The sequence below is a fragment of the Lolium perenne genome, chromosome 2 (genome assembly GCF_019359855.2).
Source record: "Lolium perenne isolate Kyuss_39 chromosome 2, Kyuss_2.0, whole genome shotgun sequence".
Classification (NCBI taxonomy): domain Eukaryota; kingdom Viridiplantae; phylum Streptophyta; class Magnoliopsida; order Poales; family Poaceae; genus Lolium; species Lolium perenne.
In genome coordinates, this window is record NC_067245.2 from 76,727,315 (window position 1) to 76,799,088 (window position 71,774).

The 71,774-nt window shown below is 44.1% G+C and overlaps 4 protein-coding genes across 6 annotated transcripts; 3 read left to right on the top strand and 1 right to left on the bottom strand.

Moving 5' to 3' along the window:
• The first annotated feature begins 15,117 nt into the window (after positions 1-15,117).
• LOC127333007 (calcium-dependent protein kinase 20) lies at positions 15,118-19,128 on the top strand. The gene is made up of 8 exons (XM_051359322.2): positions 15,118-15,959; positions 16,430-16,553; positions 16,703-16,846; positions 17,090-17,242; positions 17,578-17,693; positions 17,786-17,953; positions 18,354-18,584; positions 18,704-19,128. The coding sequence occupies exons 1-8, from the start codon at positions 15,429-15,431 to the stop codon at positions 18,854-18,856; spliced, it is 1,620 nt and encodes a 539-aa protein (XP_051215282.1). The 5' UTR covers positions 15,118-15,428; the 3' UTR covers positions 18,857-19,128.
• Positions 19,129-22,652: 3,524 nt separating this feature from the next.
• LOC127333008 (protein TIC 20-I, chloroplastic) lies at positions 22,653-25,940 on the top strand. Of its 3 annotated transcripts, none has more exons than XM_051359324.2 (3): positions 22,653-22,794; positions 23,268-23,468; positions 25,068-25,940. In XM_051359324.2, the coding sequence occupies exons 2-3, from the start codon at positions 23,297-23,299 to the stop codon at positions 25,706-25,708; spliced, it is 813 nt and encodes a 270-aa protein (XP_051215284.1). In that variant the 5' UTR covers positions 22,653-22,794; positions 23,268-23,296; the 3' UTR covers positions 25,709-25,940. The 3 variants fall into 3 exon arrangements, with proteins under 3 accessions (XP_051215284.1, XP_051215283.1, XP_051215285.1); XM_051359323.2 differs by having other exon boundaries at positions 22,664-22,836; XM_051359325.2 differs by having other exon boundaries at positions 22,664-22,832.
• Positions 25,941-29,019: 3,079 nt separating this feature from the next.
• On the top strand, positions 29,020-34,451 carry LOC127333009 (HVA22-like protein k). The gene is made up of 8 exons (XM_051359326.2): positions 29,020-29,224; positions 30,243-30,301; positions 30,813-30,910; positions 31,466-31,517; positions 32,571-32,634; positions 33,513-33,608; positions 33,690-33,762; positions 34,098-34,451. Exons 1-8 carry the CDS (start codon positions 29,189-29,191, stop codon positions 34,211-34,213), a joined length of 594 nt encoding a protein of 197 aa, XP_051215286.1. The 5' UTR covers positions 29,020-29,188; the 3' UTR covers positions 34,214-34,451.
• Positions 34,452-38,032: 3,581 nt separating this feature from the next.
• Positions 38,033-40,926, bottom strand: LOC127333010 (zinc finger CCCH domain-containing protein 50-like). Its single transcript, XM_051359327.2, has 2 exons — positions 40,744-40,926; positions 38,033-40,477 (listed from the first exon to the last, which is right to left on the bottom strand). The coding sequence occupies exon 2, from the start codon at positions 40,434-40,436 to the stop codon at positions 38,457-38,459; it is 1,980 nt and encodes a 659-aa protein (XP_051215287.1). The 5' UTR covers positions 40,437-40,477; positions 40,744-40,926; the 3' UTR covers positions 38,033-38,456.
• Positions 40,927-71,774: the final 30,848 nt, after the last annotated feature.

Sequence of the window (71,774 nt, forward strand, 5' to 3'; positions counted from 1 at the left end):
GAGTGGCACGTTCCCTTGTCGATCTGCGAGGTTCAGTAGTTGTCTCATTTGAAGTTTCATGATCATTATCATTAGCTTCCTCTGTTGCCGGTGCAGGCGGTACAGGAACATCTTCCGGTACTGCGCTACTCTGATCAACGAGCAGAGATTCTTCAATCTCATTGGGTTCTACTTTTCTTCCAGTCACTTCTTTAGTGAGAAATTCTTTCTCAAGAAAGGTTCCGTTCTTAGCAACAAATATCTTGCCTTCGGATCTGTGATAGAAAGTGTACCCTATAGTTTCCTTAGGGTATCCTATGAAGACGCATTTCTCCGCTTTGGGTTCTAGCTTGTCCGGTTGTAACTTTTTTACATAGGCTTCGCAACCCCAAACTTTAAGGAACGACAGCTTAGGTTTCTTATTAAACCATAATTCATACGGTGTCATTTCAACGGATTTTGATGGTGCTCTATTTAAAGTGAATGCGGCTGTCTCTAATGCATAACTCCAAAATGATAATGGCAAATCAGTAAGAGACATCATAGAATGAACCATATCTAAGAGAGTTCGATTACGACGTTCGGACACACCGTTTCGTTGTGGTGTTCCCGGCGGTGTCAATTGTGAAAGTATTCCGCATTTCTTTAAATGCATGCCAAACTCATAACTCAGATATTCACCTCCGCGATCAGATCGTAGAAATTTAATCTTCTTGTTACGTTGATTTTCTACTTCACTTTGGAATTCCTTAAACTTCTCAAAAGTTTCGGATTTATGTTTCATGAAATAGATATACCCATATCTACTCAGATCATCTGTGAAGGTTAGAACATAACGATGACCACCACGCGATGCTACACTCGTTGGTCCGCACACATCGGTATGTATGATTTCCAATAAGTCAGTAGCTCGCTCCATAATACCAGAGAATGGAGTCTTAGTCATTTTTCCCATTAGACATGCTTCGCATCTATCAAGTGACTCAAAGTCAAGTGATTCAAGTAATCCATCGGTATGGAGTTTCTTCATGCGTTTCACTCCAATATGACCAAGACGACAGTGCCACATATAAGTAGAATTATCATTCAATTTAATTCGCTTAGCATCAATGTTATGTATATGTGTATCACTACCATCGAGATCTAACAGAAATAAGCCATTCTTTTCAGGTGCTCGACCATAAAAGATATTATTCATAAAAATAGAACAACCATTATTCTCAGACTTGAATTAATAACCGTCTTGCATTAAACAAGATCCAGATATAATGTTCATGCTCAACGCGGGTACAAAATAACAATTATTGAGGCTTAAAACTAATCCCGAAGGTAGATGTAGAGGAAGTGTGCCGACAGCGATCACATCGACTTTGGATCCATTTCCAACGCGCATGGTCACTTCATCCTTTAGTAGTCTTCGTTTATTCTTTAGTTCCTATTTCGAGTTACAAATATGAGCAACCGAACCAGTATCAAATACCCAGGTACTAGTACGAGAACCAGTAAGATAAACATCTATAACATGTATATCAGATATACCTTCTTTCTTCTTCTTGACAAGGCCGCTCTTCAGATCCGCCAAATACTTGGAGCAATTACGCTTCCAGTGTCCCTTCTCCTTGCAGTAATAACACTCAGCATCAGGCTTAGGGCCAGTCTTAGGTTTCACAGGAGGCGTGGCAGCTTTCTTGCCACCCTTCTTGAATTTTCCCTTAGACTTGCCCTGTTTCTTGAAACTGGTGGTCTTGTTGACCATCAACACTTGGTGCTCTTTCTTGATCTCAGTCTCAACAGATTTCAGCATGGAGAAGAGTTCAGGTAACTCTTTGTTCATGTTCTGCATATTGTAGTTCATCACAAATTTCTTGTAACTAGGTGGCAGTGATTGAAGGACACGATTAATCCCCAGTCGGTTAGGAATAACTATTCCCAAGTCACTGAGTTTCTTCGCATGCCCGGTCATGGCGAGCATGTGCTCACTAACGGAGCTGCCTTCTTCCATCATGCAGCTGAAGAAGTGTTTCGATGCTTCATAGCATTCCACGGCCGCATGAGTTTCAAAGATAGTCTTCAACTCATTGATTAACTCATGTGGATCGTGGTGCTCAAAACGTTTTTGAAGATCGGCTTCCAGACTGCATAGGATGGCACACTGAACTTGAGAGTACCGAGTTTTCCGAGTCGCGTAAACATTCTTTACTTCATCGGTTTCAGTTTCTGCAGGAGGGTCACCTAGCGGTGCATCAAGCACATATTGCAGATTTCCGCCATTGAGGAAGATCCTCACATGACGGAACCAGTCGGTGAAGTTGCTACCGTTGCTCTTAAGCTTTTCTTTCTCTAGGAACTGGTTAAAATTGATTGAGGACACCATATCTACAACATATTTGCAATAGTTTAGACTAATGTTTATGACAAATTGAGTTCAAATTTTAATTCATCATAATTAAAAACTAGGTGAACTCCCACTCAAAACAATATCCCTCGCATTGTCTTAGTGATCACACGAACCAAATCCATCACACCAAGTCCGATCATCACGAGACAAGATGTAACTTCAATGGCGAACACTCAAAGTGTTCATCATATCAATCATATGATTCATGCTCTACCTTTCGGTATCACGTGTTCCGAGACCATGTCTGTACATGCTAGGCTCGTCAAGGTCACCTTAGTATCCGCATGTGCAAAACTGTCTTGCACCCGTTGTATGCACTTGTTGATTCTATCACACCCGATCATCACGAGATGCTTCGAAACGACAAGTCTTGGCAACGGTGCTACTAAGGATGAACACTTTATTATCTTGATATTTTAGTGAGAGGGATCATCTTATAATGCTACCGTCGCGATCTAAGCAAAATAAGATGCATAAAAGGATTAACATCACATGCAGTTCATATGTGATATGATATGGCCCTTTTGTCTTTGCGCCTTTGATCTTCATCTCCAAAGCACGGACATGATCTCCATCATCAACGGGCATGATCTCCATCATCGTCAGCGAAGCCCCAAGGTCAATGGCGCCGTCTTCATGATTGTTCTCCATGTAGCAACTATTACAACTACTTTGAAATACTACTCAACATGAAATTTAAAGACAACCATAAGGCTCCTGCCGGTTGCCACAATACAATAATGATCATCTCATACATAGTCATCATCACATTATGGCCATATCACATCACCAAACCCTGCAAAAACAAGTTAGACATTCTCTAATTTGGTTTGCATATTTTACGTGGTTTAGGGTTTTCGAGAGAGATCCAATCTACCTACGAACATGAACCACAACGGTGATACTAGTGTTGTCAATAGAAGAGTAAGTTGAATCTTCACTATAGTAGGAGAGACAGACACCCGCAAAGCCACTTATGCAATACAAGTTGCATGTCGAGCGTGGAGCAAATCTCATGAACGCGGTCATGTAAAGTTAGCCCGAGCCGCTTCATCCCACTATGCCACAAAGATGCAAAGTACTCAAACTAAAGATAACAAAAGCATCAACGCCCACAAACCATTGTGTTCTACTCGTGCAACCATCTATGCATAGACACGGCTCTGATACCAATGTAGGATAATGTAGCAAAGAAAACAAAAAATTTCCTACCGCGAACACGAAATCCAAGCCAAGATGCAATCTAGAAGACGGTAGCAACGAGGGGATTATCGAGTCTCACCCTTGAAGAGATTCCAAAGCCTACAAGATGAGGCTCTTGTTGCTGCGGTAGACGATCACTTGCCGCTTGCAAAAGCGCGTAGAAGATCTTGATCACCGGCGCCACGAACGGGCAGCACCTCCGTACTCTGTCACACGTTCGGTTGTTGATGCAGACGACGTCCACCTCCCGTTCCAGCGGGCAGCGAAAGTAGTAGCTCCTCTTGAATCTGACAGCATGACGGCGTGGTGTCGGTGGCGGTGGAGAACTCCGGCGGAGCTTCGCTAAAGCACGCGGGAGCTATGGAGGAGAGGGGGGCGGCTAGGGTTTGGGAGGGGGTGGCCGGCCACTTGGGGGGTGCGGCCAGGTGGTGGTCTTGAGGTGGCCGGCCCCCTCCCCTTGTCCCTCGTTATATAGGTGGAAGCCCCAAGGGTTGGACTACAAGTCTCCGAATAAGACCCGAACCCAAAACCTTCCATATGATAGGAAAACCTACCCAAGCTAGGACTCCCACTAGAGGTGGGAGTTCCACCTTCCATGGAGGGGGTGGCCGGCCCCCTTTGGGGGAGTCCACTTGGGACTCCTCCCCCTCTAGGGTTGGCCGGCCATGGAGGTGGAGACCCGGAGGGACTCCACCTTCCTTGGTGGTTTCTTCCGGACTTTTCTAGAACCTTCCATGGAACCTTCCGCATCATTTTAAATCACATAAAATGACATCCTATATATGAATCTTATTCTCCGGACCATTCCGGAACTCCTCGTGATGTCCGGGATCTCATCCGGGACTCCGAACAAATATTCAAACTCCATTCCATATTCAAGTTCTACCATTTCAACATCCAACTTTAAGTGTGTCACCCTACGGTTCGTGAACTATGCGGACATGGTTGAGTACTTACTCCGACCAATAACTAATAGCGGGATCTGGAGATCCATAATAGCTCCCACATATTCAACGATGACTTTAGTGATCGAATGAACCATTCACATATGATACCAATTCCCTTTGTCACGCGATATTTTACTTGTCCGAGGTTTGATCATCGGTATCACTCTATACCTTGTTCAACCTCGTCTCCTGACAAGTACTCTTTACTCGTACCGTGGTATGTGGTCCCTTATGAACTTATTCATATGCTTGCAAGACATTAGACGACATTCCACCGAGAGGGCCCAGAGTATATCTATCCGTCATCGGGATGGACAAATCCCACTGTTGATCCATATGCCTCAACTCATACTTTCCGGATACTTAATCCCACCTTTATAACCACCCATTTACGCAGTGGCGTTTGATGTAATCAAAGTACCTTTCCGGCATAAGTGATTTACATGATCTCATGGTCATAAGGACTAGGTAACTATGTATCAAAAGCTTATAGCAAATAACTTAATGACGTGATCTTATGCTACGCTTAATTGGGTGTGTCTATTACATCATTCATATAATGATATAACCTTGTCATTAATAACATCCAATGTTCATGATTATGAAACTAATCATCTATTAATCAACAAGCTAGTTAAGAGGCTTACTAGGGACTCATTTGTTTGTTTACATAACACACATGTATCAATGTTTCGGTTAATACAATTATAGCATGGTATATAAACATTTATCATAAACATAAAGATATATAATAACCACTTTTATTATTGCCTCTTGGGCATATCTCCAACAAGATATACCTTCTTTCTTCTTCTTGACAAGGCCGCTCTTCAGATCCGCCAAATACTTGGAGCAATTACGCTTCCAGTGTCCCTTCTCCTTGCAGTAATAGCACTCAGCATCAGGCTTAGGGCCAGTCTTAGGTTTCACAGGAGGCGTGGCAACTTTCTTGCCACTCTTCTTGTTCTTGCCTTTAGACTTGCCCTGTTTCTTGAAGCTGGTGGTCTTGTTGACCATCAACACTTGGTGCTCTTTCTTAATCTCAATCTCAGCAGATTTTAGCATGGCAAAGAGTTCAGGTAACTCTTTGTTCATGTTCTGCATATTGTAATTCATCACAAAGTTCTTGTAACTAGGTGGCAGTGATTGAAGGATACGATTAATCCCCGGTCTGTTAGGAATCACTATTCCCAAGTCACTGAGTTTCTTCGCATGCCCGGTCATGGCGAGCATGTGCTCACTAACGGAGCTGCCTTCTTCCATCATGCAGCTGAAGAAGTGTTTCGATGCTTCATAGCATTCCACGGCCGCATGAGTCTCAAAGATAGTTTTCAACTCATTGACTAACTCATGTGGATCGTGGTGCTCAAAACGTTTTTGAAGATCGGCTTCCAGACTGCACAGGATGGCACACTGAACTTGAGAGTACCGAGTTTTCCGAGTCGCGTAAACATTCTTTACTTCATCGGTTTCAGTTTCTGCAGGAGGGTCACCTAGCGGTGCATCAAGCACATATTGCAGATTTCCGCCATTGAGGAAGATCCTCACATGACGGAACCGGTCGGTGAAGTTGCTACCGTTGCTCTTAAGTTTTTCTTTCTCTAGGAACTGGTTAAAATTGATTGGGGACGCCATATCTACAACATATTTGCAATAGTTTAGACTAATGTTTATGACAAATTGAGTTCAAATTTTAATTCAACATAATTAAAAACTAGGTGAACTCCCACTCAAAACAATATCCCTCGAATTGTCTTAGTGATCACACGAACCAAATCCACCACATCAAGTCCGATCATCACGAGACAAGATGTAACTTCAATGGCGAACACTCAAAGTGTTCATCATATCAATCATATGATTCATGCTCTACCTTTCGGTATCACGTGTTCCGAGACCATGTCTGTACATGCTAGGCTCGTCAAGGCCACCTTAGTATCCGCATGTGCAAAACTGTCTTGCACCCGTTGTATGCACTTGTTGAGTCTATCACACCCGATCATCACGAGATGCTTCGAAACGACAAGTCTTGGCAACGGTGCTACTAAGGATGAACACTTTATTATCTTGATATTTTAGTGAGAGGGATCATCTTATAATGCTACCGTCGCGATCTAAGCAAAATAAGATGCATAAAGGATTAACATCACATGCAGTTCATATGTGATATGATATGGCCCTTTTGTCTTTGCGCCTTTGATCTTCATCTCCAAAGCACGGACATGATCTCCATCATCAACGGGCATGATCTCCATCATCGTCGGTGAAGCACCAAGGTCAATGGCGCCGTCTTCTTGATTGTCCTCCATGTAGCAACTATTACAACTACTTTGAAATACTACTCAACATGAAATTTAAAGACAACCATAAGGCTCCTACCGGTTGCCACAATACAATAATGATCATCTCATACATAGTCATCATCACATTATGGCCATATCACATCACCAAACCCTGCAAAAACAAGTTAGACGTTCTCTAATTTGGTTTGCATATTTTACGTGGTTTAGGGTTTTCGAGTAAGATCCAATCTACCTACGAACATGAACCACAACAGTGATACTAGTGTTGTCAATAGAAGAGTAAATTGAATCTTCACTATAGTAGGAGAGACAGACACCCGCAAAGACACTTATGCAATACAAGTTGCATGTCGAGCGTGGAGCAAATCTCATGAACGCGGTCATGTAAAGTTAGCCCGAGCCGCTTCATCCCACTATGCCACAAAGATGCAAAGTACTCAAACTAAAGACAACAAAAGCATCAACGCCCACGAAACCATTGTGTTCTACTCGTGCAACCATCTATGTATAGACACGGCTCTGATACCACTGTAGGATAACGTTGCATAGAAAACAAAAAAATTCCTACCGCGAACAGGCAATCCAAGCCAAGATGCAATCTAGAAGACGGTAGCAACAAGGGGATTATCGAGTCTCACCCTTGAATAGATTCCAAAGCCTACAAGATGAGGCTCTTGTTGCTGCGGTAGACGTTCACTTGCCGCTTGCAAAAGCGCGTAGAAGATCTTGATCACGGCGCCACGAACGGGCAGCACCTCCGTACTCGGTCACATGTTCGGTTGTTGATGAAGACGACGTCCACATCCCCGTTCCAGCGGGCAGCGGAAGTAGTAGCTCCTCTTGAATCCGGCAGCACGACGGCGTGGTGTCGGTGGCGGTGGAGAATCCCGGCGGAGCTTCGCTAAGCGTGCGGGGAAGAAGGAGGAGTGGGGCGGCTAGGGTTTGGGGAGAGGGGGTGGCCGGCCTCAAGGGGTGCGGCCAGCTTGTGGCTTGTTGTGGTGGCCGGCCCCCTCCCCTTGGCCCTCATTATATAGGTGGAACACCCAAGAGTTGGTCTACAAGTCTTCGAATAAGACCCCAAACCAAAACCTTCCATATCACATGAAACCTACCCAAGCTAGGACTCCCACTAGAGGTGGGATTCCCACCTTCCCTTGGGAGGGTGTGGCCGGCCACCTTAGGTGGAGTCCACCTGGGACTCCACCCCCTAGGGTTGGCCGGCCATGGTGGTGGAGTCCCTTCGGGACTCCGCCTTCCAAAGTGACTTTCTTCCGGACTTTTCTAGAACCTTCCATAAATGCACCGGATCATTTTCAAACACATAAAATGACATCCTATATATGAATCTTATTCTCCGGACCATTCCGGAACTCCTCGTGATGTCCGGGATCCCATCCGAGACTCCGAACAAATATTCGAACTACATTCCATATTCAAGTTCTACCATTTCAACATCCAACTTTAAGTGTGTCACCCTACGGTTCGTGAACTATGCGGACATGGTTGAGTACTCACTCCGACCAATAACCAATAGCGGGATCTGGAGATCCATAATGGCTCCCACATATTCAACGATGACTTAGTGATCGAATGAACCATTCACATACGATACCAATTCCCTTTGTCACGTGATATTTTACTTGTCCGAGGTTTGATCATCGGTATCACTCTATACCTTGTTCAACCTCGTCTCCTGACAAGTACTCGTACCGTGGTATGTGGTCTCTTATGAACTTATTCATATGCTTGCAAGACATTAGACGACATTCCACCGAGAGGGCCCAGAGTATATCTATCCGTCATCGGGATGGACAAATCCCACTGTTGATCCATATGCCTCAACTCATACTTTCCGGATACTTAATCCCACCTTTATAACCATCCATTTACGCAGTGGGGTTTGATGTAATCAAAGTACCTTTACGATATAAGTGATTTACATGATCTCATGGTCATAAGCACTAGGTAACTATGTATCGAAAGGTTATAGCAAATAACTTAATGACGTGATCTTATGCTACGCTTAATTGGGTGTGTCCATTATATCATTCATACAATGATATAACCTTGTTATTAAAAACATCCAATGTTCATGATTATGAAACTAATCATCTATTAATCAACAAGCTAGTTAAGAGACTTACTAGGGACTCTTTGTTTGTTTACATAACACACATGTATCAATGTTTCGGTTAATACAATTATAGCATGTATATAAACATTTATCATAAACATAAAGATATATAATAACCACTTTTATTATTGCCTCTTGGGCATATCTCCAACAGACTGCCGTGTCGCGCCGACACGGTAGTCCTGGACGTCGAGGAGGATGGCGCCGTCCTCCTCCTCATCTGGGTCGAGGTCCGCGTCCAGGTCCGGCGGATCGGCGCCTCCGCCGGCGACATCGCGCTACGTCAAGAAGGAGCCGGCGTCTCCACCGCCGACCACAGGGCGCAGCAGCGGCGCCCTCGTCATCCGCGACCAACCCTCTTCTCCATCGCGCGGGCGAAAGAGGAAGTCGTCAAAAAAGGAGGCCACCGCCGCCACCAACCAGCTCGCCGAGGAGGAGGCCAAGCGCGCCGAGGACGCCGTGATGGCGGAGGCGATCGGCAGGTCGCTCAACGACCTGGTCCCCGCCGACAACACGCTCCCCATCGATGCCGCGCTCGACTGGTCCAGGCGGGACTGGGAGTAGCAGGAGGCGGAGCAGCGGCGACAGCTGCTGGACATGGCTGCCGCGCGGCAACGCGCCGTCCAAGCCGCCGCACCGGCCGCGGCAACGAACTCTGCGCCTAGGACCGCGCCGCTGATCAAACTTGAGGAGAGCAGCGACGACGACCTCTACCGGTCGACGCCACCATGCGCCGGCGACCCTGGCCAGGGTTAGCCGCTGGTACGAGGCGCCGCCGCCCGAGGACGCCGACAACTCGAGCGATGACGACGGCGGCGGCGACTACACGGCCTTCTACCGCCATTTCGGCAGGTAGAAGGCCCGTTATTAGTTTTACTTTATGTTTTGAACGGGCCGAATTCAAATATATGTATTTAAATTTCACTTATGTTTGAACGAGTTTCGCCTACTTTTGTCTGAATTCGCCGTATTTTGTCAAAAACTTCCATCCATCCTAGACTCATCGCTGGAAAAATTGGCCTCTCCAGACCAAAAAAAAATACTTCCTCCGGTTCATATTAATTGACTATAATATGGATGTATCTAGACACATTTTAGTTTTAGATACATCCATATTGAAGTCAATTAATATGAATCGGAGGGAGTACATCCATCCAAAGCTAAATAGTGTTGAATTTCGCGTGAGAAATTGAGAAAACCTCTAAGGCGGGACGGACCGCCACGGTGGATGCGGAAACTATAGCCACATTGGGGTCGCCTTCATTTTTCTCGTGGCCCTGTGGTACTTCGAGGAGGAGAATTTGGCTTCAGACCTTCGACGACGACAGAGTGCGTGGTGGATGGTTCGGGTCTTCAGGACCAACGGTGACCGAGTCGTTCGGCGTCGTGCGGGTGAGGCCATTCATGTCCTGATCGTAGCATCATGCTGCGTGGCGCTATGATCCACCGTGTCCATCCCGAGTCACCTTCCAGTGAGATCGAGCGTGTGAACGCCTCAGCGGCAAGCCCCTTTCCCGCTCCTTTGGCGCACGCACGAGCATGATCAGTGCGGAGCAACGCGGTAACAGGAATCAATGGCCGGTTTCCGTTTACGCGGCCACGGCAGCCGTGCATTCATTTTCCAGGAGTAGCCAACAAGTAAGCAAAAGGAACTATGCCACCGAGAGGCTGACACCATGGTGGAATGGAGCGACGTCCCGAGAAGCACTGGTAAGACCGTCGACCATGAATACACGATGGTATCATAGGTAGTACTACTACTCTGTTCTTCTCTTCTAGAGTACTCCTTCCGTCCACAAATAAGTGCACATGCGGGTATTTCAAGATAAATTGTGAAATGAAGTAAAAAATACATTGGGACTTTAATTTTTTCAACTCCAATGAGCTAAGTGCATGTAGAAAACAAAGAGAACATGTGCTCAATATTGTTGGGTTTGATTTCCGTGCGATAAGAGAGAAACAATTAAAGTGCATTGGAAAGATATGAGTATACTCTTTTGTGGACAAAATTTAGAGCTAGATGTCCACTTATTTGAAGATGGAGGGAGTATATTATACAAGCCCACAAACTCATATTCCAGATACTAGTAAGAAAATAGAACCAACTAATAAATAACATGATTAATTATATGTGGAAATACTCTTGTGTTTTGGATTAATTAAATGTATTGCATGTGATGCCTGCTTTTTTTATGCCTGCATGTAACATTCACATTAATGAGCACCATTTCATGAGGTAAAAATCTAATCAATTTTTTCGATTAGTGTTAATGACCTTCTATAGAGGAAAAAAATATTTTTTTCATAGTGACCTTCTACTTCCTCCGTTCCAAAGAATGAAGCTTTTGTTTTTAGAAAAATCAAGCAAATAAAAGTTTGACCAAATACTTTTTAAAAATTATATGATATCGTATGAAATATCTTTCATGATGAATCTAACGGTGTTGGTTTTATTTTCCACATAAAAATGATTTTCTCTAAAATCTTAGTCAAACTTTGTGTAGTTTGATATTTGAAAAAAGCTTTATTCATTGGAGCAGAGGTAATATTCAAGAACGGATGGAGTATCATTTAATTAATGCATGTAAAATCTGACACTTTACTGCAATTAATGATTAGAGATCGTAATGGTATCACATGTAGATACCGTATAGCATGTACGATTAGAAAAAAATCAATGTTAAGTATATATTGTACTACACAATTTCGCGTTGAGATTCTACAAGTCAATAAATATAATGAGATTGTGATATTACTACACGATACAATGCATTATAAAGATATTATTGTACAATAATGTCATATGCAAGATATGATGTGTGTGCCGAAGAAATTAACATCGGAAAGGCGCAAAAAGTATAATATTAGCACAACAAATGTTCAAATTTACATCTTTGGCCGCATGAGCAAGTAGCGTTCGGTGGTAAATCCGTTGCTCATAGCTGCTGCATTAGCTAGTTTCTTATTTTTTTACCGACCACGGAAGAAAACCGCCTTTCTTCCCTGCAAAAAAAAGAGAGCATCCTTCTATTATCTATACAAGGTCGAATTAAGGGTTTTCGCATATAAGAATAGTACTGCAAATTAAGTTTTGATAAAAAAATCCTTACCGTTTAAGAAGATCATACCTGACATAAAATGATGCGAGGATCTTACACATTAATTACATATATGATTCCGTCTTCTTCAGTGCCTATTTAAATTGTGGCTCAATAGGGCAAACAAATGGCTTGAAAAAGGGGTATTTGTAGATGGTTGTGGATGTGAAGCCCTGGCACACAATTGTGTCCATAAACAACTTCCAACCTGGTTGTTGTAGAACGATACGTGCCCTTACCAGTAGAGTACGAGTATGAAATATGAATATTGTAACAACTATGTGTATATCCTTGCTATATGTGCAAATTCAGAATTACTATACATTTTGGTGCCCAATTATTGTACCCTCTCTCTCTCACGGAGTATAGTTAAACTTTATTTTTCCTTAAATCAAACTCATTTAAGTTTGAAAAAAAATGTGGTTGAATTTATCGAAATCCATATAAAAATATTGGCGCGGGCAATTTCTAAAAGTACCAGTAGACATATCACGAAATGCGCATGAAATTTGTCTTGGGGCGAGGCAAATACGGGCAACATTTTATCGAGGACAGAGAAGCACAATATATATTAGGGTTTTAATGGGAATAGCATGGGAGGAATACGCCTCCACCTCGTGTGTAGCTCTATCCATTTGATCTCCTCGGTGTCGTGTGGTAATCTATACCTAATAATAAAGGGAGAAGTGTTTCCGTGGTTTGGTCCGTCACAATGCGCTTTGGTCCAACGCGTTTTACGTTTTCGTTTGTTGGTTTTCATCATACATCCTCCTGAAACAGTGTCGGTTCCTGCCTTCATACGACATCATGCCCCGATGCAAACTGTGTCCGATTATGGAAAGTACAGTTTGCCACCATATGGAAAGAAAGTTTGGCACCACCGTATAAGACTAGGAATCTGTGCCCCGATGATATTCCAATACAGATTCATCGTACTAATACTCCAAGATCAAAGTACAATCAACACACGCGGCGATCAAGATCCAAGTTAAAGAAACAAGCCGAACCGTGCATCAGGGCCAGCGCCATGACCGACCTTTGATCGCGGCAAGGCGCTGTCGCTGTACGTCGGCGCGCTGGGAAAACCGAACTTCTGCGGGATCCACCCGAGGTCGCTATGGGAGGCTTGTCGGGAAGGTGGAGTAGCGCGTCCCGTCGACGCCCAGGTGTGCGCGCTCGCGGAGTCATGTATACCAATGAGGGACATGCGACAGCCGTTGCTGGGAGAACGAAGCAGTGGCGGAGAGAGAGATGTGGAGGAGGACTGACGGTAGAAACTGCCATGGAGGAGCGCAGCCTTGGTCAGATTGACCGCCGCCATGTGTGGCGTCTGGAGCCTGGAGGGGAACGGGCGCAATGAGGAAGGTAACGAAGCCGTCGTCTGTGATCCTCGTGGCAGGTGCATGCGTCTTCTGCCCTTCTGCTCATCTTGCGGATCCGAGTTCTGCGCTGGAGTAGGCCAGGCGGTGCTGTTCCAGCCTTCCAGGTGGTGCCGTCCAGGGACCAGCGGCCTCGCGTGGCTCACTTGGAGGAGGGGGGTGCTCAATATCTGCGAGACGCCACGGATGGGTGGTAGCGGCTGTAGCCAACTCTCCCGGAGGGGTACTTCGGTAATCGTCATCTTCATGGCCACGCCGCTCGCCGAGGCGGGCAAGGTGACCGGCTCGCTGGCGGATGGCAAGACAATGATCCAGGCAGAGCTTGAGAAGATAGACGACAAATATAGAGTCAGAGAGTACTGATCCGCAATGTCGACTTTGGCTTGGGGCTGACCCGTCTTCATGGAACTCGATGGCATCGCATAGGAGCGACTCGTTTTAGTGCTGCCCGCGCCGACCGCACGGCAGCACTGTTTGTGGTCATCTAGCTCCAGAAGATGATCGGCTACGTACAAGAATAGTTGTTCACTAAAGCAGCAGTTCATCAGCATATCTGTTGGAAAACGCGGTGTCATCCTTTGTTTGTATAGAAGGATTTAATACATGCAAATCTTTGAATTTAGAGGCTCCGCTCAACCGTTTATTGTTAACTCAAAAACTTTTGTGCCGCTGCATATATATGTATCATCCTCTATTTAGTTTTCCGTGTTCTATCGTTGCAGCACTGCAACGCTCAGTTCTATATACTTCCTTCGGTCTCTTTTAATTGACTCCTATTTAGTACAAGTTTAAAATACTAAATTTGAGTTAATTAAAAAGAACCGGAGAGAGTACACATTAAGCACTGATGGGTTATTTTATTAAGGGTGATTATAATACATGATAATCTTGCTTGATATAACCAGTGCGCTCATAATAATTTTCTCAAAAAAGCATTGTATGGCTCCAACCTATAATATCAAGTCAATTTTATATGGCATATTGTGTTTCAGATAAAATATATTGTAATTAAAAGTATAGTCTAAAGTAATAAACTAAATTAAAATAAATAAAAATAAACTATAAAATACTATATATGGTAATAATATGATAATATAAGTTAAAGATTTTGGAAAAATAGCGAACCCAGGCTAGGGTTTAGCAAAAGTCAATCGACTTTCTGGCAAAATTTGTATGCTTTTCTACCATAAAAATTTGTTTCTCCCGTTGCGAAGCACGGGCATGTTTCCTAGTTAAGTAAAAATTGCCACATGGGATGGACGACGATTGACGTCATCACATTGCTTGATCTCTACACTCTGGCTAGTAATTTGAATGGGTTGTTTGTACCAGATGATAGGGCCGAGCTGGCTGCTATGATGTCGACAGCACGAAATTGCACAGATCATGCTTGATGGCAATTTAAATCCACTCACCTAATCCCCCTTTTGCTTTACTTTACCAGTTGCCTTCATCGCTCTCCCAAAAGAAAGTTTTCTCCAAAGTCCTCTTCGCAATCACACAAGGCCACGTACACGGTGCAGGCAAAAGAAATTGCCAAGAAGTAAACAAATAATAGTGCAACAAACAAGCAGGAAGAAAACGAGATGAGAAAATAAAAAAACGAAGATCAGAAGGCAACGCGACATACTAGTAGGGCACAAGCCAAGGCAGAGGCAGAGGCAGAGGAAGAGGAGAAAAAAACAGGGCGAGCCGAGAGATCTTTGACCAGCCAGCCTCCGGTCTCTTTCTCCCCCACCTCCGGCCCCGTCGTTGGCACTGGCGGATTCACACACGGTGACGCCGCCACCGCTGACTCCGTCTACACCAAATCCTCTCGCGATTTAACCACCCCACTCTCTCTCTCTCCTTCTCCACACACACCAAACGCGCACGCCGTCCACCATTTTCCCCTCGATTTGGCCTCTTCCCCTCCCCGCTCCGCTCCACCCAGCTCTGCTCGCAGATCTCCCCCGGTCGGCCCGATTCGAGTTAGTATTGGCGGGAGATGGGCAACTGCTGCGTCGGCGGCAGCGGCGGCGGCGGCGGCAACCCGAACAAGCCGCCGAAGCAGAAGAAGGGCGCGAAGCCGAACCCCTTCTCCATCGACTACAACCGCGCCGCCCCACCGGGCACCGCCACCACCAACCGCCTCGTCGTCCTCCGGGAGCCCACGGGCCGCGACATCGCGGAGCGGTACGAGCTGGGCGGGGAGCTGGGGCGGGGCGAGTTCGGGGTCACCTACCTCTGCACGGACCGCGCCAGCCGCGAGCAGCTCGCCTGCAAGTCCATCTCCAAGAAGAAGCTGCGCACGCCCGTCGACGTCGAGGACGTGCGCCGCGAGGTCGAGATCATGCGCCACCTCCCGCCCCACCCCAACATCGTCGCCCTCAGGGACACCTACGAGGACGGCAATGCCGTGCACCTCGTCATGGAGCTCTGCGAGGGCGGCGAGCTCTTCGACCGCATCGTGGCCCGAGGCCACTACACGGAGCGGGCCGCCGCTGTGGTCACCAAGACCATCGTCGAGGTCGTGCAGGTCAGGATCATACTATCTTCCTTACCCTTGCCCGCCGTTTTAGGGTTTCAGACGCTGTTGCTAGATTGCTTTCTTGCTTTCGGTTATTATTATTAACCTGGCTGGTTGTCCTCACACAATCACACTATGTTTGTTCATTGCGGGATCCACCCACCCATGCTATAGACAGTTGAATAGAAATTATACTATATATGACAAGCTGATTTACAAGTAGATGTTACTACTGCTTTTGTCCCTACCACATTGTTGGGATCAACTCTTTTGGCTATGTATCACATGATTCTGCTCTGCTGTCTATGCGTTCTGACTCAATATGTTATCATCAAATTTGGGAAGCAATTAATTACTCTACTTGATGTTGTTCCCTCTGGTTAATAACTTGTCCACACCTGCATCTTTAATTTGGCACTTCCTTTCCATTCCTGTTTAGTGACTAACATCTATATTTGCCCCGTCCTATACATTATCAGATGTGCCATAAGCATGGGGTCATGCACCGGGACCTCAAGCCAGAGAACTTCTTGTTCGCAAACAAGAAAGAAACCGCCGCATTGAAGGCAATTGATTTTGGCCTCTCCGTTTTCTTCACTCCAGGTACAGTCATGCTATCCTACTCTTGTATATAGCTATCTCTGAACTTTCCTAATTTGGTCCGTCCCATCACTTGTCAATGATACGATCGGAGTCTGTCTGCTTTTACTTCACATCGTTTGCCTAATGTGCTAATGGTTCATTATGTGCAGGCGAACGCTTCACCGAGATTGTTGGAAGCCCTTATTACATGGCTCCGGAGGTGTTGAAGAGAAATTACGGCCAAGAGGTCGATGTTTGGAGTGCAGGGGTGATTCTCTACATTCTTCTTTGCGGTGTCCCTCCATTCTGGGCAGGTCAGTTTTGTGCCTGGAAACGGTCAATTTCTTCACTGGCATATGTCAACTACATTGAACATTTCTAAGATATATAAGTGTACTGTGTACATGTGTCACATTCTACATTGAAGTTTCTTTTCTCCTTAATTTGGCTTTGGGATGATTGGTCTGTGGACTGCGGTTGACAAAATATATTTATCTTGTGCTGTTGAATGTTCTTTCTGAATAACATGATTGTTTTTTTTCCATTTTTTAATGCAGAAACTGAACAGGGTGTTGCTCAGGCAATTATCCGTTCTGTCATTGACTTTAAAAGGGATCCGTGGCCAAGGGTGTCAGATAATGCAAAAGACCTTGTCAGGGGAATGCTTAACCCAGATCCAAAGAGGCGATTAACAGCCCAGCAAGTTCTTGGTAATAATCAAATCTTCTGTGTTTGATTCCTTCTGTTCTTTGTAAACCGATATGGTGACTTTCCAACCTAAGATTTGATGGTTCTAAGTTGCTGCTAAGATGTACAGCTTATATTCCAAGCTGCACAATTTTCCAACTAGAAGTCTAGAATTGAGTATATAACTATATATACTACCTCTGTCTATAAATAGATGTCTGAGATTTGTCTAAATCTGGATGTATCTAGACGCTATTTAGTGTCTAGATACATCCAGATTTAGTCAAACCTCAGACATCTATTTATAGACGGAGGGAGTACTTCTGAAGATTCCTTCATAACCTGTGTTTTCTTCCAGACCATCCCTGGTTGCAGAATATTAAGAAGGCGCCAAATGTCAATTTGGGTGAAACTGTTAAGGCTAGACTTCAGCAGTTCTCTGTGATGAACAAGTTTAAGAAGCATGCACTTAGGGTATACCTCGGTTTTACTTGAACCTCAAATAATCCTCTTTTTACATTAGACTTGTTTCTGGGAATTTCCTCATATAATATATTTTACTGCAGGTCATAGCTGAGCATCTTTCAGTAGAAGAGGTGGCTGGCATAAAGGATATGTTTGAAAAGATGGACCTTAACAAAGATAGTATGATTAATTTTGATGAGCTGAAGCTTGGTCTGCATAAGCTTGGGCACCAAATGCCTGATGCAGATGTCCAAATACTAATGGATGCTGTGAGTAATCAGCATTTTTCTTCATTTCGGAAAAAAATTTGCAGCTCTTTTGTTGCTAGACCATAGTCCTCCATTTTTATGTTGAAACACCCTTCTGCAGTGTTATTAACTGGGTTTCATAAGTATTACATCAGATATCAGAATTCAGTGATTGAACCTTTAAATTGGATGAAATGGAACTGTTAGCATACTTTTGTGGTAGCAATTTTGGAAACAACACCTTCTGAAGTCTCAAATAAGAAACTTGCAGAGCAGTAGAGAGAAAATGATCGTTAAGTCTTACTTTTTTGAACTTGAAAGATCCTTTAGCATTCGATGCATACAATTTCTACATTTTACTGCGTGATAAAGGAGACGGGTGTTTTTATTGTATATTTACTATTTGTGCATGTTATGTCAGGCGGACGCTGATGGAAATGGATGCTTAGACTATGGTGAATTTGTTACTCTCTCTGTTCACCTGAAAAAGATCGGCAATGATGAGCATCTGCATAAGGCATTTGGATACTTCGATCGGAACCAGAGTGGATATATTGAAATCGATGAGCTCCGCGAGTCGTTAGCTGATGACCTGGGACAAAATCATGAAGAGGTTATCAATGCCATCATCCGTGATGTAGACACTGATAAGGTTTGTGGTTCCTCACCAACTAGTTGGCAAAGCATGCTTGTTTTTTTTTCTCCTCTTTTGATGGCTCTGATTTGTCTGTTTGACTGAAATACTGAACATTGCGATTTCACAAAATGTAGGATGGCAAGATAAGCTTTGATGAGTTTGTGGCAATGATGAAGGCTGGCACTGACTGGAGGAAAGCCTCCAGACAGTACTCCAGAGAACGGTTCACTAGCCTCAGCTTAAAGTTGCAGAAGGATGGATCGTTGCAAGTAACGAGTACCCAATAGTAGATGGTAACGCAATAGACAAGTTGTGAATTCCAGATGAAAACCTTGTGTAGCTTCCTGGTTCTTTGTTGACAACCATTTCTTCTGTTCATCTGGATATTCTGTTGCGCTCTAATTTTCGCTTGGTATCCTGATGAGGCATTAGTTGATTGTTGAAGATTTATTCTGTACGTAGATTGTGTGATCCAGGCCTACCACGAAGTGTATGCTGTTGATGAAATGTACTGTACAAGAGAAAGAGGGAAAGAATAGTTGGAAGTATGCATTTCTTCTCTTGTGTTGTTCATTCTGTTTCCTTTTTCGTCTGATTGGTTGGTATATCCTGAAGCTGGATACTCAAGCCTAGCAGCTTATGTCCTAAGTGAGGGTCTGTTTGATTCGTAACTTACAATATAGGAATAGGAGGACTTTAGGATTAGAATGTCCTAGAATGGCATGACCAGTTCAGTGTAAGTGACTTGCAGAAAAATTTAGAGAAATTGTAACATGAGATTTGATTGGATGGAATTTTTTCTTTAGGAAATTTTCCTATGCATTCCTAAGGATTCTAACCTACGAAACGACTAGGAAAAATTCCAAAGAATGAAAATCCTACTAAATTTCTATGGCAATTTTTTGAACCAAACGAGCCTGAATGTTTTGCACATTTGTCAACTTTGACCGCGAAAGCAGTTCACACTTGCCAGGTAAGCAACGCGTGTATAACGGATTTACTTTTGGAGATTCTGTCTACACTGTTCTGCATATAGCATGTAGAGGTTCTATACAGAGATTCATAAACCAAAAGTCCACAACATAATCTTTAATTATGTAACGAGCGCGTTGAATCTAATTTTGGAGTGTTCGCTACTTGCTTTATTCTCTACCCAGAAATGGTATGTCCATGTCTGATGAGTGAATGGAACAAGTGGATTTGAAGTTGGACTTGTTAGCTGGTCAAGAATCCATGACATTGTCACAGGCATAGAACAAAGTAAAATAGAATGGCCCGTTCAATGTTGCCCAAAAATGTTGGATCTGGTCGGCACAAGTTGCTGTCTCGTTAGTTGGCACGGACATTTGCGACCAAAAGTGGTTGCCGTCCTCAAGCAGACACTACAGCAGCAGCAGAAGAAGGTTATGCCCGGCCGCCCGGGAGCGTCGGATATCTGAAAGAGTCGAAGCTGTACCTTCTCAAGCTTCTCTTTGACCTGTGTGTTTTTCTCGGCTGACGTCGCACTGTGTCTTCACCTGGGATCTATCTACGTTTCATCGTGTGGTTTTCTATCTGATCCTACTGCTGCTGATTAGTGTGAACGCAAGGTATCATGAATCCCATGAGTTCACCTTCACCAAAAAATTTTTTACGACGAAACACTAGCTAAAGGCAGGAGACCTAAACACAAGCTATTTTTACAGGACAACAACCTGGAGACAAAGGAAGAATAAGATAGAGAAATTACTGCTGGCAGATGGTGAAGAATCAACTGATCCAATAGTGATGGAGAGTCAAGTGACAGAATTCTTCAAAAACATGTACACGTTCAATCTAGTATCATTACACAATTTCTGAGGGGGCTTAAGTAAAAAGGAGTCACAAAAAAACCTTGTTGTTGTGGATATATTTCATAGGTATATCATCGATATGGTCTGATTCCGGCAACTCCGGGTGACCCATAGAGGATGGTGATGACATATGGCCCACCGGACAACCCAGTTGCTGTTGATCAAGATGGAAGATGTCTAGCTCAGGAACAAGGAGCTAGATCTCAACCGACCTACGAATGTAGCCGGATCCATGGAGGCTCATGAAGGTAGCCGGATCCATGAAGACCCATGAAGGTAGCTGGATCCTTGGAGGACTATGAAGGTAGCCGGATCTTTGGAGACCCATGAAGGTAGTCGGATCCATGAAGATCTATGAAGGAAGCCGGATCCATGATGACAAGTTAGGAATAGGTGGATCATTGACGTACACGGCAATGTAATATTCCGTAGTTAGGCAACTTGTATCCGGGTAGGACTCTCCGTAGAAACCCTAGATCCATGCGCCTATATAAGCCGGATCCTGGGAGCCCTTAGCAGACGACCACAACTAATTGTAACAACGCGAAAGCGCCCACATAATTTCAGACAAGCAGCAGTAGACCCTGCCTCCGTGCAGCGTGCTCCTAAGTTGGGTAACTTGCGTACTCCTGTCTCGATGGTTCTCCGCCCTATGGCCCCCTCTTCCTCCTCCAGGGTATTATCGAGTAGGCAACGACACCTACTTCTGCCCTCCTTCTAATAACCAGTGAGCCATTTCTACCCTCCTTCACGTAAGCAATTTCCTCAATTAACACTGTCAACAGTCAACATGTTTTGCAGTCCAGTTACATAGTATGTCACTGTAATAAAACCAGGTCGAACTCGGACTGAGATCCAGTACCTTGCCTCTATCAAGGCACCAATGAACAGTATGGTGCCTTGCTCCCCTTTTCTGGATGTTGGATCAACAATCTATGGTTGGATGAAAATGAACAGTTGACCGCTACAGTGTTAGCTACAGGGATCTGTCCACAGTACCTTCGCTACAGGATCCGTCGACAGTACCTTCGCTACAGTGTTAGCTACAGCATATTGCTACAGTACCAAATCTGGTGTGTTCGTTTTTAATCTTGCGGTCAAATTTGCAAGGCACCTCACTGTTCATATGTGCCTTGGTATAAGCAAGGCACTGGATCTCACTCCGTCGAACTCCACCATATGCCCCATTGCTGCCGATTTCCACATAAGAATCCACCACGGTTCACCTAAACGGAGAAGTAATCACTTGGGTCGCCTACAAATATCAGAGGTTCGGTCAAACTAACCGGAAACTCTAAATGGAGGCCAAGCTAGTAAGCCCTTCATTTTTTAATTTAAATTAAAAAAACCCTGAAATGAAGTCTGCATACTATAAGTGTGCAAATTACCAATAGCAATTACTTTATATTTTAGACTACACAAAAATGAGAAGTATAAATTCGAGTGCAATGAATAGTGCATATTTCAAAAACTATGAATTTGTCAGATTTTGTTATTTTCATGTAGATAAAAATGTAAATAATTTTGCATTTAAATTTTGTACGCTTGTAAAATATATCATTGACTACATAAAAAAATTCTTGTGAGTGTAAATATAATTTTGAATTTTTTAAAAAATAAAGGGCTCGTTGGAGCTTGGCTTCCATTTATTCCCACTCTCAAACTTAACACCTTTTATTGTCTATTTACGAACAAAACACTTACCAAAACACCAACACCACCTGCAAACCATTTATCTACAAATAATATGACGATCAAAAGATCATCAAATTCCACAACACACTTTCATCTCTCTAATAGAGTCTAAACGCCCTATTTAAAACCCAATCCTAATTCCAAACACTACGGGATAGACCTCAATGACCACCAGAACAATGATTGCTCTTCTGCCGCCGTCTAGGGATCCCGGCTTCCTCCTCTGCGGTGAACGATGGGTGCGCTTCTGGCGCTAGCCATCTCCGGCGAGGTACGCGCCTTCAACCCAACCCCTGCTTCGTACGGAAAACCTAGATCGCATCAGCCGGACCGCGCGAGAAATCTCGTTCCGTTTAGTCCGTATGAGCCTGTGGGTTGTTGTTGTTGGCACGGTTACACTTACTATGAAAAAAGCGTAGGTCGGGTTTAAATGAATTTTCGGTGATATAGTTTTAGCAATTTTGGGATCAATTTCACTTACTATGAAGGGGTTTTTAGAAGAAAAAAAGTACAGTCGTGGCCTCTTTTTTTTTTCTTCAGGAAACATCCCATTTTTTCAGCCAAGGAAACGTCCCACATAGTGGAGGAAAAAACTACTCGCTTCGCCACTCGGCCTCCTCCGGCCCTTCTTATCCTCTCGCCCTCGCGACGGCGGTCGCGGCGAGGGCATCCAGGCCTCATTCTACCGAAGCTCCCAGGTTCGAAGGATCGCTGGCATCCTCAACCTCCTCCCTTTGTTGGTGACGAACCCTAACTTTCCTGGAATGTTCCACGAGTTTTGTCTTCGTCTTTCCTCTTCAGTGGGAAATCTTTCCTAGATATTTCTTATTGAGATCATACTACAGTCGAACCAATTTGGCTCGGAATTGCTTGTTGCGTGGTGCGGATATCGGCTTATTTTTTCGAAAGATAAATGTGATGTGTCAACGCAACCCACATTCCCCACGCCATGACCATCCCTGCATTAGAGAGGAAATTGTCTGTGTTTAATTACTATAGCAATTTCCACTTCTTGATTTGAATCAGCTCTGCTCTTCGTGGCGCCCAATTGATATGAAAAAACGAATTAGTGTGTTTTCAGAGAATGAACGAATTACATTATGTGATCAATGGCTCCGTAATTGTGTGAGTGCAGTGTTGTAGTGCTAATTCCGTTTACATGCCTGTCCAGGTAATTGCGCAAGGCCAAGTTTATACAAAATGACTCTCTGCCAAGGCTTATCTGCTGGGCATGCCCAGCTGCTTGCTTTTCCTGCTGCTAAGCCTTCTCTCTTAAGAGGATCATGCCTTCGTACTCAAGCAGGCTCACTGCGTCTGAAGAGTGCTCATCTGTTAGGCGCGAGGAAGAATTTTTCGGTACAAACTGCACGAGGTATGCATAATCTAATTTTCTTTTGGCTATGTTTTTTGCAATTATGATGCAATTCTCTTCTGAACATATATGATAGATCGTCCTTAATCCTTAGCTCTCTGATCAAAGTTATACTGCTGGTTTGGTGGGTCAAAAGGTGGGATATATTGTAAACATGAGTTGCTGCAAACTCCTTTGCTGTCCTTCATACAGTACGCTGCCATTTTCTAACTTCCTTATACAAATATTAGGATTACTTCTAATCATCCGGTAGAGAGCAGACAATGGGTTGTCTGCAAATAAACAAGAACATAAATACGAATGAAGTAGGCAATATTAAATGTCTGCAAAGGTATTCAAATATTGTAAAATTTTAAGAAACAATTCTTGCAGGCATACCTGTTTATAATTTTACAAAATGTGTCATTCTTGTACTAACTGCAGGTATGATATACATTTAAATAGTTACAGATATGTTTTTGTGCTGATAACTTGTTACATCTTAAGCCATGTGATTTCTGCTGAAGGAGTATTTTTACGCATTACCTTTGTACTCTTACAAGTTACAATTCTAACACTAGTATTCAGTTGAAGAAGTACAGCCTGCATGTAATTATAGGCTCATAGAATTTCTAGATAAAACTATATTTGTGTACTCTTTAATTGCTTCAGAAATATTTGCAGAAGTTATTGGGATTATATATGTTGGCATTTTATAGTATGTAGAAATATCTAACACATAACTCGATAGAAGAACTTCATTAAAAATCTACTTAAATGGCTAGCACAGCATGGCTGATAGTTGAGATTTTTAACTACCGAATACCGTTTATAACCTCTAAGGTTACCACTTCTTGAATGGTAGTGTTCCAATCATCGCAATTCAATCCTGGTTTATCCAGGAGGCTGCTAGCACTGAATTACCATTTCTTTTTATCACTCGCACACTCATTTTATACTATCGATGTCTGTTATCTCTAGCAACATCTTGATTGTCCTCTGAGGCTGTGACCTTATATTGGATAGTAGAATATCTGGTCATGCTATTCTTGAGCTGACAGTCCAATAATAGTATGCGGTCATGAGCCTTTTTGTATTTTTGAAATTCTTGCCCCTTGTTTGCTTGGGAGGACCAATTTTTTGTTGACAGTTTACTGTATAAAAGACTTTATAAATAGAAAGTTCATGGTTTTGACATTTCTTTCCCATTGATTACTTGTGGCTTTGGACGAGTGGTTTGCAGAGAGTTTGCTGTTTAAAATGTGGTATAAATAGAAAGCTCATGGTCGAGCCAATGTCATGAAGTAAACATGTAAGATGATTCTTTTACTCATGATGTCATTGTGTATACTTGACTTATCCAGAGGCTTCATAAATCAGTCTAATATAAACCATAATGAAATTATCATAATCAAAGAGAGCTTATATTGTACTTCGATATTGGCACTGAGACAGCTCTACACGTATAGTACATGTCAGTTTGTGTCTTGTTTGTTAGATAATTTTCTTTACATTTTGTTTCATTACCTTGTTGAATTATGATGCTTAAATCCGTTCTTTGGTTCTGAACACTTAGTTCTTAAAATGTATTTCACCGTAGTTATAACATATATCTTGCAGCAAGCACTGATTTTCTTCGCCATGACATGCTGACATCATTTTCGAAGGAGGGTTCTATTAAGGGCATTCCATCATTATTGACCCAGCACAATCAGCGTCAAAGATCTGAAGTTGGTTGTCGAGCTTCCTCTCTAGCATCATTCAGCTATCCTGAGCTGACTTCCAAACCAAGATGGTGGTGGAGAACTCTAGCATGCGTGCCATATTTACTTCCACTTCACAACATGTGGTCGTATGCCGATGTCATCTACCAGTTGCACACGTACCTGCAGGGGTTTTCATTGGTTTACACCTTCATCGATACCATGACACTGCTTCCAGGGTGGCTCTTGCTGGTGATATTCATGACAGTGTACTTCTTCGTTGTGAGGCGGAAGTGGTCACCCCACTTCATGAGGTTCCATGTGATCTTGGCTATCCTCCTGGACACCGGCTCTCAAGCAGTGGCAACAATGTGCACCTGGATGCCCAGCATCGTGTACCAGGGGAAGCCGATGCAGTATTTTTGGATGTCCATTGCTTTCATTCAGATCTTCACGGTGCTCGAGTGCATGCGGTGTGCTCTTTCTGGGATGTACCCGAATGTGCCTTTCATATCCCACACGGCGTTTATCCATTCTGATCTGAATCTCTTCAGGTAGCCAACTGCTCACCATATCAGGTTTTTTGATATCAGAAGGATGGAAAAGGAGACGGAGGTGCAAATATGGTAGTATTTCTGGCAATAGCTACTTACATTTCTAGACTGTTTTGTTTATTTTATTTTTTTAAATTATCATGTGTAAGTGCCACCAGCCCTAGCTGGGACCTATTCTGTTATGGCAAAACCTGAACAGTGACGCTACTGATTATTGCATCTGTTGAATTGCTTCAGTGGTGTAGTTATCTGCAGTTTTTATTTTTTAGAAACGTGTAAACTGGAATACATGTTTCCTCATGTGCTTTGAGTTAACCTTTTAGTCAAGGGAATGCATAGCAGTGTGGGCGTGAGTGTGGGTCTTGACACCTGTCGTCCAGCCACATTCTGAACATGGCTCAAGTGAGAGAGTCTGAACATAAGAAGTAACATCTGTCTCTGCCAATTCCTGTTATATTTCCCGTCTCCAGTGTCCGAATGTTGATTTTCTGTGGCATTAATAAATGGAGAATCACCAGTTATCTCTACCATTATATTAGACGTGTTCAGTGTTTGTGTATAACTGATCAGTACAAGCGATGCCACATGTCTCTACCCCTGTACATTGTTTTAAGGCTCCGAAGGGTATCACGGTTAAGTGTTAGCACCTCAAATAATATATTCTCCCAGTTCAAATTAATTAACTCCACTTTATCCAGATACGAATGTAGTCAAAGTGAAGCTAATTAATACTATGAATCATGGAAGTACTTGAATCGTGCATAGTGGGGTGACCACTTCCGCCTGACGGGTGACCACTTCCGCCTCATATTCAACTTGACTGCACGGGTGCACACACACTGTGCACCCGTGCAGTCAAGTTGAATATGTAAAATCCATGCAAACCATAGACTGAATTTGGTGGAGTTCTCAGTTTACCCTAGTGGGTACAACAAACATGTCACCAGGTGCAAATATGGAATCAAGTAAAAAAAGTCCAAATGTGGATTATGCTCATTGCCTCGTACACTCCTAATAAAGAGTAGGTGCCAAAAAGAAAAATATAAATCCAGATCCAGATGCTATCAAAATCTACACCTAACATGAAGTAACCAAATAGGTTTACAACAAACTTAGAAATCGACCAATAATCTAATTTGACTACCACTATGGGAGAGACCTCAACACAAGATTGAAGATAAATCCATAGTAGGGCGCACTGTTCCAGTACCTGATATAGGTTTCGAAGAACCATCGTAAGAGGGATCTTGAACTAAGAAAGAAATAAACCTTTTTTTGCGAAAGAGAAAGAAAGAAATAAACCTAGCTGCTAAAAGAGGGTATTTACAACCCGAAGGATGGATAGGAGGAAGTGATCACAAAGGTTAAGCATGAGAAGGTAAAAAAGAGGCACCGTAGATGAAAATGTGAGTTTGCGCAACCATTAGGATGTCATAGCCTTCTGTTACCCCACCATGGATAGCTCACTTAAGATTTGTGCTTTCATTGGGGGAGTAACATATCAAGATGTACACACTTAAGTTCAACATGATCGTGGAAAATATTTGATCCTATAATTGGTCCCAACTAACCCTTACATGACAATTGTGCGACAAATTGTCGAAGTCAAGCCAAGTGTAACATCCGGACCATCTCGGCAGGGCTGGTAGCTCTCTAGCATCTCTAGACTGATAAGATGTGTACACACTTAAGGGTCCAACATGACAGTGGAGAATAACCGACCGTATAATTGGACCCTACTAAATCTTACATGACAATTCTGCGAGAAATTGTTTGAAGTCAAGCCAAGTGAAATATCCTGACCATCTCGGACGGGCTCTTTCGGGATGAGCTTTCGAAAAAGAAGTTGCAATTTGTTGGTATGGATATTCTATCAAATCCTATTAAGCCATGTCCCAGGATGTCACACCAAATTAGCAAGAGTCCATCAAACTATCCATAGTCAATAAGTTGCCAAAATGGATATAAGAAATAAAGAGAAGAAGGCAAAGGTGACACCCCAAGTGAAAGAAACCCGGAATAGTGGAGGGATGAGAAGACTAGTTCACCATGAACCACGCACCACCCCTTCACCAATTTTCCATGATGGACTAGTGGACCAACAATTACTTCTCATGCCCTCGGTTTCTCTCTCCCAAGTGTTGCCTTGGTTAGTTCTCGAGAAAGCCCTAACCTAAATAGCCTTGCGACACATACCTCCTTCATTTTCGTTTGAATCAATTCAAGTGGAGAGACCTAGAGCTCCAAGACTAGATTGGAAAGCCTAGAGCAAGTGTGTGTAGTCTCGATAGACTTGGACCAGCGTCCATAAGGAGTGAACTCGGAGGTGGACTTGGGGACTATAGAACGGCCACATTCACTAGTCAAGCGTCATGTTGATGCTTCTCCTAACATAGGATTGAGTTGGTTCCAGCGAGATGATGTAATTAGGGTTGGACATAAATCTCGAAACTCAATTAACTTAACGAGCGCTCGTTTGCTTGACTCGTTTAGCTCAGATCGTTTTACTAACGAACTGAGCCAAGCAACACTTTCTAGGTCCGCCACCGCATGAAGAAGGCAAAGGTTCTGGTCCGCATTGAACTTCTTAACGAGTAGCTCATGAGTGCTCGCGGGCATATAGCGAACCAAACCAATCTTTAATTTTAGGTCATTAAGGATAACGAGCTTAACGATTCGAGTCTCAACGATTATGAGTCTTAGTGAGCCGAGCTCAACTCGTTAATCCACTCCTAGTTTTAATCCATCAAGTGTGTGAGCCTTGTTTGTTTATCCTGCCCAACCTCATACCTAATCTCTAGTTGTCTGTACTACGACAGTAATGATTCTCTTGGCCATATCCTATCATTTGCAATGTGTTTTACATGGCCAACAATTGTCTAATCGAAGCACATGTACACAAATTTTGGAGGAATTCACACAATTTTTAGGTTAAGGAAACATTCTCACGTGCAGTTATGGTTAATTTGTAGCATTTGCATTTATTATGTTGCCTTGAGGAAAGTACAAGATTCTATCTTGGAGGAAGAAAGAGTTTGAAGACCTCGAAGATATGCTAGGATCTTTTAGCCTTATTTTTTAATGGTTGAAGACAGGTCGTGTATCTTTACCATGTACTAATAATACTATAAATATTGGTGGTATCCATTGTCAAAAAAGAAAATCTATCAAAGGAAAATAGTGGGAGAAAAAAAAGTATCAGATAGACTCTTTTATAAATATCGGAGAAGACAACGACTAAATCGGAAAAGGCCTAGTAGTGCGCTAAATCTATTATTTTTTTAGCAAACCTGGTGCGCTAAATCGGTTCCTACTTTTTTTGCTCCCGGCTTTCGCGTTGCAGCCGGCATCGCATCTCCTGCCGTTTTTGCTCCCCTCACGCTCGGAGCTCAATTCGCCGCGGATTCCTTGGCCTCCACGCAGCGATCTCCCCCCGGGTTCGCGCGCCGTCTAGGGATCCCGGCTTCCTCCTCCGCGGCGACCGATGGCTGCTCTTCTGGCGCCCGCCATCTCCGGCGAGGTACGCGCATCCAACCCAACCCCTGCTTCGTACGGAAAACCTAGATCGCATCGGCCGGACAGCCGCGCGAGAAATCTCGCTCCGTTTTAGTCCGTAGGAGCCTGTGGGTTGTCGCTGTTGGCGCGGTTACACCTTTTTTGTGTGCGGGGGAGCGCGGTTACGCCTTGTTCATGCTTGATTTTTGCCGGGATTGGCGACGGGCACGCGGCCGGATCATGCTTTGGTTTTGCACTAGGAGAGTTTGTTAGATGGTGAATTAGTGCAGTTACTTTGCACCATGATTGTAGCGCTCCTCTGCCATTAATATGCTGTAGGTTAAGGATGCCATCTCCAATCCTAGTCGGTGGATGCTAAATCTACACCGTTATATGTCCATTGAACGATGAGCTATAGATTAGGCGCAAACGATTTGTGCTTCGCGGGTTCAAATTTGACTTGGATCTGATAGGGTCTGCCAGTCAGGATATGGATGGATTCAGCTCTAAAATAACCATTCTCTTCCACCACAGTCATTATTGACCAAATTAAATTATGCTGTTCCTCAATGTTGTTTGGCTTGCTTGATCGTTCTGGTGGTCTGTTTCTGACGATCCAAATTGTTGAACTAAGTGTCTAAATCATAGGGTAGTAGTGTTTACAGTGGCTCTACGGTTGTGTTTGGCGTTGAGGTGGAAATCTTTGAGATGTTCTTTGGTAACCAACTTTTGCCTGCTTCCATGGTTTTTTTCCTCAGAAAATTATAGAATAATCTCAGCACAGTTCAGGAACCACAAACTGAGCCTAAGTGTGGCACTTACGATTTTTTAGTTTGAGAGAGTTACATTGTTACATCTAATTTCTGGTTACCCATTGATTGCAACTGTATCTTGAGTATTACTTTCTGATAACTTGTCTATAACTCGTAAGCTTTCTAGATGGATTCTCACTTCTGAAATTTTAGGATCTCCAATGCAATCTTGACTTGTAAGTGAAAGTTATGCTTTCTGCTGAAAGCCTGAAATTTCATTTTTTCTCACAGGTGGGTCTACGGCTTTTACTGGCCCCATTAAGCTCTAATATTGTTGTCCGCACTGCCAGGTATAATTCACATCATCTTGCTGTTTATTTTCATGTTGTGTTTCTTGTAAGTCAATTGTTTTTGGCAAGTTTCTTTGTTAAGTGGTTGGCTTATTGTACTTTTTAGAAATTGCATAGAGCGTGTTAACAAGGTAAATATACAACTGTCTAGAGTTGATCAGCATTGTTAGTCTACATCTTATAAACTGTCAGTATCATCAATAAAGATTTCCTTTATAGTAGCAAGAGCCAATTATTTTGTGCACCCTGAAAGCAAATATCACATCTCATAGGCATATGCTCATTCGTTTATTGCTACATGAAACTAGCATAACCTGTATTGTGCACTATATTCTTATTTGCTGTTAGGTAAGAAGATACTAATGTGCAGTTAGATGATAGTCCAGCACTACAGCTGGATACAACTTATACTTATTGCAGCAAGTAGCAACCGTGTTAATAGATGAGCTAGTGTTTTTTGTTTTCGATGAGAAATCCATCATTGTTTATGATACTCACTCTGCTGGTGCAGTTGCGCAGTGGGCATTGGTCTGCCTGTATACTCAACTTACAGGGCTATAGAAAAGAAAGATCAAGCTGAGAAAGAACGGTTGCTGCTTTACTGGGCAGGTCTGTAATAAATTGATTTGTTGTGCATTTCTACCGCCGAGGCATCTTCTTTCAGTGGACATTCCTTGCGACATGTTGCTGTATTTATTTCACTAAATAAAAGTAGAGTTACCTTTTGAAATTATTTGTGTAGTGTCTGCACTTGTCAAATAAAATTCTCCTAGTTGCAACTTGCATTACTCAATTAGTTTGGATGAAAATGCTGTCTTTGTCAATTAAGGAACAGCCGTATGATGATACGGCACACTTTTTATATGCTACCAAATGTCAAAACCATCACCTTGTCATCTTAACATGATGGCATTGTTGATTGAATACCAATTGGACTATGGATATTGGTATAAAGACTTCAATAATGTGTTGATTTAGTATGCGATTGGTATGTACATTTGTGTGCAATAGGAAACAAATGAGAAAGTTAGTGTTACATGAACACAAATCAATAATTCAATAAGTACATGCATCTTCACTTCATTTGGTTTAATGTTTGTGGCCAAGGTTTTCTTATGTTGGTTTGGTTATTGCTTGTAACATTTGTATCCCAATGTTTTGCAGCATATGGATCTTTTACCATTGTGGAAGTCTTTGCCGATAAGCTTATTTCAAGGTATAAACATTTTATGTCATGATTGAAGGGTACATTCTCGTTATTTGCAGCATGGGTAGGAATGGCAGTGCAATGTGAAGATTATTTTCACATTATTTGTAGCATGAATATGAATATGAATAAGAATGAGACTGCAACATGGCATCCTTTGTGACCTTTTGGAGCTGCTCTTTGCATTTTGATATCAGATTCCATGTAGACATGCTTGACTTAAATATGCATACTGAACATGTCTTGTTTATGAAAGCAGTAAATTCGCATAGTACGCAATTGATTTGCAAGCATATTATTTCAAAATTTGCGAACTATTTTAGTACTAATGCTGTAATGCGTAGAATGCTTTTGGTTGCGTACAAATAGTATTTGAGTAGCATCAATGAGATATCCTGTACTATGATTACCTCTGACCGTCAGCCTGTTACTACTGGTATAAGCTGCAATAAAAATGTAAATAGTGATCTCATGGTGCGCTGTTGCTTGATGATTTATTAAATTTATGTATGTTATATATTTTTTAACTGGAACCTTCTGGTGAGAGCATTACCGCAGAATGCACTGCAGTCCTTGCGGACTGCTCCTATTAAGTTAGAATACCTGCATGGAGGGTACATCTGCTGCCTTACTTCAGAGAGTAATACAGTTCCAAATAGCAAGTGTACAGGAGTTGCCAGGTTTCTGTTATTTTATATTTACTTATTAGAGCCCAATTCTGCTTCCATGAATCAGATCTTAAAAGTTTTGAAATTCAAAACTACTTTGTCAAACCAGAACACTTAGGTTTATGGGAGAAAATCCAAACCACACAGGTGATTAGATAGAGAAGTTGTACTGGGAACTTGTAACAGTTGCAAGAGAAGAAATAAGACATGAGAGCATTACACATGTCGACTGAAAAACATAAAAACAAAATGAAGCATTCCAATATTACTGTGAAATTTTGAAGCAGGACTGTATTAATTGTTATTGCTTTATAGCCATTTTACGTAACTTACCTCAGTTTTACCTGTCCTAGAAACTATTTGACCATTTTGTACTCTGCTGATGTTTCTGCAGTGTTCCTCTCTATTACCATGCGAAATTTGCTATCCTTGTGTGGCTCCAGTTTCCTTCAAATGGTGTAAGTCATAAACCAATTCTGCATCCAAAAATGTTAATATGCATATGTATTCCTATATATATGTATGGTCAAAAACTATACGCTGTAATAATTGTTGATTCTTTGAAAGATCTGTATTAAGGAAGTGAACCAAACAAAGCATATCTTTTTTTAGATAGATGATGTTCTGTTATTACTTTAAAGAAGTAAAATATTCCCTCCGTCCATAAAAGGATGTCGGAGATTTGTCGAAAGCCGGATGTATCTATATACGAAAGAGTGTCTAGATACATGTAAATTTAGACAAACTTCTGACATCCTTTTATGGACAGTGTTAGTACACGATATGAAAAGACTAAATGTGTTATATGAGTATCAGTGTTGGACAAGGCGTGTTAAACTTTGTCAACACCAAGTTCATTAGAAGCAGTAAACAAAAAATCACCTGACTGGTCCAGTGCTCAATTTGAATGGTTAGCTGATAAGATTTTGACTGAAAAGAGTGCAGTTACAGTGTAAACTGGTAATTGATGAGGTTTATATTTTCTCATAGGATTATGTAGCCAGCAGCATCTGGTTCTTGGTTATACAACCTGGAGCTTGAATCATGTTATTCATCTATTCTCAATTCATTCATTGGTCCATTTAGTTTTTGTTTAACCAAGAATTATTAATTATTAATTCATTATATAGGATATATAGTGTAGAGCATTGAACATTGCAGTCATACTTGTGCCGTAGATATCTGCTGGTTTTCAGCCAGATGATGACAACCCTAAACATACTGTTTTTTCTTCATGGAAGATGGTGACATACTGTTGACTAGAAGCTCAATCTAAGTGATCTGGTAGAATTATGGGCCTTTTTATACTAATAGATGTGCTCCCTTTCCCTTTCAGGGATCAAAGCATGTGTACAGAAGATACTTGCGCCCGTTTTTCCGGAAGCACCAAGGAAAAATTGATAGAATTCTGAATATTTTGTCCAAGGAACTTGTAAGTGTGTTTTAGTATTTCAGTATACATGTTATGATTAATATATTACTAACGGAGGTCATGTTGTAACTAAAAAACCAGACGAAGTTTGTGAGCAACCATGAGGATGAAATTCGTTTTGTAGAGAACATGGCTGTCAGGGGTGCTACAACAGGTATAGTAGAACATCTACCATTTGCAAACAAACAGCATGCTTGTGCAAATAATGCTTAAGATTGGATGTATATGAAAAATAAAAAATCTGATCATAAATTGGGATCGTTTGACCACTCACCTAATATTTTGAACTAAAGACATTCTGTTCATCAACTTAAAGCTCTATATTGCAATATTTTTTCTGTGCTATGTTGCTTCTTAGAGTCATTTTCACTAGTATTACGATACTCTGGCTTGTACCTGCAATTGACCATGTTGTTTTATTGATTTCACATTAAGAACTCCAAACTTCAAGGTAAAGAAGTAATTCGTTTTTTCTTGTGTGGAGTGCAGCAAGTTATATAGTAAATGGCCTTGACCAGCCTGGACAATCAGAGGAAGTTAACGTCACTGAAGACCGGGATTCAATTCCAACGGAGGAGGCTGACACACCTAGAGGCGAAACTTGAGCTTGACTGCCATTCTCTCCGCAAAATGCATCTGCTGGGAAGTAATATCTTGTTTGATATGCTGCAGAAATGGCCCTTTTATTCAGCTTGGTATGCCATTGTGAATATGTTTTTACTGAAACAATTAACTATGTTTGACGCTTTAGGAGTAGATTACTATGGTGCTACAGAAATTTGCAGTACCAGTTTGTGAGTCGCTGTTTGGAACTGACTGGAATATAAGATATGGTTTAGTACATTGTCTGGTTGTCAGTTTATAGGTCTTTGCTTTGCCTGCAATTCAGGTCGCTGAAATTTGGCAGCCACGAATCAACCAGTTGCTTTTAGTTTATTGAGCATCGAGCTATTGTATGGTTCTCCAGTCTAAGTTCATCTATACAGTAAGCAATAGCACTGTCTGCTGCTGATCGGGGTAGAAACAACAATCCCAATCCTTTTCTGGAGTCATTTTTTTTTATTGTTTCTTCTGCATTTTACGGGCCAGAGGCTGAGCTGAAAGATACAATGGGCGGGCGGCTGGTGAGGTCCTCGACAAACCATACACCTGATCGGTTATTGATGGAGCGACTTCTTGTTCTATTTGTCGAGCCTGTTTTCGAATTGTCAATTGATATTTTATTTTGGGACGGAGGTGGTAGTACTATTTGAATACATAAACTAGGATTGATTTTTCTCAACAACAAAGAAGCATTCTATAATTTGCTAAAGCGATGCCACCTCATGGTAGTTGAAGCTTTTGACCAGAACTGTTCGTTGAGATTGTTTTTGACCGGACAGGCCTCACGTTTTCTTGTTGGAAGGCGGCTACTTTATTCGTCATCTCTGACTAGTATGGTAGTTGAGCATTAAGAAACCACTTGAGCAAATATAATACGAATTGTGTACGAAAATGCCCAGCCGAGCGAATATTCAATTTTGAACAAATGTTTCTTTTCCGAGCAAACGAGCTGACTGCTTTTGTGGGTATGATTTTTGAAGAACTTTATGAAGTGCCTGTAGTTGCCTAGTTGGGGGATGATCTAGATAGAAGTAGAACTATGAAATCGACAACTACAAAATCGGGCATCCGACACTGTCGAACTCTGCTGAAACCATGAAGTAAAAATACACAGTTCGAACCATTGGCACATAAGAGCATCTCCACTCGTTTGGCCTCCCCACGCCGAAATCCGGGGTTAATTTCATCCGGATTGGACGAAAAAATGGCGTGGGGAGGGCCAATTTCCCAGCCGCGATCTCAGGCGTAGCCGTTGATTTAATTTTGAAAAACGTAAACTTAACGAAATACGGCAAAAACGACTGAATTTAGACTAATTTTAATGATATTGGGCGAAGTTCATACATAGAGGCCGAATTCGACTATCTTCGAATTCGTCTAGGGGAATACAACTCTAAATTTTAAAACACGGCGCTCTACATGCCCAAATGGCGGTAGAACACCGTGTAGTCGCCGCCGTCGTCGTCATCATCGTCGGAGCCGTCGTCGTCAAACTGCGGCGGCGCGGCCTGGCTGCTGCCCTGACCGGCGTCTCCCCACCGGCCACTGGTGCGAGGCGGGGACGGCGATGGCATGTACCAGTCGTCGTCGGAGGCGTCGTCGGAGGCGTCGTCGGAGGCTTCGAGGTCGATGACGGGGGCGGCGACGCCGGATGGAGGAGTCGCAGGCCGGCGGTAGCAAGCGACGTCGTCGAGGAGCCTCGCCTGCCGCTCCGCCTCCTCCTTCTCCCACTGCTCCCTCGACCAGGCGCAGGCCTGGTCGAGTGGTATGGAGTTCTCAGCGGGGACGAGGTCCTGGAGGGACCTCGCGATGACGGCCTCGAGGAGCGCGGCGTCCTCGACGCTTTCGGCCTCCTCCACCTTCACCTTCGCTGGCTTGCGCTTCCGCTCGCCGGAGGTGTCGGGTTCGCGCTTGGGGCGGCGTCGTCCTTGTGCCGTCGATGGCTCGCGGATGACGATCCCGCGCACGCGGTAGCTCGGCGGAGAAGACGCCTCCTTTTTCACCGGCGCCAAGGATGGCGCCGACCTGGAGATCGACCTCGCCGCCGAACCGGACGACGAGGAACTGGCAGCCATGCGCCGTGGCTGCCAGCTTCCCCTGCGGCGGCTGGCCGATGCCCTCGACAGTGGGGGCATCGTCAGAATGGGAAAGTTGCCGCCCTCGATGTGCTCGAGGACAGCCTCGAGCGTCTGGCCCGGCACGCTCCACCACCGCTTGCGTCCGGCGGCGTTGTTGCGCGGAGGCGGAGGCGGCGGGCCGTCGTACGCGGCGAGCTCCTGCTCCCACCGGCGAAGGAAGAAGGAGTTCCACGCCGTCAGGTTGTCGGGGTGGTAGCGCGGCTCGGCGCGGTCCTGGTCCGACAACGTTAGTCGGACCTCCTCGATGGCAGCTTCGAGGTAGCGTCCCTGCGGCGGCGGCGGGATTGGCACGCCGCCCGCACTAAGCCGTCACCCGCCGCCGGGAGGCCTCGTGTCCGGTGGGCAGGGGTACCCCGCCTGGTGGAGGAGGTGCCCCTCCCACGCGTGGAGTGACCGGCGAGGGAAGCCGTTGTTGGCCGCGCCGTCTTCATCGTTGTAGGCCATGGATCTCGTCGAGGTAAGGAAGAGGAAGAGGAAGAGGAAGAGGAAGACTGGTGCGACGCGTCGCGGCGAGCGGGGTATTTAGGCGAGTCAGGAGCCGGCGATTTATTGCCGCGTGGATGCTACGCGTCCGCGGCGAGCTGACCGGCGGCAGCCTTTACTCCGCGCGGAAGACGATGCGTCTGTCGCTGACCGGCCGGGTCCATCTCTCGCGCGGAAGCCAAAGCAGAAGCGCGGGAGAGAAATCTCGGCGTTTCGCGCGCTTTCGCTTCGTCCGGAGTCCCCGAGCGCGCCTCGGGGGACCGGGGATGGCGTGGGCTCACCGGATGTATTTTGGCTCAAATCCGGAGGAAAACGAGAAATCGGGGGAGCGACTGGGCCGAAATTCGCCGTCCGAATGAGAAAAACGGCGCTAGGAGGCCAAGTCGGGGAGACGAGTGGGGATGCTCTAAACCTCTGGTGAGTTTGCGTGCCTGTTTTACCAATCAGTTGCTCCTATTTTCGATCTCAAAAAAAAAAAATTGCTCCTATTTTCCTACGGTCACCTCCTCTTCCATGGCCGCTGGCTTCTTCTGTCATGCCTCACAAAGTTTATTTAACCAACTTGCAAAACCACTCTAGATGTGAAGATTTTGAGGTTGGGGGATGTCCAGTTTTACTAGTTCAGCTTGGGCTCATGGACCCATTCACCAGATTCCACAGTTGAGGAATGGCGCCTCAGGCCCTCAGTAGATATAGCGAGAGATGTTTTATGTTTCATGTTCCGATGATTGACATTTAATCATGATGTACTCTACGAATACACGGCATCACAATGTGACAAATCCATAAATATATTTTTCATCATTTTCCATCCTACAAAGGATGTGAGAAATTAAAAGTAGTTTAGTTGGCTTCAGAGTTCGGACAGCAGTTCTACAAACAACTAAAAAATAGACGGGCATGATGCGAAACATAGAGAGTACTCCGTATACCATTTACCAGCATTATGTGATGATTTTGTGTCTGCATATAGTGAACAGGACTAGGAGATGTATGATAAATAAAACATGTTTCAGAATATGTGTTAAAATTACTTGAATCATTGCATCATATCCATCTGTGAATGAAGCATGTTGACCTGGTACTTCATAATTATAGTTTGGAAATAGCAATGCCAATACAATTAGCAGCCAGACACAATAATAAGACGGGAACGTACAACATACAAGTAGCAGAATTAGAAGAAAAATTGCATTCAACTGAGCCAAATAGACTGTAATTAACAATGGTATCACAAATTCATTCACTTTGATGAAGAATGGACAATTCTAATCTCTTTTCAAGAGCTTGAAAACAGAAAACAAAAAAGCATGGTGGACCCTATAAATCTCTTCATAATACCATGGAAATGAAAAAAATAAAATCCGTCTCAACTAATCAAAAGAATACTAGTTAGGACGCTGATGATGTAAAGAAGTTGTTTACTGAATATCCTGAACTGCTTTCGGCTACCAATCTGTCAACGGATGCTTTGTTGAACACCACCGTCTCCGACTTTGCCACCAAAAATTCAAGAATGAAAAAGAATAATTATTATTTACTAGGACCAACAACTATTCTTTGGGTAGATAACCTTGCAAAACGATGGTTTCGTCAATTGCGGACTTGGCAGCCTCGGTCACAGTCACTTCTGATCCATGTTCAGCTGCTCAAGCCAAGCGCCATTTACCGTCTGATCAAACAAATCGGACTGATTGTTCCATTCAGGCCTGGTTGTCGATCCAGAAGCTATACTGCCTGCCCTGCCCAGCATTTCACCACCCCTCTTGCTGTTCGGTGACTGCCCCCATGCAAGATCTGGCTCCTGTTCTGCAAAGAAACCTGATTGTTCAGGGCCTCTTAAGCGATTGAGCTCATCACCGTCGAAACCCCAGTCCACCTTACCCATGGGAGAACCCACATTGCCCCATGAAGCATTAGAATTCCGTGGTGAACCCACGGATGGCAGCTGCTGTTTGTTGAGGGAAGCAAACTGCTCATACATGTCCCGCTGTGTAGCTCCGAAACGGGCACTAAGCGGCGAAGTTGGCTCCATAACCCGAGGGGAGCGAGGAGACATGCCGCCAATTGGAGACTGGACAAGAGCTGAAGGATCAAGAGACCTCGGTGAGTACATTCTGTTGGTGTTGACAGGTGCAAGGAGACCCTTCTGCTGATGGAGCTTGTTAAGGATGGCTGACTTGTGGGCGGGCGAGTATGCAGAGTGTCCTCCTTGGTCAGTGAACCTTGGCGACATTGCCATGTCTGAAGCATACATGTCTTCGAGAGTGGAGGTGGCAATCGCTGTTGGCCTGATGCTAAGTCCAGTAGTGTAGCGGGGCTGCGCGCGGCTGCTGGGTGGGACGCAGAGTGCCCGCAGATACTGCGATTCCCAGTCGAGGAGGTCGTCGGCGGTCACATCCCTCGCATTGAAAGAAGACCGCAGCCTGCTACCTTGCATCCAGTGCGCAGGGCTAGCTGCGGTGTTGTTGACAGCAGACGGTGACCCAGGTGGCGGCGCAAAGTGCCTGGGTGATCCAGGGAGAAACCCAAGAGCGGCAGCAGCAGCAGTCATGTCAATAGATGAAGCACGGGGAGAGAGCAGGCCGGCGCCAGTGTTGTGCGGCACGTGGCGGAGCTCGTCCTCGTCGTGCGCGAAGAAGCAGATGCGGCGGGCGCAGGCGGCCCCCTCCTTGCAGAGCCTGGTGCGGTACTGCGTGGGGTGGAGCCAGCTCTCGAAGACGCCGTGCGAGTACTCGCAGTTGTCGCCGCTGGGGCAGCCGCCGGGGCGGCGGAAGCTGGGGCAGGGCACGGCGGTGTAGGGGTGCTTGCTGGGGTCGCGGCGGCGCGCGTTCTCGCCGGGGTGCACGAAGGGGCACTCGGTCCAGTCGTGCGAGTAGGCGCGGGAGCAGGGGCGCACCTTGAACGCGAACATGCGGAACTCGTCCGAGGCGTAGACGCTGCTCTTGATGTCCGGCAGCGTGGGGTCCACCGGGTACTCCTTCTTGGCGCGGTCGGCGGTGATGGTGGGGGAGAGGGAGGACGAGCGCGAGGACGGGGAGCGGGGGGTGCCCTCGTCGTCCGGCGAGGAGGAGAGCGGCGGGGAGGACGCGCCGGAGGTGGCCACGGTGAGGGGCTGGCGGCGGCGGCGGCCGAGGAGCGCCTCGAGGTCGGTGAGGGCGTGTGGCGAAGCGGGAGGCGCGAGGAGGACGTCGGCCGGGAGGCGGCCGGCGGAGTCCGCGGCGGCCGGGTCGGCGCCGGCTGCGATGAGCAGCTTGACGACCTGGACGGCGTTGCGGGAGCCGCCGGACGCCGCGCAGTGGAGCGCGGTGAAGCCGTCGGTGCCGGGGCGGCGGGATACGTCGACGGTGGCGGTGAGGTTGAGTAGTAGTGAGACCACCCGCGCGCTGCCGTAGGTGGCCGCCACCATGAGCGGCGTGCGCGGCTCGTACGCCTTGCTCCGGCCGTACCAGAGCCCGACCTCATCGGCTAGGTCCGCGCCGGACCCCGCCAGCGCGTCCTTCATGCCGTCGGCGTCGTCCGCCGCGGCCAGCTCGAGCAGCGCCGCGAGCTTGTCCCGGCGGCCGGCGAGCTGGGCGGGCGCGAGATCGGGGAGGTCTCCCATTGATGATGCTGGTAGCGCTCGTCGACGGAAGCTCAACACATCTGGAAAAGAGGCAGCAAGCGGAGGGGTTATATAGATTCAGCGGAGGGGGGAGAGGCGGAATCGAGATCAGGAGTCGTGGAATTAGGAAGGGGTGGAGAAAGAAAGGAAAGGTTAGCTCGAGGAATCGGAGCTGAGCTTGGTTTGGAAGGGCACCAATCAGGCGATGAGGATAGCAAGAGCAGCCGGCGATCCGATGACCGGGATCGACGGGGAGGAGGAGGATAGGGATAATTAGGAAAGCAATAAATGAGCAGTATCAAATTACCTCCCGTTGGTCGCGGGGTGGTCGAATCCAATCCAATCGTATCTAATCCGGATCGAGCGGCCTCCCGCCCGGCGGTCACCGGCGGCGGCGGCTGGCGGTGCCGGAACTGGCTTGGGGAACGGAGCGGAGGCGCCTAGTGTAGACTAGTCTAGAGGGAGAGGGACAGCGGGGAGGGTGGAGGAGGAGGACTCGCAGTTTACTTACTGGTGGTGGTGCCGAGGAGTTAAATTGTCTCATTCCTCGGGCACCGCGGCCCGCGCCTGCCCGGAAATCTAGCCCGGTACCTTCCGCCGCCGCTGACATGTGGGGTCGAGGGAGAGGTGGACCCACACTGGACCACCACTGTCACACGGATGGGCGGTTAAAATATGTAAGGGGCGGCGCGGTTGAGGAATTATATTTACTGCGTGGTGGGCCAGCGGGGGGATTCAAACAGGCGGGTGCCGGTGCGCGTCGCGATGGGGTCTGGGCGGCTGCTGGCCTCCGACACGAGGCGCGCATCGGGCCGTTGGTGGGAGGGTCGGACGGCTGGGATGGGGCGGGGCAGGTGGCGGACGTGGGATTCGGCGCCGAAAGCCTCGGTTGCATCTCCGTCGGCCCGTACGGAGAGGTCGGCTCGCTGTGGTGCGCTGCGGGGAGGAAGAAAGGTCGTCGGTGGACCGGGTGCATGGACCGCGCGCTCCGGCAACCGGACGTGACAAACGTGGGTTGGTGGGCTTGATCCAGGATGGGATGGGATGCGCGCGGCGGGCGGACGCGCCGAGGGGACCGCAGAGGTGGATTGGAGATGAGGGCTGGTGGAGTCCGCGGGGCCCGGAAAGGCAGTCAAAGCTCGTGGGACAAGACTGTCAGTCAGTGGAAGGAGGGCGGAGACAACGGATGATCTACGCAAACCACACAAACGGTCGTACGTTTCTCTACCCCGCTTCAGTTTCTTGACTTTCTTCCCCTTCTTTAAGCGCAAATTCAATTCCGCTATTGGTGCATATGATCTCTCTACCGAATATTATATTTTAAAATACTATTATTTTTACAAAAAAAAAATTATGTACATCTTCACAATATATGTATTCGTCAAGTTTCACGAGAAACCAGTATTTTGAGGTATGTACAAAAGGAAAAATATATCTTCTACAAAACCTTATTTCTAGCATTGATTTTTTATCTTTTATACACGCCACACAACGCGACTCGCTGGTTCCACGCCGTCCACACGACCAAGGAGATAGACTAGCACCAGAGCCCATGGCAAAAATGTCAACCAACCTGGCTCCCACCTTCCACGCCCGCTGCACCGGCTTCCCAACTCTGCACATTGCGAAGCAGCGGAAAAACGAACAACTTCGCAGCGAGGCCTTTGGACGCCAAACGAGGAGCAGGACGGCAACCGCGACAAGGGAAACACCACCTGCCAGAGGACACCTACATCCCCATGGCTGCAAGACGCCCGCACATCTGGGCGGAGATGGGCTCGAAAACAGGCATGGGGCCCCTGCCCCAACCCGGAGTCGGCAGTCAGATCCGATGTGACGCTGAAAGTGCATGGAGCCTTCATGTGTCGTTTTGGTAATTAGACTGATGTTTGCATTGAGTTATATTTGTACTAGTTTTCCATATGCAATGCTTGAATCATATATTGGCTTCAATGTTGCAATAAGAAAAAATAGTGAAGAATATCAAGTGTCACATATGTCTTGAAGATGAAGATGAAGTGAGCCCTCAAGTTTAACTTCAAGACATCAACGGGATGAAGAATAAAGAAATGAAGTGCAAGCTCAAGATGAGCCATCTCGAAGAGATCATTTGCTTGAAGCTTGCCATCCATATGATGATCATGGATATGTAAAGATGCACCGAAGAAGAAGCTCTCCCGTGGTGGATTATGGGGAGCAATCCACGGGACTTTGTCAAGCAAGCACAATCAAGAAAGGCGTTCCATCTTCTTGCGGTCAAGACCGTCATCGAGCTCAAGAGGAACACGCAAGGTTAAGGTTTGCTCTTGATAGGGTTTCTTTCTTACCGATATTGTGGTGTAGTTGGAGACCGGTTTGTAGTTTAATCATTGTACTATCAAGAGGGCTCTCGAGTGAGTAACTCTATTGTATCCTTTGGAGAGCTCAAACCTTTGCATCCTTGCATCATCTTTCATGGTTGTTATTTGGATCCTAACCATGTGATGGTTTAGAGCTTCTGCTTATTCTCATGACAAGCTCTAGATCATCGAGAATGGTTTTTTGCACGGGAAACTTGTTGCATTTTCGAGGTTCGAGGTTTTACCGGTATGTCTTTTATAGATAGACCGGTCAAACCTTTTATCATTTATTTGTATCCTTCCATGCTGGACTATGATTTTTCCCTGCATCATCTTGTAGAGCTTGTTACTAGCTTCGAAACGAGCCCAAGATCATCAAAATCGGAGTCCATATGCTCAAGTTATGGTCTTTCTCATTTTGTTGTTGCTAGCAGTTTGCTCCAGGCCGGAAATTCCGGACCGAAAATTTGCAGAATTTTTGGCCCCTGAAAAATGGCTAAGGACTTAGCGGCCAGTCTTATAGTATCCCCCCGGAAATTTCATGCCTGGCCATAATTTCCTGGGGGCGGAATTTCCGGCCCTCACTTAGGCCGGATATTTCGGCCTGGAAAGTCCCAACGGCCATATTTTGGTGGGGGGCTATTGCCCCCTTCTTCTACCTTGGTGGTTACCTCTTCCCCTTTGTGCTCTCCACCATTTTTGACCTTGAGAGATTCCCATTTCCCTCCATTCCTCCTATGCTTCTTAAATCTTCTTGAGGGAAAAGTAAGAGGAGATCTAGATCTACATTTATACCAATCAAATCCCTCTCTTTGTGAGTGGAATCCTCTAGATTTTGATCTTGGAGTTCTTTATGAATTTCCTTTGTTCTTCCTATCTTCTTTCCCCAGAAGCTTTTGTAGCTTTGGTGGAATTTGGGAGTGAAGGATTTGCCATTGCATTTGGTGCATCGGTGTGAGCTTTCCACGGTGATTCATGGAAGTGAAAGTGAGGAGCTTGTTTCTCTTAGGTTATTGGAACCCTAGACGGATTTTAGGCCTTTGTGGTGATTTGTTGGCAGCCTCCAATTAAGTTGTGGATGTGTGCCCCAACCTTTGTAAGGCCCGGTTTCTGACTCAAAGGAAATCCCTTAGTGGAACTGCCACCTAGGACTTTCTGGCAATGGTCACGGGAGAATAAGGTGAGGCCTTCGCGGCGCCCGATGTGTGGTGTGACTACCGCATTTTGGGGTGAGGCCTTTGTGATGTTGGTGTGCATCGAGCAGCCACACCTCAAGGTGAGGCCTGTTGTGGCATTCAGGAGCACTAAGCCACTTCACCTCTCCAACAGAGATTAGCACTCGCAAGAGTGTGAACTTCGGGATAAATCATCGTCTCCCGCGTGCCTCGGTTATATCTATACTCGAGCTCTTTACTTATGCACTTTACTTTGTGATAGCCATCGTGCTTGAAGTTATATATCTTGCTATCACATAGTTGCTTGTATTGCTTAGCATAAGTTGTTGGTGCACATATGTGAACCATAGTATATAGGCTTTGGGTTTGATAAAGTAAACGATAGTTTTATTCCGCATTTGTTAAGCCCATCTCGTAAAAGTTTTAAACCGCCTATTCACCCCCCTCTAGGCGACATTCGTGTCCTTTCAATTCGTATAAGAGCATCGTCTCTCATTGTAGGCTTCACCGCCTTGAGAGTAAAGATGTCGGCAGAGGATTAATGCATGATGACACTCTTATTAGATGGCACAAATTATGATGTTTGCAAAATTTGCATGCTTAGTCATTTTTGGGACATTGACCCTCATCTGGAGAAAATTGTGGATATAGATTTTTCTCCTCCTATGGATTCACAAAATCTATCTTTAGAGCATGAGAAAATTTTACAACTCAATTCTCAATCTTCTAATGTTCTTATGAATGCTTTGAGAGAAGTGGGTCTTTTTTCATTCGTACCTTTTTGGAGCGCTCATGAGTTATGGACAGAGATTCGAGATAAATATGATGTGTCCAACATTATTAAAGATGATTGCATTGCTTCCACTTCCGGCCATGATGAGTTCTCATCTTCATCCGCTTCACCAATGTGTGGCAAGACACAAGCTAATGATATGGTAAGTGGTGATGAAAATTGCAATATTGATATTGAGCTTACCATTGATGATCCTTCATCTCTATCTCATTGCAATGCTTCATCTTTGGACTTAAACACTTCTAGCACTATAAATGAGATACATGCTTGTGTTGATAGTCCTTGCATATCATGTGTAAATTGCTTGAACAAATCTCATGATGACATGCTTGCTTTTGTCTTGTTGCCATGATAAAAATTCTTCTATTTCCTCTAGTTGTTTTTGTCTAACAATGTAGAGGAAACCAAAGATTCTATTAGTCAACACAATATGTTGTATAGAGCCTATATCTTCATCATTATCTCACGGTTTTCATATATGTCTTATGGTCAAGGGCTCCACGGTATCTCCTATTATGGAACCTAATATTTCTCGTGTTAATGAGGATGAGGATGATTATGAAGAAGATGATTGGGTTGCCTCTTTACGCGATAAGGTAAGAACGTATACTGTGTTCTTTACAAAGATAAAAGTGCTTGCTCTCACTTCTTTGAAAACTTGACTATTGCTATTGAGAGCCGAAATATTATTTGGATGCGTGAGAATACTATTTGTAAAATGGGTGCTCTTGAATGTGAGTATGTCAATGATGTGGCATCCCTAAAGGATGAACTTGAAGAAGAACTAACCACCAAGGAAGCTCTTCAGGAGACCTTTGCTCTATGATTGTCTAGAGAAAAGGAAAACCATGATAGAGCTCTTGAGGTAGCAAATGATTTAAAGCTTAAGAATGATAAGCTTGTGTTTGTTAATGCTAAACTCCTTGAGGATTTTGAGCAACTAAAAAATGGCTCTATGGTCATTGAGAGTGCGCTCACCAAACTCATCGAGTTGCATGAGCAACTTAAAGCTTCTTATATAAAAGAGCATGCCAACTAGCCTTCTCCTATTTCTATTCATGATGATGCTTGTGCTACCAATTCTTCTTCTTGTGAAGCATCTATCTTAAACGAGAATGTTGAGCTAAGGGCTCAATTTGAATTGCTAACTAGCAATTATGGGAAACTGGAAGAAAATCATGGAAAGCTTTCTCACTCACATGAGGATCTTCTAGCTTCCCATGATAGGCTAAAGTTAGCTCATGAGGCTATTATGTCAAAGGTAACATCTGATGCGTGTAAAATGCATACATGAACTTTGTCCTTTATCATATTGAATTCCCACATATTTGCAACATATATGATGATAGTACCATATTTTACATTGATTTATGGAGATTTACCAATGATCCCCTTTATTTGGTTTATAACCCTGCAGAACAGGACAAACCTGTTTCACATATTTTTCACTTTTAGAGACCTATACAGATTCAAATTAATATGAGATTTTTGGAGCATCATTTTTTCACCGGGAGGAACATAATGGACTTTTGGAGCATACCTGGAGAGGCCCGAGGAGCGAACGAGGCCAGGTGGCACGGCCCAACTTCCTGGCCGCGCCACCCACCTCCGTTCGCACCTCGATCGTCCGATTGCCCTGATTCTTTCGCCCACCAATGTATTTTGCCCTAAATACGACTATATATATGGCCCCGAAGAGTTCTCGGGAGGAGAGCGCCGCAGAAAGACAGAAACACCAACAAGGAGGCTGTTGCAAAGAAGATTGGATGGGGGAAACTCCGCTGGGATCACCGCCGAAGGGATCTCCACCTTCTCCAACGTCTTCATCGTCATCACCATGACCAAGAGGGAGTAGTCCACCTCTGGACTACGGGTTTTTGACAGTAGCTTGATATATTTCTCTCATGTTCTTCATAGTACTTAGTGCCATATGAGATGTCTATCATGATTATGGTCATATTTGTAATACCTATGTGGCGGATTCTTGTTCTATGATATTGTTATATGAGATATGATAGTATTATATTTTTGAGATGTGTTGATAGATGCACATTATGTACCCCATTCTTAAGTTTGTGTTTTGATCCAACATATATGCAAGAGCGTGTGTGGGGTGATGTGTGTGTTAGATGGAGTAGCAAGGTTTTAGTGATTGTATAGTGACAGTATGTTCATGATCTATTATGGCTTTGCCTTTCTTTTGCTACCTCACTAGCATGATCTATTATTTTTAGCATATGGTTAAGGAACCTTTGTAAAAGATCAAGTTGAAACTCGTGTTTAATAAATAATATATTGCTCCTCTAGATATGTTCAGAAATGCAGAGGTACTTGTAGGAAAGATAAAATATCATGCAGACTTTGTGATACTTGCTTCCCCTCAATATGCATTTTGTCGTATCATATTTGGTAACATTTCTTGCATAACGATAGGTACTGTAATTAATTAACCTAAAAAAGTGCTCACTAATTATGCTGGAGAGAGGTTGCAATTTAATTTTTATTAGTTAATGATAAATATATGGTTAAGGAACCTTCGTAAAAGATCAAGATGAATCTCCTGAAACTCTTGCGTATGTAATTATCGCTTCAACATTCACATTGGAGAGATATATACTTAACCAAGAAGAATCATTTACTAGAGAAGAAAGAAAAGTGCACCAGAACAAGAACTAGCACATCGACCTCCTATTTTGTAACTTATTATTCCACTTGGTGATTTAGGAGAACCGTCTCCGCCTAAGTAAAAGCTTAGATTTGAGTTAAAACCATCACCTGATCGCTTGGAATATAATTTTTTAGATGAAAAGAAAAAAATGATGTTATTATTGGTTCTAACCTTCTAGTTGGAGAGGTAAATGGTTTAATTAATGTTCCGAGGGACCATAGGGCAACAATTGGACACTCTATTGATGACTGGGAAGGTATAGGCGCGGCTGTGTGTATGCATACAATTAATCTAGATTTTAGATGCAAAACATGTTGTTGATCATCATCGTCGTATTAATTCCAAGATAAATAAGTGGTAAGGAAAGAGGTAATTGACAAGGGATTAACTAGTCAATGCCTACAAGTTGTAGACTAGGGTTTTGTCGGAAGTAGAGGGCAAGTAGATCTCGAGGGTTTCAGCCAGAAAACTACTCGACTGCTTACGAAAATTAGGGTTGTGTTGACAATGAATCGATCCTCTCTTTGTCCCCCGACTCCCCCTTATATAGGAGGTGGAGTCGAGGGTTTCGTATTACACAAGTTTACAGATTCCGGGAGACTCTCTGAGTTCAACCGTAAAGTTACAAATCTCTACTTTCCTAATACAACTCTATCTTTTCTTAACAATTAACTGGGCTTCCGAACTTCATATTCTTCGACCTGTGGGCCTTCAGTAAACCCCGGGTACCATCTTCGGCAGGCCCATTGGGGATGCCTATGTCAGGAGCCCCCGAGATTTTGCTTGAATCGAAGAATCAGGGAAAATCTCCAACTTTATAATTATCATCTAACTTATTCGAGTTAACACATATCTTTAACAAATCGGTCATATATTATACAGGGATAACGATAATTGGGGCTAGTTCATCTGACGGATAAGGTACTAGTTAACTGCTCTAGTGGCAATCCGTAAAAACCTACTTCAAGATCACGTCCCAGGACATGATCTCGGGATACTAGCGTAACTCGACACGTGCCGCTTAAGGTCTTACCATATGTCGAGTTCCAGTCATGTTTTATCGGGTACCTAACGTGTCCATTAGGATTTTTCTTCGTATCTGTTGATACGAAAAAAAGTAGCAAGCCGTCGTCAGAGACGGTGCCACGCTGCTCAGAACGGATCCGGCGACTTACCTTCGCAAAGTTTTGCGGCATTCAGAGATTATTCGCGACTGAGGCGCTCTGAGAATATATTGTCGAGTGCTTTTTTCAGCTGATGGAATTGCACATTTATTCGAGTCAAGCAGATGACCTATATATCTTTATATTGTCTTCCCGATGGGAGTATATGAAGAGTTATTTGTATAACTCGAAATATACTCATCATGCTGTTTCTAAACTCATCGGGCACGCGAACAGCGTTCCCGATGGGAGTAGCCCCCGAGGCTACAGCCAAGTACTTGGACTTGGTTGTAGGCTCACCATTTTAACGCCTTTTGTCGCTATATTGTTGTCTTTTTGGAGTTCCCCTATCTTTTTCAGGTGCGCGATCAGCGCTCCCGATGGGAGTAGCCCCCGAGGCTATGGACAAATGCTTGCATTTGATCATAGGCTCTCGCCTTTTCTTTCTTGTCATACCCAAGATTTCCTTCATTCTAAAGTAGCCCCCGAGCATTTGATCAAAAACTTGTATTTGATCAAAAGCTCACGAAATTATCATCACTTCTTTCTATCATCAATGTACATACCACCGCAGTCGAAATTTTCCTTTGTTAAAGTGACATCAATGCTGACGATAGCCACGAACTCTGCATCGAAAACACGCGAATTCTGTCCTGTCATTGTGGACCCAAAATCTTTGGCATGTTGACACGTTACGCAAGTGGGGGACACACGCCCTCCGCTTTTTCTACCACGCTTACTCTAGTGCCTGTCCAGTTCCTTCTCAGTGAAAATATGATTTTATCCCTTGAGCCACGTGTAACTCATCAGGTTCAGTACTGCTCCATCCAACGGTGCGTCGATTCGCAAGGTTACTATAAAACACCTTCTTCTTCCTCCGTTCTTCCCTTCGCTGCGCCGCGCCTCTGCTCTTTCTCTTTCCAAAAATCCCCTCTGCAACCACCAAAGCTCCAGCGCTCACGCACTGCCCTTCTGCCTCCAGCACCATTGTTGATGCCACCACGCGCAAGACTCACAAGGCACAGCACACCCGAATCGAAGATGGTTGTGCAAGATCTGGGAACCTCGGAGTGGGAAAGATCCAAGATTTCCAACCAAGACATCAATCTGATGAAGAAGCTTGGGCTGACGAAGAAGAAAGATGCTCTGCGCTTCCCCAGCGAGGAGAGCTACCCGACGCCTCCTATGGAATATCGGGTTAGCTTTGTTGACCATCTTATCCGCGGCCTTTCTGCTCCCATCCATGATTTTCTCCGTGGTCTGCTTTTTGTGTACGGGTTGCAGGTTCATGAGCTGACTCCCAACTCCATCCTCCACGTTTCTATATTCATCACTCTTCGCGAGTGCTTCCTCGGAGTCCACCCTAATTGGGATCTATGGAAGCGCATCTTCTGCCTCCGCCGCAATGGCTCCCACAACATCGCCTACAACATAAGCGGTGTTGTTATTTGTGTTCGCCCGGATGTCGAATATTTTGACGTCAAATTTCCCGACTCCGTCCAAGGGTGGCGCAAAAAATGGTTGTACGTCCACGAGGAATATCCCGACTCGTTGGAGTATAACATCGCCCCCTTCGACGGGGGTGCCTAAATTCTTCGCCGCCGATCCTGGGACGCAGAGGCCGCCGAAGAAGAGAAAACAGCGACAAAGGCGCTGATGACCCGTATCTGCGAGCTCCAAAATACCCGTGGCAAGGAACTGTCGGGTATCCAAATTACAGCGTATTTCCTTAGGATTAGGGTGCAGCCTCTGCAGGCTCGCAAGAATCCTCTCTGGATGTATGCTGGCGAAGAAGATGTTGACCGGCTCTCCAAAGATCTTGCAGTGAAGGATTTGGAAAAACTTGTCCGAAGAATCTCATCACTTAGCAAGAAAGATTCCGTTCCATCCTCCTGTCGCGTGGAGCCGTATAGCGGCACCAACGCCCTCCCCAAGGTAAATTATCATTGTCCTTACTGCTATTTTGTCGACTGCTATTTTTAACATTTGTCGACTGCTTTTTTGCTGACTTCCCTAGTGTAACTTACTGTCGACATATGTTTTTCCTTGTAGAAACATCAAGTTTTATCTTCTCTTCCTCCTCTTCCTGAAGGCGGGGAAGTCGAAGAACGAACCGTCGTCACCGACGAGAACCAGGGCACTTCTCGCCCTGAGAGCGAAGTTGCGGGTTCTCACAAATCCGCGGCTTCCTTTGAAAGAGAAGTTGATTCCGAGGCCACCGGGTCTACGCATTCCCTCCCTCTGTTGCTTCTCCGACAAATAAACGGATAAGGGATGAGGTCGCAGACTCCGGTACCTCCAAAACTAATAAGTCCCCTCTCGAGGAAACTTCACCCCAAGAGGAGGAAAAACCCTTCAACCCTTACGACGATGCCCTTGTCAGCTCGTAAGTTTCTATCGCCTTTTTCTTTTGCATCCGATATTTTTGCCTGTTTTTGTTTCTTATATTTTTTCCCTGATGTACAGTGGTGACGAGGAGGAAAATCCTCCTGTTGACGTGACTGCTCGAACAAGCACGTCTCGTACTTTAGTTATCTCCGAGACTCGTCCTGACGCGGACGAAACCTTGCCTCCACAACAGGATATAGGACATCCCAGTCATGTTGTGAGCCTTCGTGCTCCGTCGCCAAAAAGAGCAAGGACTGATCTGGGCAAAGAGTTAAGTCTCTTGACCGATAGCTCGGCGACTCCTCCTATGGACGATGTAAGTGCCCTTCTCATTCTCTCTTTGTTGTCGAACATTTTCAACCCTTTTTGTTGTCAAACGTTTTCCGTCCTTTCTCATTCAGTGTTACTTTTCAGCCTTTGATGAAGGAATTTGTTCGTCTTGGTACCCAATTTATCGGGTACCCTGACCATGCTAATAAGTTGAAAGGTATTTTTTTTCTTGCTTCTTTTTATCGAGTCGATTCTCCTCTTCCATTTTGTCATAACCTTTGTCATTCTTTATTTTGCTAGAGGCCCTTTCTGAGGCTAACAAGCGCGCTGATGATCTTGCCCTCAAGCTGGAGCAAAGCGAAAAAGCTCGCGAGAAGGCTGAATCAGACGCTGCCGCTGTCGAGGGTCTTCGAAAGAGGCTCCATGACGCGGAAAATGCCCTGAGCCAGAGCACGACTCGACAATCTGCTCGCGAGGAAGACATCATCGCCCGCTTGGAGTCGCAAAATCGGCGCTTCGTTAGTAAGTGCCCTAACCACTTTGATTCGTCGTAACCGTCTGCTTTCCCATGCACCTCTTGACAACCCGAAGATTTTGTTTCAGCAGGGAAAATGCATCAAGATTTTGAACTCAAAGCGCCCGAAAATGATCGGCTTCTTGACGCTCTTTCTCTCCTTGAAATTCATGGAGACGAAGTTCGCCAGAGCATCTCTGATGCTAGGTCGGGGTTTTCGCGGCTTTTCCCATACTTCTTCGTGAAGAAAGAGGAGCCCGACACTTTTGCTGCCCTAACCAAGTACTTCATCCCCAAAGAAGATCTTGGGCTGGGCCTCCGACAAGAGGGCTTGAAGATTGGTGTTGAAGACACCATCGCTTTGGTTGCCGAAAGCCAACAAAGCGTCGACTGGGCGAAGGTTGGTGATACTAAGAAGATGGAGGCGAAGAGGTGGCAATCCTTGATTAAAGCTGTCAAGCCCAACTTGAAGAAGATCCTCTCCTTCCTCGGATGCAAACCGACACCTCCCCCTAGTTCATCGAAGCCGGAGGTCAAGTAGACCGTCTTGTCTCTGACTTTGCTTTTGTTTTTCCTCTTTTGTTGCTGTCACTGTAGTAGCTTTTGCGACAACTTACCATTGGCTCATTAGGGACCCTCTTTTGTAATGCTCATGTAAATATCTGAATGAATCAATATAATGCTATCCTTGTCAAGTTATTGATGTCGAAATATTTCTCTCCAGTTGGTTTTTGACAACTAAACCGTGGTGCCTCGCTCTTCGGATGCGTTACCGGCCGCGTCCTATTCGAGAAAAACCTCTGTTGACAAGTTTATTGAAGGTTCTTCAAGTGCCGGTCAGCAAGAAGATTTGAACGAGCTTCGACAACAACTTCGGTCGATGAAGAAACATGCTCTCGTGATAATGGAACAGTCTCGTAGATCCTCTGAGAAGGAAAAACTTGCTCTTCAACAGGCTCAGGAGGCCTTGGCACTCAAGGAAGACGCGGTTACTGAAGCTGCAGAAGCTACTTCGCGAGAAGATTACATGCTTCAACTGATGAATGACTCTAGTTTGGATATGGCGGGTTGATGGCGTGTAACTCACACGTTCGTTGGGAACCCCAAGAGGAAGGTATGATGCGCACAGCAGCAAGTTTTCCCTCAGAAAGAAACCAAGGTTTATCGAACCAGGAGGAGCCAAGAAGCACGTTGAAGGTTGATGGCGGCGGGATGTAGTGCGGTGCAACACCAGGGATTCCGGCGCCAACGTGGAACCTGCACAACACAACCAAAGTACTTTGCCCCAACGAAACAGTGAGGTTGTCAATCTCACCGGCTTGCTGTAACAAAGGATTAACCGTATTGTGTGGAAGATGATTGTTTGCGAGAAAACGGTAGAACAAGTATTGCGATGGGTGTATTTCAGTAAAGAGAATTGGACCGGGGTCCACAGTTCACTAGAGGTGTCTCTCCCATAAGATAAACAGCATGTTGGGTGAACAAATTACAGTTGGGCAATTGACAAATAAAGAGGGCATGACCATGCACATACATATCATGATGAGTATAGTGAGATTTAATTGGGCATTACGACAAAGTACATAGACCGCCATCCAACTGCATCTATGCCTAAAAAGTCCACCTTCAGGTTATCATCCGAACCCCCTCCAGTATTAAGTTGCAAAGCAACAGACAATTGCATTAAGTATGGTGCGTAATGTAATCAACAACTACATCCTTAGACATAGCATCAATGTTTTATCCCTAGTGGCAACAAAGACAACACAACCTTAGAACTTTCTGTCATCGTCCCGGTGTCAATGCGAGGCATGAACCCACTATCGAGCATAAATACTCCCTCTTGGAGTTACAAGCATCTACTTGGCCAGAGCATCTACTAGTAACGGAGAGCATGCAAGATCATAAACCACACGTAGATATAACTTTGATAATCAACATAACAAGTATTCTCTATTCATCGGATCCCAACAAACGCAACATATAGAATTACGGATAGATGATCTTGATCATGTTAGGCAGCTCACAAGATCCGACAATGATAGCACAATGGGGAGAAGACAACCATCTAGCTACTGCTATGGACCCATAGTCCAGGGGTAGACTACTCACACATCACACCGGAGGCGACCATGGCGGCGTAGAGTCCTCCAGGAGATGATTCCCCTCTCCGGCAGGGTGCGGGAGGCGATCTCTGGATCCCCGAGATGGGATCGGCGTTGGCGGCGTCTCTGGAAGGTTTTCCGTATCGTGGCTCTCGATGCTGGGGGTTTCGTCACGGAGGCTTTAAGTAAGCGGAAGGGCAAGTCGGGAGGGGGCACGGGGCCCCACACCACGAGCCGGCGCGGCCAAGGGGGGCCGCGCCGCCCTAGGGTTTGGGCACCACTGTGGCCCCACTTCGTTTCATCTTCGGACTTCCGGAAGCTTCGTGGCAAAATAGGCCCCCGGGCGTTGATTTCGTCCAATTCCGAGAATATTTCCTTACTAGGATTTCTGAAACCAAAAACAGCAGAAAACAACAAGCGGCACTTCGGCATCTTGTTAATAGGTTAGTTCCGGAAAATGCACGAATATGACATAAAGTGTGCATAAAACATGTAGATAACATCAATAATGTGGCATGGAACATAAGAAATTATCGATACGTTGGAGACGTATCAGCATCCCCAAGCTTAGTTACGCTCGTCCCGAGCAGGTAAAACGATAACACGGATAATTTCTGGAGTGACATGCCATCATAATCTTGATCATACTATTTGTAAAGCATATGTAGTGAATGCAGCGATCAAAACAATGTATATGACATGAGTAAACAAGTGAATCATATAGCAAAGACTTTTCATGAATAGCACTTCAAGACAAGCATCAATAAGTCTTGCATAAGAGTTAACTCATAAAGCAATAATTCAAAGTAAAGGCATTGAAGCAACACAAAAGAAGATTAAGTTTCAGCGGTTGCTTTCAACTTGTAACATGTATATCTCATGGATATTGTCAACATAGAGTAATATAATAAGTGCAATATGCAAATATGTAGGAATCAATGCACAGTTCACACAAGTGTTTGCTTCTTGAGGTGGAGAGAAATAGGTGAACCGACTCAACATTGAAAGTAAAAGAATGGTCCTCCATAGAGGAAAAGCATCGATTGCTATATTTGTGCTAGAGCTTTGATTTTGAAAACATGAAACAATTTTGTCAACGGTAGTAATAAAGCATATGTATCATGTAAATTATATCTTACAAGTTGCAAGCCTCATGCATAGTGTACTAATAGTGCCCGCACCTTGTCCTAATTAGCTTGGACTACCGGATCATCACAATGCACATGTTTTGACCAAGTGTCACAAAGGGGTACCTCTATGCCGCTTTGTACAAAGGTCTAAGGAGAAAGCTCGCATTGGATTTCTCGCTATTGATTATTCTTCAACTTAGACATCCATACCGGGACAACATAGACAATAGATAATGGACTCCTCTTTTATGCATAAGCATGTAACAACAATTAATAATTTTCTCATTTGAGATTGAGGATATATGTCCAAAACTGAAACTTCCACCATGGATCATGGCTTTAGTTAGCGGCCCAATGTTCTTCTCTAACAATATGCATGCTTAACCATAAGGTGGTAGATCGCTCTTACTTCAGACAAGACGGACATGCATAGCAACTCACATGAAATTCAACAATGAATAGTTGATGGCGTCCCCAGTGAACATGGTTATCGCACAACAAGCAACTTATTAAGAGATAAAGTGCATAATTACATATTCAATACCACAATAGTTTTTAAGCTATTTATCCCATGAGCTATATATTGCAAAGGTGAATGATGGAATTTTAAAGGTAGCACTCAAGCAATTTACTTTGGAATGGCGGAAAATACCATGTAGTAGGTAGGTATAGTGGACACAAATGGCATAGTGGTTGGCTCAAGTATTTTGGATGCATGAGAAGTAATCCCTCTCGATACAAGGTTTAGGCTAGCAAGGCTTATTTGAAACAAACACAAGGATGAACCGGTGCAGCAAAACTCACATAAAAGACATATTGAAAACATTATAAGACTCTACACCGTCTTCCTTGTTGTTCAAACTCAATACTAGAAATTATCTAGACCTTAGAGAAACCAAATATGCAAACCAAATTTTAGCATGCTCTATGTATTTCTTCATTAATGGGTGCAAAGCATATGATGCAAGAGCTTAATCATGAGCACAACAATTGCCAAGTATCACATTACCCAAGACATTAATAGCAATTACTACATGTATCATTTTCCAATTCCAACCATATAACAATTTAACGAAGAAGAAACTTCGCCATGAATACTATGAGTAGAAACCAAGGACATACTTGTCCATATGCTACAGCGGAGCGTGTCTCTCTCCCATAAAGTGAATGCTAGGATCCATTTTATTCAAACAAACAAAAAACAAAAACAAACCGACGCTCCAAGCAAAGCACATAAGATGTGATGGAATAAAAATATAGTTTGAGGGGAGGAACCTGATAATGTTGTCGATGAAGAAGGGGATGCCTTGGGCATCCCCAAGCTTAGACGCTTGAGTCTTCTTAGAATATGCAGGGGTGAACCACCGGGGCATCCCCAAGCTTAGAGCTTTCACTCTCCTTGATCATGTTGCATCATACTCCTCTCTTGATCCTTGAAAACTTCCTCCACACCAAACTCGAAACAACTCATTAGAGGGTTAGTGCACAATAAAAATTAACATATTCAGAGGTGACACAATCATTCTTAACACTTCTGGACATTGCATAATGCTACTGGACATTAATGGATCAAAGAAATTCATCCAACATAGCAAAAGAGGCAATGCGAAATAAAAGGCAGAATCTGTCAAAACAGAACAGTTCGCATTGACGAATTTTAAAATGGCACCAGACTTGCTCAAATGAAAATGCTCAAATTGAATGAAAGTTGCGTACATATCTGAGGATCACTCACGTAAATTGGCATAATTTTCTGAGTTACCTACAGGGGAAAACAGCCCAGATTCGTGACAGCAAAGAAATCTGTTTCTGCGCAGTAATCCAAATCTAGTACTTACTTTTCTATCAACGGCTTAACTTGGCACAACAAAACACAAAACTAAGATAAGGAGAGGTTGCTACAGTAGTAAACAACTTCCAAGACACAAAATAAAAACAAAGTACTGTAGGTAAAAACATGGGTTGTCTCCCATAAGCGCTTTTCTTTAACGCCTTTCAGCTAGGCGCAGAAAGTGTGCATCAAGTATTATCAAGAGACGAAGTGTCAACATCATAATTTGTTCTCATAATAGAATAAAAAGGTAACTTCATTCTCTTTCTAGGGAAGTGTTCCATACCTTTCTTGAGAGGAAATTGATATTTTATATTACCTTCCTTCATATCAATGATAGCACCAACAGTTCGAAGAAAAGGTCTTCCCAATATAATGGGACAAGATGCATTGCATTCAATATCCAAGACAACAAAATCAACGGGAACAAGGTTATTGTTAACGGTAATGCGAACATTATCAACTTTACCCAAAGGTTTCTTTATAGAATGATCAGCAAGATTAACATCCAAATAACAATTTTTCAGCGGTGGCAAGTCAAGCATATCATAAATTTTCTTAGGCATAACAGAAATACTTGCACAAAGATCACATAAAGCATTACAATCAAAATCTTTAACCTTCATCTTAATGATGGGCTCCCAACCATCCTCTAGCTTTTTAGGAATAGAGGCTTCACGCTCTAGTTTCTCTTCTCTAGCTTTTATGAGAGCATTTGTAATATGATGCGTGAAAGCCAAATTTATAGTACTAGCATTAGGACTTTTAGCAAGTTTTTGTAAGAACTTTATAACTTCAGAGATGTGGCAATCATCAAAATTCAAACCATTATAATCTAAAGCAATGGGATCATCATCCCCAATGTTGGAAAAAATTTCAGCAGCTTTATCGCAGGCAGTTTCAGTAGTTTTAGCAGTTTCAGGCAGTTTTTCGCGCTTTGCATTAGAAGTGGAAACATTGCTAACACCAACTCTTTTATTATTATTAGTAGGAGGTGCAGCAACATGTGTAGCATTAGCATTACTAGTGGTGGTAATAGTCCAAACTTTAGCTACATTCTTCTCTTTAGCTAGTTTTTCATTTTCTTCTCTATCCCACCTAGCACGCAGTTCAGCCATCAATCTTATATTCTCATTAATTCTAACTTGGATGGCATTTGCTGTAGTAACAATTTTATTATGATGATTTTCATTAGGCATAACTTTCGATTTCAAAAGATCAACATCAGCAGCAAGACTATCGACTTTAGAAGCAAGTATATCAATTTTCCCAAGTTTTTCTTCAACAGATTTGTTAAAAGCAGTTTGTGTACTAATAAATTCTTTAAGCATGGCTTCAAGTCCAGGGGGTGAATTCCTATTATTGTTGTAAGAATTCCCATAAGAATTACCATAGCCGTTGCCATTATTATAAGGATATGGCCTATAGTTGTTACTAGAATTGTTCCGGTAAGCATTGTTGTTGAAATTATTATTTTTAATGAAGTTTACATCAACATGTTCTTCTTGTGCAACCAATGAAGCTAATGGAACATTATTAGGATCAATATTAGTCCTATCATTCACAAGCATAGACATAATAGCATCAATCTTATCACTCAAGGAAGAGGTTTCTTCGACAGAATTTACCTTCTTACCTTGTGGAGCTCTTTCCGTGTGCCATTCAGAGTAGTTGATCATCATATTATCAAGAAGCTTTGTTGCTTCACCAAGAGTGATGGACATAAAGGTACCTCCAGCAGCTGAATCCAATAAATTTCGCGAAGAAAAATTTAGTCCTACATAGAAGGTTTGGATGATCATCCAAGTAGTCAGTCCATGGGTTGGGCAGTTTTTAACCAGAGATTTCATTCTTTCCCAAGCTTGAGCAACATGTTCAGTATCTAATTGTTTAAAATGCATTATGCTACTCCTCAAAGATATAATTTTAGCAGGGGGATAATATCTACCAATAAAAGCATCCTTGCATTTAGTCCATGAATCAATACTATTCTTAGGCAGAGATAGCAACCAATCTTTAGCTCTTCCTCTTAATGAGAAAGGGAACAATTTTAATTTTATAATGTCACCATCTACATCTTTATATTTTTGCATTTCACATAGTTCAACAAAATTATTAAGATGGGCAGCAGCATCATCAGAACTAACACCAGAAAATTGCTCTCGCATAACAAGATTCAGTAAAGCAGGTTTAATTTCAAAGAATTCTGCTGTAGTAGCAGGTGGAGCAATAGGTGTGCATAAGAAATCATTATTATTTGTGGTTGTGAAGTCACACAACTTAGTATTTTCAGGGTTGGCCATTTTAGCAACAGTAAATAAAGCAAACTAGATAAAGTAAATGCAAGTAACTAATTTTTTTGTGTTTTCGATATAGCAAACAAGATAACAAATAAAGTAAAACTAGCAACTAATTTTTTTGTATTTTGATTTAGTGCAGCAAACAAAGTAGTAAATAAAACTAAGCAAGACAAAAACAAAGTAAAGAGATTGAGAAGTGGAGACTCCCCTTGCAGCGTGTCTTGATCTCCCGGGCAACGGCGCCAGAAAAAGAGCTTGATGGCGTGTAACTCACACGTTCGTTGGGAACCCCAAGAGGAAGGTATGATGCGCACAGCAGCAAGTTTTCCCTCAGAAAGAAACCAAGGTTTATCGAACCAGGAGGAGCCAAGAAGCACGTTGAAGGTTGATGGCGGCGGGATGTAGTGCGGCGCAACACCGGGGATTCCTACGCCAACGTGGAACCCGCACAACACAACCAAAGTACTTTGCCCCAACGAAACAGTGAGGTTGTCAATCTCACCGCTTGCTGTAACAAAGGATTAACCGTATTGTGTGGAAGATGATTGTTTGCAGAAAACAATAGAACAAGTATTGCAGTAGATTGTATTTCAGTAAAGAGAATTGGACCGGGGTCCACAGTTCACTAGAGGTGTCTCTCCCATAAGATAAACAGCATGTTGGGTGAACAAATTACAGTTGGGCAATTGACAAATAAAGAGGGCATGACCATGCACATACATATCATGATGAGTATAGTGAGATTTAATTGGGCATTACGACAAAGTACATAGACCGCCATCCAACCGCATCTATGCCTAAAAAGTCCACCTTCGTGTTATCATCCGAACCCCCTCCGGTATTAAGTTGCAAAGCAACAGACAATTGCATTAAGTATGGTGCGTAATGTAATCAACAACTACATCCTTAGACATAGCATCAATGTTTTATCCCTAGTGGCAACAGCACAACACAACCTTAGAACTTTCTGTCACTGTCCCAGGTGTCAATGCAGGCATGAACCCACTATCGAGCATAAATACTCCCTCTTGGAGTTACAAGCATCTACTTGGCCAGAGCATCTACTAGTAACGGAGAGCATGCAAGATCATAAACAACACGTAGATATAACTTTGATAATCAACATAACAAGTATTCTCTATTCATCGGATCCCAACAAACGCAACATATAGAATTACAGATAGATGATCTTGATCATGTTAGGCAGCTCACAAGATCCGACAATGATAGCACAATGGGGAGAAGACAACCATCTAGCTACTGCTATGGACCCATAGTCCAGGGGTAGACTACTCACACATCACACCGGAGGCGACCATGGCGGCGTAGAGTCCTCCGGGAGATGATTCCCCTCTCCGGCAGGGTGCCGGAGGCGATCTCCTGGATCCCCCGAGATGGGATCGGCGTTGGCGGCGTCTCTGGAAGGTTTTCCGTATCGTGGCTCTCGGTACTGGGGGTTTCATCACGGAGGCTTTAAGTAGGCGGAAGGGCAAGTCAGGAGGGGGCACAGGGGCCCCACACCACAGGTCGGCGCGGCCAAGGGGGGGGGGCCGCGCCGCCCTAGGGTTTGGGCACCCTGTGGCCCCACTTCGTTTCGTCTTCGGACTTCTAGAAGCTTCGTGGCAAAATAGGCCCCTGGGCGTTGATTTCGTCCAATTCCGAGAATATTTCCTTACTAGGATTTCTGAAACCAAAAACAGCAAAACAAAGAATCGGCATTTCGGCATCTTGTTAATAGGTTAGTTCCAGAAAATGCACGAATATGACATAAAGTGTGCATAAAACATGTAGATAACATCAATAATGTGGCATGGAACATAAGAAATTATCGATACGTTGGAGACTTATCACGGGTACACTTCCTGACTGACCTTTTTCAACTGTTATCCTTCTCTATTTTTTTTTACTTTCTACTGATGCTTCCGCTGGATAGGGTCTTTTTTGGATACTGCTGCCGAAGATCAGCGTGTTGAAACTCGATCCAATGTGCTTCTCAAGCTTGCACTGCAGCATGGTTCTAACTTCTGGGCTACGCCTGAACGTACCCGACAAATCGTCAGATTTCAAGATCGCGCGGGTCAAGTTCGCGACTTTCTCGACTTCTGCACAAGGACATTGGCTTTAGTTTATAACACCATGTTTCCACACAACCCTCCGTCAGAAACTCTCTCTACTCTTATGGATAAATTCCGGGATGCTCCTCGAATCCACGATTTTGTGCGGGCCCAACTGACTGCTGGAGCAAGATTTGCCATGATTATGTTGCAAGTCTGCTACCCGAAGTTAGACATGACCAAAATTGTCGCCAAATGTCAAGCCAAACTGACTAAGAGGAGGAGGAACATTGGTAAGATCAACGATGTTGTGACCCCTGTAGCTGAGGAGATGATGGATGAATTACTTTGGCTAGATGTTGAATTCTTCGTAAGAGGTAGCTATGCTGAACATAGGACTGGTGCTGCAAGCAATGAGAGGGTAAACGTAGATGACATAATAGGTGATAACTGAAAGTTTCTTTTCCCTTGTCGAATTTTCTTGGTAGTGAGGATATGTATATTGTAAGCACAATCTATATTGTAAAACAACTTATACGTTTTTTGCGTCATCAAGCCGCCGAGCTTTTATTGGCCGGTGCTTATATCTTTATTGGTTTGCGAGCTATTTTTGCGTCAAGGCGAATAACTGTATTTCGCGGAAGTTTATATATATTGTTACCGCGGGTTGTGAGCCCCCGAGCCTGTCGACGAAAAAGATGTATATCACCAATATCTTTATTATATTGCAGCACCGCGAGCCCGCCTCATTAAAAACCTTTCAGCCCCACTCGGTGCCCTGAAAGGAAAAGAGTGCGTCTGAAAACTCGCGGGCGTTTCAGTACATTGTATGTTTACAGGGAAGACTATATTTCGACTTTAGGCGTAAAAACGCCTAAGTTGCGCCACGTTCCAGGGATTTGGCTCGGCGACTCCTGTCTTCTTGTCCTTTATTCTGTATGTTCCTCCTTCAATTACTTCTGTGACGATGTATGGGCCAACACATGGCGACTCGAGTTTCTCATGGCTATTTTGCGTAAGCCGAAGAACTAAGTCGCCTACCTGGAAGGATCTTGGTCGCAAACGTCGATTGTGTTAGTTTTTCAGGTCTTGCTGGTACTTGGTGACTCATGATAATACTTCGTCTCGAGCTCCGTCGAGTGCGTCGACATCGTCCTCCAATGCCTTTCTTGAAGTTTCTTCGTTATACTCCGCTACTCTCGGAGAATTATGTTCTATTTCTATCGGCAGCACTGCCTCAGCTCCATGGACAAGAAAAAACGGAGTTTCCTGCGTCGCTGTATTTGGTGTTGTTCGAATACTCCATAACACGCTAGGCAATTCTTCTGGCCAGGTATGTCGAGCTTTTTCCAATGGTGTTAGCAGACGTTTCTTGATGCCGTTGCAGATGATGTCGTTCGCTTTCTCGACTTGACCGTTGGTCTGCGGGTGCGCAACTGATGCAAAGTGTAGTTTGATGCCTACCTCTGCACAATAGTCCTTCAATTCCTTGGATGTGAAATTGCTACCATTATCGGTGACAATGCTGTGAGGGACTCCAAACTGAAAAACGATGCTCTTAACAAACTTGATTGCAGATGCTGCATCTGGTGAGTTTATCGGCTTTGCTTCTATCCACTTTGTGAATTTGTCGATAGCTACGAGCATATACTCGTATCCTCCTTGCCAAGCTTTGTGTAACTTTCCCACCATATCAAGACCCCATTGAGCGAAGGGCCATGACAGCGGTATTGGCATCAACTCTGCTGTCGAAGAGTGAGGTTTCACGGCAAACCTTTGGCACGCATCGCAGGTACGTACTATGTCCTTTGCATCCTCGATTGTTGTTAGCCAATAAAATCCTTATCTGAAAACTTTGGCTGCTATAGCTCGACTGCTCGCGTGATGTCCGCACACTCCTTCGTTTACATCCTTCAAAATAAGCCTTCCTTTTTCGGGTGTGACACATCTCTGTAGTACTCCCGAAATACTTCGTTTGTATAGCTCTCCTTTGACCACAGTAAAGGCTTTAGAACGTCTGATAACTCGCCTTGCTTCAACTGGATCGTTGGGTAGTTCTTTTCTCAAGATATATGCTATGTACGCCTGCATCCATGGAATTTGTATCATCATTATTACCTTAGGTTCCTCCTCATCTCTCGATGATGCTACTGGAGCCCCCGAGGCTTTCTCATCCTTCTCCTTCTTCTGCTGTTTTTCACCTTGGTTGATCTTTCAGCTATCTCTTCCCAAAACACGGCAGGTGGTATTGCGAGACATTGCGACCCAATGTTTGCAAGAACATCGGCTTCCTCATTGCTGAGCCTGCTAATATGATTTACCTCGCACCCGTCAAACAACTTCTCGAGCTCATTATATACCTCCTTGTATGCTATCATTGACTGTGTCACATTGATTCATCACTTGTTGATCCACCAGTTGTGAGTCGCCAAAGATTTTTAATCGAGTTGCGCCGCAAGCTTTCGCCATCCTCATCCCATGTATAAGTGCTTCGTACTCTGCTTCGTTATTAGACGCGTTTGGAAACGTCATCCGTAGTACGTACTTCAACTTGTCGCCTTGAGGTGATACTAGTATCACGCATGCTCCAGCTCCTTCTAATCTCTTGGACCTGTCAAAGTTCATAGTCCAAGTTCTCAATAAATCCGGAGGTCCCGTGTTTTGTAGCTCCATCCACTCTGCGATGAAGTCTGGTAAGATCTGTGATTTTATTGCTTTTCTTTTCTCGTATGTGATGTCCCGATGGGAAAGTTCTATTCCCCAAAGGGAGACACGACCCGTAGCTTCTGGATTTTTTAATATGTTGGATAAAGGTGCCTCATTGACCACTATTATCGGATGCGCCGAAAAATAGGTCGCAGTTTTCTTGCGGTTGTAAACACTCCATATGCTAGCTTTTGGTACCGCGGGTATCGCTGTTTCGAGGGTGATAAGACTTCACTGACGAAATATACCGGCCTCTGCACTCCATGGAGTTTTCCTTCTTCCTCTCTTTCAATCACGAGTATTGTGCTGACCACCTGAGGCGTGGCTGCGATATATAACAGGAGAGGCTCCTTCTCCTTAGGCGCCACCAAGATTGGTGGTGTCGAGATTGTACGCTTAAGATCTTCGAAAGCTCTGTCTGCTTCTTTGTTCCACTGGAGTTTCTCTCCCTGTTTAATCAAAGCATAAAACGGTAACGCCTTTTCTCCTAACCTGGCGACGAATCTGTTCAAAGCTGCGACTCGCTCAATCAGCTGTTGTATTTCCTTCAACTTTGTTGGCTTCCGCATCGTTACGATGGCTTGGATTTTCTCTGGATTGGCCTCGATTCCTCTTGCTGAAACTAGGAACCCGAGAAGTTCTCCCGCAGGAACGCCAAAGGAGCACTTTGTCGGGTTTAGCTTGAGGCAAAACTTGTCAAGGTTGTCGAAAGTTTCCTTCAGATCCTCGATCAACGTTGACCCCTTCTTTGTTGTTATGATGAGATCGTCGATATAGACTTGTACGTTTTTGCCAATCTGTGTGGCGAGACACTTCTGCATCATCCTCTGGTATGTTGCTCCCGCGTTTTCAACCCAAATGGTATTGTTCTATAGCAGAACACGCCATAAGGTGTTATGAAAGCTGTTTTGACCTCGTCATCTTCTTTTAATCTGATCTAGTTATAACCAGAATATGCATCTAGGAAGAAAAGACGTTCACAACCTGCCGTGGAGTCGATAATTTGATCGATCCTTGGGAGGGGAAAGTGATCCTTTGGACAATGTTTATTGAGACACGTGAAGTCGACGCATATGCGAAGGACCTTCGTGTTTTTCTTCGGGACCAGCACTTGGTTAGCTACCCACGTGGCCTCTGTATGCAACTCTTTGATAAAGCCACCCCTCTCTGAGTCGATTGATTTCTGACAGCATAGCTTTGCGGTTTGGTTCCAAAAAATGCCGTAAAGGTTGTTTAATTGGCCTCGCCATTGGATCCAAGTTGAGGTGGTGCTCGGCAAGTTCCCTGGGTACTCCTAGCATGTTAGCTGGATACCATGCGAAGATTTCCCAGCGCTCACGGAGGAACTCGACGAGCGCGCTTTCCTATGCGAGGTCCATGTTTGCTGCAATGGACGTCGTTTTCTTGGGATCTGTCGGGTGAATCTGTACCTCCTTAGAATCCTTGGTAGTGTCAAAGGTTGGTTCCCTGAGTGGCCTCCCTACATCTGGCAACACATCATAGTCAGTTGTTAGCTTTGACGCCATATACTCTGCTTGCATCCCGAAAGTTTCTGACAGTCGATGAAAATCCTTGTCGCATTTATCAGCTAACGCGAAACTGCCTTTGACTGTAATCGGTCCCTTGGGTCCAGGTAGCCTCCACAACAAGTATGTGTAGTGTGGTACCGCCATAAACCTGGCATAAGCTGGTCGTCCCAACAAAGCGTGATACTGCGACGGGAAATCCACAACTTCGAACTCCAGCCTTTCTATCCTGTAATTCTCTCGGGTTCCAAACTGAACATCTAGATTGATCTTCCCAAGCGGATAACTCGGTTTGTCTGGTGTGATACCATGGAAACGTGTGTCAGTTGGTTTTAGATTCGCCAGGGATATGTTCATTTTCCTCAATGTATCTGCATACATAAGGTTTAAACTGCTGCCTCCATCTATGAATACTCGTGAAACGTCGAATCCCGCGATCACCGCTGGTAAAATCAATGCTGATTGCCCTGGCCGAGGAACTTGCTGCGGGTGGTCTTCTATAGTGAAGCCAATGTCTTGTCCCGACCAATTCAGGTAATCAATTGTTGGTGGAGGCATCTTCTCTGCCATGAATACTTGTCGCGAAATTACTTTCTGAGCTCCGTTAGATGGCCTGGCTTTCTGAATCATCGAGACCGCACCATTGGTGTCGATATAAGGAGGTGGGTTTGGAGCAGCCGCTATTTGTAACTGATGTCGATTTGCAACCGTAATTGCGGGAGGGGGTGGAAGGTGGATCTCGCTCCTTGGCCCTTGAGGGTTTCGCTGTATGTTGACGCGTAAAGCACACGCCCGTTGGGAACCCCAAGTGGAAGGTGTGATGCGTACAGCAGCAAGTTTCCCTCAGTAAGAGACCAAGGTTTATCGAACCAGTAGGAGTCAAGAAGCACATTGAAGGTTGATGGTGGCGGAGTGTAGTGCGGCGCAACACCAGGGATTCCGGCACCAACGTGGAACCTGCACAACACAACCAAAATACTTTGCCCCAACTTAACAGTGAGGTTGTCAATCTCACCGGCTTGCTGTAACAAAGGATTAGATGTATAGTGTGGATGATGATGTTTGCAGAGAACAGTAAGAACGAGTATTGCAGTAGATTGTATTCGATGTAAAAGAATGGACCGGGGTCCACAGTTCACTAGTGGTGTCTCTCCGATAAGAAATAGCATGTTGGGTGAACAAATTACAGTTGGGCAATTGACAAATAAAGATGGCATGACAATGCACATACATATTATGATGAGTAGTGTGAGATTCAATTGGGCATTACGATAAAGTACATAGACCGCTATCCAGCATGCATCTATGCCTAAAAAGTCCACCTTCAGGTTAGCGTCTGCACCCCTTCCAGTATTAAGTTGCAAACAACAGACAATTGCATTAATTATGGTGCGTAATGTAATCAACACAAATATCCTTAGACAAAGCATTGATGTTTTATCCCTAGTGGCAACAGCACATCCACAACCTTAGAACTTTCTGTCACTGTCCCAGATTTAATGGAGGCATGAACCCACTATCGAGCATAAATACTCCCTCTTGGAGTTACAAGTAACGATTTGGCCAGAGCCTCTACTAGCAATGGAGAGCATGCAAGATCATAAACAACACATAGATGATAGATTGATAATCAACATAACATAGTATTCCATATTCATCGGATCTCAAACAACGCAACATGTAGCATTACAAATAGATGATCTTGATCATGTTAGGCAGCTCACAAGATCTAACAATGATAGCACAATGAGGAGAAGACGACCATCTAGCTACTGCTATGGACCCATAGTCCAGGGGTGAACTACTCACACATCAATCCGGAGGCGATCATTGCGATGAAGAGTCCTCCGGGAGATGATTCCCCTCTCCAGCAGGGTGCCGGAGGCGATCTCCTGAATCCCCCGAGATGGGATTGGCGGCGGCGGCGTCTCTGGAATGTTTTCCGTATCGTGGCTCTCGGTACTAGGGTTTTCTCGACGAAGGCTATAAGTAGGCGGAAGGGTAGGTCAGGGGGTGTCACGAGGGCCCCACACGCCAGGGCCGCGCGGCCAAGGCCTGGGCCGCGCCGCCCTGTTGTGTTGGCGCCTCGTCGCCCCACTTCGTATCACTTTCGGTCTTCTGGAAGCTGTAGGATAACGTTGCATAGAAAACAAAAAAATTCCTACCGCGAACACGCAATCCAAGCCAAGATGCAATCTAGAAGACGGTAGCAACGAGGGGATTATCGAGTCTCACCCTTGAAGAGATTCCAAAGCCTACAAGATGAGGCTCTTGTTGCTGTGGTAGACGTTCACTTGCCGCTTGCAAAAGCGCGTAGAAGATCTTGATCACGGCGCCACGAACGGGCAGCACCTCCGTACTCGATCACACGTTCGGTTGTTGATGAAGACGACGTCCACCTCCCCGTTCCAGCGGGCAGCGGAAGTAGTAGCTCCTCTTGAATCCGACAGCACGACGGCGTGGTGTCGGTGGTGGTGGAGAAATCTGGCGGAGCTTCGCTTAAGCGTGCGGGATGTGGTGGAGGAGAGAGGCCGCTAGGGTTTGGGGAGAGGGGGCGCTGGCCACTATAGGGGTGCGGCCACCTTGTGGTTCTTGGGTGGCCGGCCCCCTCCCCTTGGCCCCTCATTATATAGGTGGAAGCCCCAAGTGTTGGACTACAAGTCTCCGAATAAGACCCGAACCCAAAACCTTCCATGTGATAGGGAAACCTACCCAAGGTCGGAATCCCACTTGGGGTGGGATTCCCCCCTTCCATGTGGGGGGGTGGCCGGCCCCCAGAGGGGGAGTCCACTTGGGACTCCTCCCCCTCTAGGGTTGGCCGGCCATGGAGGTGGAGTCCCTCTGGGACTCCGCCTTCCTTGGTGGTTTCTTCCGGACTTTTCTAGAACCTTCCATAGAACCTTCCGGATCATTTTAAATCTTATAAAATGACTTCCTATATATGAATCTTATTCTCCGGACCATTCCGGGACTCCTCGTGATGTCCGGGATCTCATTCGGGACTCCGAACAAATATTCGAACTCCATTCCATATTCAAGTTCTACCATTTCAACATCCAACTTTAAGTGTGTCACCCTACGGTTCGCGAACTATGCGGACATGGTTGAGTACTCACTCCGACCAATAACCAATAGCGGGATCTGGAGATCCATAATGGCTCCCACATATTCAACGATGACTTTAGTGATCGAATGAACCATTCACATACGATACCAATTCCCTTTGTCACACGATATTTTACTTGTCCGAGGTTTGATCATCGGTATCACTCTATGCCTTGTTCAACCTCGTCTCCTGACAAGTACTCTTTACTCGTACCATGGTATGTGGTCTCTTATGAACTTATTCATATGCTTGCAAGACATTAGACGACATTCCACCGAGAGGGCCCAGAGTATATCTATCCATCATCGGGATGGACAAATCCCACTGTTGATCCATATGCCTCAACTCATACTTTCCGGATACTTAATCCCACCTTTATAACCACCCATTTACGCAGTGGCGTTTGATGTAATCAAAGTACCTTTCCGGTATAAGTGATTTACATGATCTCATGGTCATAAGGACTAGGTAACTATGTATCGAAAGCTTATAGCAAATAACTTAATGACGTGATCTTATGCTACGCTTAATTGGGTGTGTCCATTACATCATTCATATAATGACATAACCTTGTTATTAATAACATCCAATGTTCATGATCACGAAACCATGATCATCTATTAATCAACAAGCTAGTTATACAAGAGGCTTACTAGGGACTCCTTTGTTGTTCACATAACACACATGTATCAATGTTTCGGTTAATACAATTATAGCATAGTATGTAAACATTATCATAAACACAAAGATATATAATAACCATTTATTATTGCCTCTTGGGCATATCTCCAACAGTCTCCCACTTGCACTAGAGTCAATAATCTAGTTTACATTTGTAAAGATATAACACCTTGGCCTTTTGGTGCTTTATCATGTTTTGCTCACGGGAGAGGTTTTAGTCAACGGATCTGACACGCTCAGAAACGTATGTATTTTGTAATTCATTTGCGTCTCAACGCATCACTCATTTCCAAATGAGTCGGCATATGTTTGGTCTTCTGGTGGAACCTTAATTCCTCGGTCTGAAATATGTCACTAATATTGTCACACACAATATAGCTTCAAAGTTCTGACTCTGTCGGAACTACACCAAGTTCTCAAAGAACCTCTTGATTTTAACATCCTTTGTCATTGTCAAAACAATGACATACTCTGCATTCTTTTGTAGAATCCGTCACAATATTTAGAACTCTTCTAAATCTAGCATAGACAACTTCTAGCTCATTGTGCTACCTTTTAAACAACACTTAGTCTAATTTGAGATTGAAATTTTATTTTCATATGTGACAAAAACAAATATCGGTGTAACACCTTACAGTGATTTGTTTGTCATTTCTCCATACAAAACTATATATATATATCCTTGGTTCTTCTTAAGTACTCAAGAATATTCTTACTGTTTTTCAATGATCATCACATGAATCATTCTGGTACATGCTCATAACATTTTTAAGAGCACATGACATCTGATTGTGTACATATTATTTGTGATCTATAATCACTCATGTGTTTTTACTCATTGAGTGTCAGATACACTCAAGTCTTGTTAAAACTTCACATGACAAGAACATTTTCTTAATATTTCTATATTGAACTATTTCAATATCCATTCTATGTACTTTGACTTAAACTTATTTTGTATTTCAATCTATCTTCATAGATCTTGACACTAGATATGTTTCAGTCCATATCCTTTCATTGAAGTTAATTCTCAATGAAATCTTTTAATCAAGTATATAATTACATCATTTATAACCAACTATATGTCATCTACATAAAGTATTATAAATATGTCTTAGCGCTCCCACTTAATTTCTTGCAAAAGCAAGCCTCTTCATCGTCTCTGATGGATATCAAAAACTCTTTGATTATTTCATCTGGTGAAGATTCCAACTCCACGATACTTACTTCATCCAATTGAAGTTCGTATACCTATCTAGTATTCCATGGACTAGCAAAACTCTTGGTTGTATCTTGTATACACCTTTAATACACACGTCTGATAAGTAATGTATTTTGTCATCCTACTAGCATATCTCATAAAAGAAATATGTAGTGATTACTAGAATAATCCACATAGACTATAAGCATTGCTACGGAAGATCTAATCTTATCGTAGTCAACTCTTTGAACTTTGTCGTAAACAACTTTTCGACAAGTCGAGCTTCTTCAAGGATATTTCATCCAAGTCCATCAATTTTATAGATCTATTTACTCTCAAAAAGTATTTATCTATCTTGGATTTCATGGCGTATAGCCATTTTAACGGAGTCAGGGCCCATCATAACTTCTTTGTTTGTAGTTGGTTTATCATTGTTCAAAATCAATTCTTTGTCCACAAATCATTTATTTGATCACAAAGTAAACCATACCTACAAGGTTCAATATGTACTTTGATCTCCATGGCTAAAACACTTTGTAGTCATGGGAGCCATGATCGTCGTGGCCGCTTCCGGAACCAATTCCGATGCTGCGCTACTCTGATCATTATGCTCAGGTTCATAAACTTTATCAAGTTCTATTGTCCTCCCACTCAAAAATTTTGCTAGAAAAAATTTCTTGGAAATAAGAAACATTGACAAACACTTTTGTCTTTGTCTCCATAGTGGGAAGAATTCCCAATCAATTCTCTGGGATAACCAACAAAGACATTCATCCGATTTTGGTTGTAAACTTATTTACTTATGCTATGCATACCAAAATTTAAGAAAGGACTATTAGGGTTCATACCCATGCCATAACTCGTATGGTGTCATTTCTACGGATCATGATGATGCTCTATTCAGTGTAAAAGCGGTAGTCACTAAAGCATAATCCACAAAAATATAATGGCGTCATAATATTTTATCTCATCATTAATCCAACAAGGTTTGGATACATCTCTCGGATACTATATCATCATTATGATACTCCAAGAAATGTGAGTAGTAGAACAATTTCATGACTCTCTTAGATGTTTGCTAAAACTCGTAATTCAAATATTTTCACCATGATCCAATCATAGATATTTGACTTTTCTATTACGATGATTTCCACTTCATGCTGAAATTTATTTGAATCCATTCAAATGTTTCAAACTTCTTCCTTATTGAATATATCCACATATATACTCAATTCATTGTTAAAAAATTTCATGAAGCAGAAGAATCTCCCGCACACAACTATGCCCAGTGAACCACATATATCATTATGTATGTTTTCACTAAGTTAGTTGCCCATTCAACTCTTGGCCTATGAACGGTATTTCAGTCATTACTTTTTAGAAAAGAT

What these genes read in the sequence shown, in the direction of transcription:
- LOC127333010 (XM_051359327.2), bottom strand. Translation starts at nt 40,436, where the DNA reads ATGGGAGACCTCCCCGATCTCGCGCCCGCCCAGCTCGCCGGCCGCCGG.
- LOC127333008 (XM_051359324.2), top strand. Translation starts at nt 23,297, where the DNA reads ATGACTCTCTGCCAAGGCTTATCTGCTGGGCATGCCCAGCTGCTTGCT. An exon ending in TTCGGTACAAACTGCACGAG is followed by an intron (nt 23,469 to 25,067) that starts GTATGCATAATC and finishes TATATCTTGCAG; the next exon opens with CAAGCACTGATTTTCTTCGC.
- LOC127333007 (XM_051359322.2), top strand. Translation starts at nt 15,429, where the DNA reads ATGGGCAACTGCTGCGTCGGCGGCAGCGGCGGCGGCGGCGGCAACCCG. An exon ending in CCATCGTCGAGGTCGTGCAG is followed by an intron (nt 15,960 to 16,429) that starts GTCAGGATCATA and finishes ATACATTATCAG; the next exon opens with ATGTGCCATAAGCATGGGGT. An exon ending in AACAGCCCAGCAAGTTCTTG is followed by an intron (nt 17,243 to 17,577) that starts GTAATAATCAAA and finishes GTTTTCTTCCAG; the next exon opens with ACCATCCCTGGTTGCAGAAT.
- LOC127333009 (XM_051359326.2), top strand. Translation starts at nt 29,189, where the DNA reads ATGGCTGCTCTTCTGGCGCCCGCCATCTCCGGCGAG. An exon ending in CGCCCGCCATCTCCGGCGAG is followed by an intron (nt 29,225 to 30,242) that starts GTACGCGCATCC and finishes TTTTTCTCACAG; the next exon opens with GTGGGTCTACGGCTTTTACT. An exon ending in GTTGCTGCTTTACTGGGCAG is followed by an intron (nt 30,911 to 31,465) that starts GTCTGTAATAAA and finishes AATGTTTTGCAG; the next exon opens with CATATGGATCTTTTACCATT.